The sequence below is a fragment of the Onychostruthus taczanowskii genome, unplaced genomic scaffold, assembly GCF_017590055.1.
Source record: "Onychostruthus taczanowskii isolate IOZ18803 unplaced genomic scaffold, ASM1759005v1 scaffold57, whole genome shotgun sequence".
Classification (NCBI taxonomy): domain Eukaryota; kingdom Metazoa; phylum Chordata; class Aves; order Passeriformes; family Passeridae; genus Onychostruthus; species Onychostruthus taczanowskii.
Genome location: NW_024503346.1, coordinates 2,894,845 through 2,964,867, shown reverse-complemented (window position 1 = coordinate 2,964,867; position 70,023 = coordinate 2,894,845). Strand labels below are relative to the sequence as shown.

The 70,023-nt window shown below is 49.2% G+C and overlaps 1 protein-coding gene across 4 annotated transcripts; it reads left to right on the top strand.

Moving 5' to 3' along the window:
* The first annotated feature begins 28,522 nt into the window (after window positions 1-28,522).
* PMEPA1 (prostate transmembrane protein, androgen induced 1) lies at window positions 28,523-68,089 on the top strand. Of its 4 annotated transcripts, none has more exons than XM_041417864.1 (5): window positions 28,523-29,005; window positions 43,888-43,926; window positions 61,339-61,493; window positions 67,345-67,398; window positions 67,487-68,089. In XM_041417864.1, the coding sequence occupies exons 1-5, from the start codon at window positions 28,903-28,905 to the stop codon at window positions 68,051-68,053; spliced, it is 918 nt and encodes a 305-aa protein (XP_041273798.1). In that variant the 5' UTR covers window positions 28,523-28,902; the 3' UTR covers window positions 68,054-68,089. The 4 variants fall into 4 exon arrangements, with proteins under 4 accessions (XP_041273798.1, XP_041273797.1, XP_041273799.1 ...); XM_041417863.1 differs by having other exon boundaries at window positions 67,484-68,089; XM_041417866.1 differs by lacking the exon at window positions 28,523-29,005 and adding an exon at window positions 32,084-32,156 and having other exon boundaries at window positions 67,484-68,089.
* Window positions 68,090-70,023: the final 1,934 nt, after the last annotated feature.

Here is a 70,023-nt window from a genome sequence, read left to right as displayed (position 1 = left end):
CACAGGTAGAGCCAGAGAGCCAGACTGAGCCTCACTTGGATTATTAATTTTTTCTTTCTTAATTCTATCCCCTCAATTGATTTTTAAGGAACCATCATTGCCTTTTATTGTTATAAACTAAGCAGTGTGAGAGGTTTCAAACAAACCCATTTAATTTTTTAGTCCTCCACTTCCTCCATGACATAAGCATTCCCCAGACACTGGGGATTCAGTGCTACTGCTGATGGGAAATCAAGGACCTTGTTTAAATGGAATAATTTCTCCAGACAGTCCTGCTGTTGACAAATCCAGTTAATAGTACTACACAATTTTAGAGAACACAGAGAAATGTTACATCTACTCATTCACCTGCAGAATAACTTAGCATTGCATGTCAGCATTTAAAGGGGATTGTCAGTAATTAGGCTGCTATAAAATATAAGTATATTAGTGGTCACAGACAATAAAACCCAAGGAAGTATCTTTGCAGAGTGTCTGAGCACTGGCAGTTCCACATGAGCATGATGTTCTTTCACAGGAGGCTCCTATGGAAAAGGAAAAATTAATATGTGTATGTGTAAATGAATATACACACAAACACCCAACTGCAGAGGGGGTCTATCAGTTTTATTAGTCATGTATCACCTCCAGGGAAAATGGAACTTGCTCTAGGGACATTTAAAGGAATTATTTTTAACTGAAGATGATTACATCTGTGTCTGTGATCACACAAGGCACTGGGGTTTCTTTGTCTTCCTCTTGTTTTCCCTGGAGACTGCATAGGAAAATTAACAAAGCAGAAATGCAGAAATCTGTGGCTACTCTGGAGACAGAGGCAGCCTCGTGTATGGCATGGGAAAGGAGAGCCAACATTCTTCTTTCCATCAGGAGTCCAAAACTCCTTCACAGAGACAGAAAAGCTACTGCTGCCAGCACAGAGAACATCCTTGGGGGCTTTGGGGTCACCCTGGGTGCTGCTGCTGGCAGGCTGCAGCCCCACAGAGTTGTTCTGCCATAAAAACAGGGGCAGAGCATCCCCTCTGCTTCTTTCCTGGGAAACAGGGTGTGGAGGAGTGGGGAGTCCCAAATGATGGGGGTTCCAGGGCTCCTGGGATCCCTGGCCCAGCCCCTGCTGAGTGCAGGGATGCTGCCCTGGCTGAGGTTGGTGCTCCATGGTCTCACCTGGGGCAGAGAGACCCAGAGCTGCTCCTTGCTCCAGGCCTGGCTGCAGCTTCCCAGCAGCTCTCACGTCTCTCAGCTCTGGGCTTAATGGCCCTGCTCCCTGGAAAGATGAAATATATGGTTGGGCAATAAAAGAAAAGCTGGAAAGAAAGATTTATAATTTTCCCCTTAAGCCTGTCATTCATGTCATTAATATAGATGTCATTTAGGAGGGCAACAACTTTCTCTTCTTTTTTCTTCTTTCTTTTTTTTTTTTTTTTAGTGCTAAAAGCTTTGTGTATGTACCCACAGTCTGACAACCAAATGGGTTTGCCTTTCTTTTTTTCCCCTCCAATATGTGGATTGCTTCTAATTCTGTCAGTCAAATGGAGCAGCAGTTTCGGGAGGGGAGTGATTAAGGTTCCCTCGGAATAAAGGGCTGCATGCTGTGCCTCTGCTATTCATCAGCAATGGGGATGGAAGAGCAATTCCAGGCTCCTGAATAACAGGATTTTTTCAAACATACAAAACACACCTTAGAAATACTCTACCAGCAAAGCGCACAATCTCCATGTGCCATGCCTGTTTTCTGTTTATTCATGCTTTATTTTCACTTTTCACCATGTTCACCCCACTCAGCCCAAGAGCTCCCTCGGTGCTTGACTCCAGACTCCCCAGCAAAGCACTTGGCAGTTCCTTAATTGTGCTTAACTCGCTAAAACCAAACGATTTCAGCTTGTGCTTAAAGTAAAGCCTTTGTTACATACTTTGTTAAAAGAATCTTCATTATTAGATCTGAGCCTCTGCTGTTGGTCATTTATGGGGGCAAAAAAATGCAGGGTAGGCAATCCTGCAGTATTTCCCAAACCAGTGTCAATTTAACAAAATAATTGTGTAAGGGAAAAAAATATTAAAAAGGTGAAATGGTTTTGAAGGTGTTTTTAAGTAAGCTGCCAGTTTGCAATTTCTACCAGAATTATTTATAAGTGTTTAAAACCCACTTAAAATATAAAATCCCCTTTTTATTTATAGTCAAACAGTATCTTTTATTTCTGTTTGCTTTTTGACTCCTCAAATATTTTTGACAGCCATTTACAGTTTCTCTGAAATGGAAATGCAGATGGGAAACCAAGCAGCTGGGGCTTACTGAGGAGTCAGGGAGTCTGTTGCAGGTAATGGATTCACAGTCCCCCAAACATCAGTCCAGCACCACTGCCATAATACCCTCTGCTTCATGCAGTTAAGATGAAAAATACAGATGATAAATTGTACTCCTACATACCAAGGGATGGAGGGGGTCCTCAGAGACCCAGCGTTTGTTGAAATGCAAGATATTCCTTCTTGATTCCCCACTCTGTTTTATGGTGTGGCAAATTTACTATGGAGATAATATTCAGTGCCCACACTTTACTGAATTTAAATCGAGGAGAACTTATCCAGGTCAGGGTTTTGGGGTTTTTTTTCCCCTCATCACTTTTAATGTCTGCAAACATCCTGTGTGTGTGAGTGCCTGTACCAGCGTGTCCACTGTGTTTGCCAAGGTACAATGGAAGGAACACTTGGGTGCCACATGGTAAATGTTTCATGAAAAGAGTATCTAAAACCATCCGAGACTGTCTGCTCTGCACTCAAATGCAGGACATTATTTCATGATTCCCTGTGATCCCTTTGGCATTGTAATTCTAAACTGTGCAAAGAGAAGTGGATGAAGGTGGATTACAAATTCTAGGCTGTATAAAGAACCTGTAATTATTTGTTAAACTGTTGTGTTTAGTCTCCTGTTCTGCTGTCTCCGGGCTGGGCTGTGCAGTGTTTTCCAGTTTAACTCCCTGCTTGTTTTACTGGTGTGTGAGTACAATGTGTGCCTCCTTCTGCTTTCTCACAGGCCTGCAGATAAGATTTCTCCTTCAAATCCCAGGGATGGCCTGAGAGTGTCTGCAGGCAGGGGATAATTGCCTGTGGGATACAAGCTCCAGTCCCACGCTGGGCTGATGGGACACTTTTTGGCCTGCCAGCAGACATTTCTGTATGAGCACGATGTCTCCAGACATCTTCTCATGTTGTTTTTTTCCTTTTGTTCTTGTTTCCCCTTAGACACAATTGAATTTGTTTTGCTTCAAGGTAGAATTTCCCCTAAAATGCAAAAAAAATATATCTGCTTTTCTGTCCACCCTTCCTTTCTCAGACAATGAGTCCCCTGGTTCATCTGCAGATGTGTGTGCATGTATCTATACCTATGTATGGATCTACCTACATGTATATTCTTTCTTTACCCCATTCCACTGTGATTTAAAATAGCAACCCTTTGCCAGTCTCTCCTCTCCCACCAGAGACAGGTAGGGTTATTTTGGAAGGTGCGAGGGTTGTTTGTTTTAACTTTTCTTTAAGTCACCAGAATGGTGTTAAATATAATTTCCATGAAATGCTCCAAACCCACTGCGTTTGCCTGGGTGTATTGTTTTTCAGGCTCTCTCCCACCTCTAATCAGCTATGATTCGGCACAGTTGGCAGTCTCTGCTCAGCAAGCAGACTGTCTGAATCACAACTCAGCCCTAGAAAGGATGGTCTTTCTAGGTCAGGGCTAAATATACTGACTATGGGGGTGAGCATGGAAAAGTTCCCATTCCAGCTGCTATCCTGCACTGAGTCTGAAGGGATAAAACTCCCCACCTTGACAGCATATTGTGAGGCTGCACTCACTGGGAAGTGAAAGGGGAAGAGGGAAAGTCCTGTGGAGTCCCTGCCCCACAGCAGCAGCGGGGCCTTTGGGGCCGTGGCGTCGCGGAGCGGCTCAGAGCCTCGGCTCTGAGCTGGATGGAGAAGGGCATGGGAGCAGTTCCCGTCACCTTGGCAGGACCTGGGCACACGTCTGCACTTCTCCTTGCTCTTCCTGAGGCCTGACAGCTGGTGGGATCAGGAGGGCTGGCATCCCCTCCTGTCTGTGCCTGGCGCCCTGGGGATGCAGTGCCTGCGGGATGTCCCTTGTTCTCCGTCCTCAGGCAGGGAGGGACAGCCAGCAGGGCGTTCCCTGAGCTGAAGGACACGTCCAGGATGGCTGGCAGGCAAGGAAAGCAAGCTCTGTGCTGCAAAGGGGGTTATGGTGGCATGCTCTGGTGAGGCTGGCTGGAGCTGGGGAAGCAGCAGGGCACAGCACAGGGAGAGCCCAGCTGTGGAAACATCTCCCTCCAGCCTGGCCCAGCGACTCCTCCAGCCCAGGGCTGACACTTGGCAATCCGGCTGGAAAAATTACAGCACAAATCCATGTGCTGTTTGAAGTCAGTAATGAAACAAACTCCCGTTTCCAGGAGTGGGACTGCATTTCCATTGGCCCCTTCCTATTAATTCTGTAATACCATCTTTCATTTTTATATAACACAACCAGCCTCCTGCAAGAGTTTTCTTTCCTTTTAGAAGATGAAGCTTCAAGATTGTTACAGTTGCTAGAGGCAACTATTCTGCAAAATCTTTTTATAAAATGTATTTATCTAATTAAAAATCTTTTAACAGCACCATGCCTGTAGGATCAAAAATCTCATTTATACTGTGCAGGACTGGAGCAAGTATTTGCTGCTTCTGTAGAGCCACAGATAAACAGGGACTGGAGGGGCATAAAATGACTGCTCCAACCCAGCTAATCCTAATGCACTTTTTCCAATAAAAAAGTGGGCTCTAAGACCTCTCTGGTTTATTATTGGAAGAAAAGTAATGGGGAGGGGGGAGGAGTAAGCTTATAATGGAGTCAATTCAATGTAGTTGGCAACAAGAGTAGAACAGCCTTACATCAGTGACATTTTCCAGTGAAACAAACCTGTTGTACAGAGAACAATTTTTAATTAACTCTATATCTCATGTGTCGAGGAACGTGAGCAAACTTCTTTATGACTTTACTTTTGGCTGCAAAGTATATCCCAGTTTTTATCCTCCAAGAATAGATCCATGAGGTGAGTGGCAGGGAAGAGAGGGTTTCTAAATATGCATGTGAGACGGTACAAAGCAACTTTTCAGGCACTTTATTGATTTTATCACCTTCTTTTTCATGAGGCAGAGTATTTATTAAGCACTAAATGGTACTCAGAGAGTCTTTAGGAGGACAAGGCTTGTTGAAGTTAGTAGGGAGTTTGGAGAAACCAAGTATTTGTTGCTCAGCCTCGACGAGATGAGCCCAGGCTGCCCCAGTTGGTGGCCAGGGTGGCCCTGTCATCGTGGCGGTGCCACTGACCTGCCATGGTGGCTCTTGTGGCTCCAGGAGTGTCCCAGGAGCTGCTGGCCATCCCTCTGCTCTCCTTGCCCACCGCAGAGCCCACTCTGGACTCTGACTTAATGAAGGGAGAAAAAGCTTTTTCCTTGTGGCGGCATCACCGTGTCCCCTGTCCTGGCTCTTTGGTGGGGGAGAATGATCCCTGCTCCAATGGGACAAAGCTCAGCTGGGAACCAGAGGAGGTGACTGTTTTCGGGTATTGGGGTGGCATGAGGGACTTCTCAGGGAAATCAGGAAGAAACTGGGAGTGTCTGTGCCATGTCTGTGCTGTGCTGCAGCCACACTGAAGCTCAGAGTAGTGGCTGGAAATGTTTTTCCAGAAACCAAAGCTATCAAATCACAAAGTGAAACACTCGCTCTGTGTATTTTTTTTAACCTATCCTAGCTCAAAGTAACTTCTGCTCTTAATTAACTTACCCAATCAACGCCATCAACCAGGCCCTGCCAGCTGTTTGGCTGTGTTTCTCTGTGCTGGTGAAGATGTGCTCAGAGCAGGGCTGGGACTTGCACTGGCTGCAGTCTGAACTGGTGTGAGACAAAAAACCCACAAGAGAATGAGTGTAAAAAGCACATGAGCATCTCTTTGGCTTTGCCCATGTTTTGATTCCAGGAACTTTGTTCAAAATAGATTGCTCTCAGGGCCACCCAAAGGAGCTTGATGACTTCCAGTCAAGCTGAAGAAATGAGTATTTCATGGGAGTTGAAAAGGAATTTAACAGAGCTACCTATAAACCAATTGGTTTCACTTCTGGTCCTTGGGGCTCACCAGAGCTCAGGAATTTCTCTCATGGGGGTCCCTGCTTGGCCTGTACCCCACCTCTGCTCCTTCCACTGATGTGCAGAGATCAGAGCTGTGCTGCAGACAGAGGAGTGGGGTGTTGAACGGCATAGATCATACGGGAGCCGAATTTGTATGCTTTAGCACAAATTAGATTGCATTTCTAAAATCCTAATAAGCATAGAGATGGATCCAGTGGGATTGTTACAAACCAAAGCAGAATAATAAGCTCATCCAGAATTTAGCTAATGGACAAAAGGAGAGACAGTTTTCAAGTAATGGGCACATCAAATGAAGCAGAGAGCATCTCTCTAAGAAGAAATACAAACCTATTCTGGGATGCTGGGGCCTGCAGTGGGACATGGAGGGACTTTGCAAATTGCAGCTGTGCTGATGAGTGAGGAGCAGAGTCTCACCCTTAAGTATGAGAGTCAAGGAAGTACTTTAGGTATTGATGAAAAATTGCTTTTAGCAGACCATGTCCTTAATTGAAACCAATGGAGAATTTGTCACTGACTGCAGTGGGATCAGCACTAGACCTGTAACAAGAAAATAATAATGATCTTGTCTGAGAATAAAAAAAATAAATAAGTAAATAAATAAATAAATAAATGAAAAGCCAGCTTTTAGAGCAGCCAAGAGCATTCTCTGTGGCTCCAGGAACACTGTACTTGGTGAATCATTTCTCTGTTAGATAGAGCATTTGTTCAGCTCCTGATTTATCTCCAAGCAAATTTAGTCTACTCAAAATCGATTTGCTCGTTATAATTTTTGAATGCCTATGGGCAAGCTCTTGGCTTCTGTTGTTCACTATTGTTGTTCCTGCTGAGCATTGGTTGCCTGGCTCACGTGGGCCTGTGTCCCCTCCCTGCTGTGTGACGAAATGTTATAAATAGAGGCTGGGGAAAATCACAGGGCTGGGATTCATGGCTCAAAAGGGCTCTGCTACATCACTCTTACATGGCTAGCCCCAAAATTCTGATTTCCTTTTCTTTAGAGTCAGTTCAAAGCACCTGTTCTTTAAAAGAACTGGGTGCACATGTTAACAGGCAATAAAGAAAAGCAAAGCACATCCGGCAGCAGCTAAAGAGACCTCAAAAGGTTCCCTGAGAGCCACTGAGCCAGGAACCTGCAAATATCCATTAATGAAAGTTATTTTGCTGATGCAGGTTTCTCAGAATAATTTGATTGGGTTGGATTGCTGTTTGGGAGGAGGGCACCTAAGGAACATCCCTGGACATTATCCTGGGGAGCCTTTTCAGGCAACACCAGCCCAGTGTCAGCACGTTTTATGGACACTGCTGCAGCTCCTCCAGCTACTCTCTGGATGGGGTTCAAGCAGTAGCCTGGAGGGGATTTTACAGACCTCTGGCCTTTTCTGTTGAAGCTGCTGCTTACCCAGGATCCTGTCCAAATTTTATTTAGATATTCCTATTTGGCCTCCCTGTTTAGAATTTTAATTACATTTGGCTGTTCCACATGCAGTCAATCCAGTTTCGTGTTTCAGTGGGTGCTGCTCAGCACTGAGAATTCATCACCTGTGGGGGCACTGGAGGATCCTTCAGCCCTTATCACTTGCACTTCCTCTGAAATTCTGGGGTTTGCAGCCCCAGAAGAGCTTTCCCAGGAGCAGAATCTGCTGGTTTTAACCTGTGTGAAAAGCTCTGCTCAGCTGCCAGAGCAGCCCAGGCTGAGCTTAGCTCTGTTATCAGGAGATTCTGTGATCCTCTGCACAAGAAAGCTGCTGTTTCTAACTCCACAAGTGACACGCAGGTTTGTTTCACGTCAGACTCAGCAGCTCCTTGGATGTTGGGTTTAGCACTGAGCTTTCACTGGGATCCTTTGTTCTTGCAGTACCTTACACCAAACACATTTTTTAGAAATGCTAAGAATTTGCATTATATTAAAATGCATGTTCCGCTGGGCTTTCCAGTTAATTCTTTCTCTTTTTCTTCTTCTTTTTTTTTTTTTTTTAAAAAATAGGGCTCAGTTTTGCCATTGTTCAATTTTTTTCTTTTATTTAAGCAAAATCTTCAGCCATTCAGCGCTTCTGTTGAGATTTTTTTCTTTCATTACTTTATGGCAGATGAAAGTTAAGAGGTCCAATTACTAACATTTTATGATAGCACAGAATATTATTAAAGCACTTAAGAGGTTATTAACACCTTTTATGTACCTCATTATTTAAAAGCCTGCCATATTTAATCATTTTAGCACCATTAAATTGGCATTAACAACAACCCTATGACTTACACTCAGAAATGTCACCATTTGACAACACTAATGCAATAAAATATCTCACAGAAACCTGAAGGTACCAGGTGAACTATTAAAAAAAAAATTGGGATTTTTCATGGGTTTCAACCACAGAGTTCTGCAAGGAGAGGCAGGGGGTGCCCACGTCACCCTGCTGGCAGTACCTGCTCCAGAGGGAGCCATGGGTTTGGCAGGAAAAGCTGGGTTTGCTGTAGGAGCCTCTGCAGTGGCTGAGGGACACCAGGGACACTAGAGCTCCCTTGGGGCAGGAGCTGACCCTTGGCCAGTCCTCTCTGGAGCCCCAGTGCAGCCGAAGGTCAGGGGTCCTGCCTGGGCAAGGGGAGTGCTGGCAATCCTTTTGTGTCCCCGTGGGTGCTGTGGCACCTCTGCTGTGTCCATGCCAGGGCACAGGCTCTGGCTTTGAGAGCCTTAATCCAGTGAGTGTCACACTGAATGGACGAGCACCCTGCCAGGTGAGGGAACAGCAAACCCTTCACTCCTGTCCTGCCAGGGCCCCCCGTTCACAGGAGTTACACATGTGCTGTTCCCTCTTCAAGTGGTATCATTATTTCTCCTGTGACTCTCCCCTTGGATCCCTTTCCTTTCTTTTTTCCCCTCTGTCTGTGCTGGGGGCTGACACACAGACTGGTGGTTGGTGATTGCACCCTCAGCATCTGCCTCTGCCCTCTGATTATCAAGGACAAAACCCAACAGCAGACTGGAACATCACGTTAATCAAGGCAGAAATATTATTTTTACAGCCTTCTGATTCTTTCTAACAACCTGCTAAAAGCCAGTGGGACTGGGTGGGTCGGAAATGCTCTGGTGACATTGGGAGTGTTCCAGCCCCTGGAGTTTTTCCAGCCCCTGCAATTTTCAGCTCACCAGCTGAAGGTTCAATTCATGTGGGACTTTTCCACAGCAATATATGGGATGAATTGTGTTTTCTCTGTAAGGTTTACAAATAAATCCCTTTCCTATAATCATTATTTTCATAGACAAGTGTTACTAATATATTTTGGCATTTTAAAGCACATCCTTGAATTTACCTTGGCAACTGCTGTACAGCTGAACACACAATCAGGGAAATCTATTCCATGACTTTAGTAGTATTTGCATTCTTTGTGATGGTCTAACAAGGAAAAAAATGGAAAAAGTCCCCAAAGCCTCAAATCTAGAGCCATAAAAGGCCTCCTGAGTAATTTTTCAGACATTGGCTCTCAGACAAGTGACTGTGTCAAAAACCCCAACAGGTCTATGTACAAAACCATCTGCTGGAAGGGTGCCAGCAGCACTATCAGGATATTAGTTCAGCCTTTTGGGGAGGGTAAATGTCAGTGTTTGTAGCTGGGAAGGGTTGGGGTGTTTGGTGTTAACGAGGCTGCCTGTCCACAGCCCAATCCCCCCTTCCCAGTGATCTGTGGGATCTTCCCTGTTTCCATTGCCCTTGAAGGGATGGATTAATATTCCAGCCCAGCCAGGCTTGGGTTTGGTTTGCTGTTTGTAATACATCGATGTCTGCAGCAGTTAAATGCTGGTAGGTCCTCAGGTCTGTTAAACAAATTATGGGAGCCTTTAAACATCATTGCACTGGGCTTCATCCCCCACAGCCAGCATGCAGATCACTCAGGTATGAGTGGAAAGGAGGGAATGGGGCTCCTGCCAATCCCCCCTGCAGCAGAGCCAGCTCCCTCATTATCTGGGAAGCAGGAACATTAATTGCCATGTCCTGGTGTAGGGTTTAACAGCAGTGTGAGGACAGAGCTGTGTCTGCTTCTCTGCCCCAGGTCTGGGTCTATCTCCCCAGGTGTCTGTGGTATCTCTGAAGATCCCTGCCCTCCTCCCTCCATCTCCCCTCCTCTTTCCAGGGTATTTTTGTGCATTTCTCTGCTGCAGCAGCCTCCACTAGGAGCTGTGCCGCGGTGATGGAGCCAGGCTGTGTCTGTGGGACCTGGGCCATGGGTGCACCCCTGCAGGGCCCTGGGAGAAGGGAGGCTGTGGCTGGCAGTGTCTCAGGTCTCTGCCCCAGCTGCTGCTGCCAGCTGGGCTGTCTGGGACAGGAGTGGCTCTGCAGGGCCAGCAGCAGCTCCCCTTGCCACGGGCACCGTGGGTCCCACGCTCCTGCAGGGGCTGTGCCAGCAAAGTGAGTGGGCAAACTGGGCAAGGACTGGGCTCCAAGGGGAAGAGCTGCTATACATTTATATATGATGTATTCTGAAAGTGGCAAAGCCCAGATCCTGCCTATAGGAGCAGGTTTTATCTGTTACATCAATACAGCTGCAGCAACAGGTCACTATTGCCTTCAGTGCTTTAGGATAGCTCCCTTGTGGCTTTTCTTACCAAGCCTTCACTACCAAAAGAGGTGTGACTTTTATATCTTTTTTCTTTATGGGCAGATAGCTAATAAGTGGTAACTATTTTCCTGTAAAATCTGGGGGTGATGAGACCCCAGACCCAGAGGCAGCATTGCTGGGTGACAGTAGCCATGGGTCACTTGGCATTGGCCACGGGAAATGGTTCAGTCCTGTGGTTACTGCAGACTCACCATTGCTCTTTACTTGCTGAGTGAACTTAAAAACTGTCTCAGCACTTGTTCTGCTTGTGCCCAGGAACTGCCCTGGGACATTCATCCCAGCCTGTGGCAGCCAGGCCAGCAGAAGTTTCTAGTTCAGCCTGCCCTTCCTCGGTTGAGGGGACCATCTCCTCAGCAAGCAGAACTGCACAATTTGGCTGTGTTTGCAGAGCATCATCAGCCCGGGCTGGTGCAAACCCAGGGTCATTTATCATCTGGGGCTGTGATGGATGAGCTGATGTGAATTGGTGCCTTTGCTCCATTAGCGTTGGAACCAACTGATCTCCTTGCTGGCAGCCCCAGCTGGAAAAACCCTTGGTGCCCTGTGGCACCTCTCCTCTTTGGAGAAGCCTCTGTCCTTCAGAGGGGACAGTGAGCAATCAGCACAGTGACCTCTGAGATTTTGCTGCCTCTGCTTCCTGCAGCTTTCCTACTGTGCCAGGGCTCAGTGGATACTCCAATTCCCGCTGTGAGGCTGAGTCAGCTCCCTGGGGACAGTGCCCAGGACCCCCAGGCAGGTGAGACAGATCCCACAGCCACTTTGCAGCCTGGGATTTGCGTGTCTGCAGAGTGGCTGCCTCGCAGCACCGAGTTATTTGCATTTGTGTGGGGTTTTTTTCTGCCCCAGATCCCACAGAGGAGCTGCTGCCTCTCGCACGCAGCACAGCCCGGGCTGGCTCGCTCCTGCAGCTCACCTGGTGCTTGCCACAGATTCAGCACTTCAAGTTAAAGTCAGCCCTGGCTTTTAAGGTCTATTCCAACCCATTTAACTCCTCGGCTTTGTGTGAAAAACAAATGGGAAATAGAAAAGCTTGCATCAGCTCCTGCAACTCGCGAAGTGAATGGGAAAGCTGCAATAAATTTACAGTCAGAAAAAGAACTGTGTGTAAACTCCCACTTTGTTCAAAGATAGTTTATTATCAAAGGATAATTTTAGGTGACAGTTGTTGCTGGGGTATTTCGTGCTTTTTAAAAATTATTACTACTTTTTAGTTATACGGCGTAATTCTCGAGCAGATACTCAAACAAGCGAGATTGGCTCATCATTCCTCTTTAATTCCACATCATGTCACTTTGGAAGGGAAATGGCTTGGTAAAAGCCAGAGAGTTCAGATACGATGCTGGCAGATCGTTATGAAATATTCACAAGACATTTAGTTTAACTTGGTGCTAATTGAACACTGACAGCGCAAGTTACTCCTGCCTGCAGCAATAGTCTATCACGTTTAGGCAAGTGGCATTCCTTCCCCTTTGATGCTCTCCGAGACTGGAGGCTGTCAGGGAGCACAGTTAACAACCAGTAAACACTCGGGGAGCAGCACTGGAGAGGATCCTGCACGGAGAATCCTCCAAAAAGTGGAGAGAGTTTGTTTGCACAGGGGCTGTGACAAGGCTTCCACTTTGTCTGTGAAAATACTCAGTATCAGGTGAGGGGTGACTCTAAATAAAACCCCAATAAACTGGGGGTTTTTAAAAATATTCTTCTGAATGAAGACACTTAAAAGCAAGACTATTTGCAGATTGCCTAATTTCTGAAGCTATGGCCCAAAAAGCCTCCTTGCCCTGAGATGAGAAGTTTCCAGGGCAGTTACAGCTGTACTGGTGTAACTCTATTTTTCTGTGGAGACATGGCCTCGTTTACTTCTTTCCTCTTTATTTCTATAGCTCAACATGCTGTTTGCTGATATTTGTGAATTTGTTTCTTATTTGTCAGGTCAGCTTCACCATGGACATTTAATAACAGGAATTTTCCTACCATTTTAATTGTCTCTTATTCCAGAGCCAAGCAGAGTTTGAAGCACAGTATTAATGCCATCATTTTAGTCATCAGACATGATGTGTGGTCTAAACAGCTTGGATCAAAACTCGGTGCCCAGCTTTGCCTGAAACCCTCTGGCCATCTGTGGCTTAGATGCAGTCATCTGCCTTGGGTGCCTCAGTTTCCCAGCTATGGAGGAAGGCCAAGTTGTTACTCCAGGACTTCTCTCATCTTCCCATTTGGAGGAGTTTGCTGCAGGCTCCTCCTGTGTGGCCAGCACAGGGGGTACCCAGCAGGAATGTGCAGAAACATCTGCCTCAGCAGGGACCCTGCTCCCCCTGCTCTGCAGCCCATGCCAAGCACATTTTGTCACTCTCAATGTAGCTGAAGGATTGAGTGACTTCCATGTGCAGCAAAATATTAGAGAAGTGACCCAGAATATTTTTAATCTACCAGAGGAAATGTCCCTGTCTGCCCAACTCACCTGTCCCAGGGAGTTAAACTGGAGAGGAGTCACATTTGAGAAGGTGTTAATGAAAGTGTCACTGAGTACTGAGGTGACAGTGGCTTCCATTTCAGGAGTGCCTCCAGCAAATGAGGTGGTGACTGAGCACTTGGTGGCTGCAGAAAGGCAGTGATGCCTTGTGAAGGCTGGCCTAGAAGAGAAGCTAGACAGAGCTAAAGAATAAAGTAGGGATTTATTAGGAGGCCTCCATGGATCCACCTTGGGCAGCACAAGAGCCCAGCCAGGGCTGCACCCAAGATGAACCCAAATGGTCCCAAAATTAACCCAAGATAAACCCAAATGGTCCCAAAATGAACCCAAATGGTCCCAAAATGCACGATGCTCACGGGGTCTCTCCCTGGGATCAGCTCTGCTCCATGTGCACATTGCAGTTCAGTGTCCAATTCCAGCTCAGCCCCTGCACTCCCATCCTGCTTGTTTTTCTCTCTGCAGCCCACGGGGTTTGTGCTCCTGGGCTGAGATTTGGATCATTTGTCCTTGGTGCCCAGCTGGAGCAGGAATTGTTTTGTCTCCCTGCTCTGTGCAGAGAGCTCACCATCCCCTGATGTGAACCCAGACCCACACTAAGGCAGCACAGAATCTGAAAAATAGAAAAGGCACTTGAGGCATCACAGTAGTGCAGCCGCCGTGACTGACCACAGCAGCAGTGGTACAACTGGTAGTAACCATCTAAGAGCTCCAGCAGCTTGGAGTAAAGCCCTGCTGTTCAGTGCCTGTACAAAGGCAGGGGAAATGGGCATCCCCTTCCCCACAGCCATGATGGGAAGCTACAAATGGGGGTAAACAGCCAAGGAATATGAGATAAAATGTGAGGAATATTGCACAGGCAGCAGTCACAGCACACACTGGTGCTGAGGCTGTGTTTTTCCCTTTTAAACAGAAATCATTAGAAATGGGGAGTGCTAAGAAAGGATTTAAAGGAGGTGTCTGTGATTTCTTTGAAGCTTGGGGTAGGGTGGAAGGTGAAGGATGGTTTCTGAGCTGGACAGACTGGAACCAGCAGCTGAGGACTCTGCTGGGGTGATCCCCACTCCCCGTGTCTCCAGTGGCAGTCATGTGAAATAGAGATCACCCCAAAAGAGCTTCTGTCTGAGGTGGGGGACACCCAGCTGGGATTGCAAAGAGGAGGGACCAGGTAAATTTAAGCAACTAAGAAAAACATAATTTCATTAGCAGAAGGTTTTTTCATCCCAAGCAGATTCTGGATGTAAGGTTGTGGCCGAGCTGAAAGCCACAGAAAGGAGCTTTCCTGCTCTGGAGTTTTACACCAGTTGGTTGTGGCTGTAGATAATGATCTACTGGGAAAACACACCTTGCTTTCAACAAAAACATATTTTCAAAAGCCAAGGATGCAACACTGGACTAAAAGAGCTTCCAGACTTCCTTTCCATAGACCCCCCACCCTTGGATTGTTGAAAATCACTCTCCCAGTGATGCTGTCCTTGGGAGGGTTGAATAAACTAACAGTCCCCCTCTGCAGAGAAGCAGCAGCAGAGGGAGGGCCATGAAATGTCCCATCCTCCCCAGAGTCCTGCTCCAACTGGCTTCCATAAGCATTGCTCCTCAGGAGGGAAAACAAATGAGGCTTTCAAAACTGTTTTACTTAATTCATTTCATTCTGGGCCAAAGCAAGGCAAACAGACAGTGGGAGGACTTCAATGATAAAGTTTTTTGGTTTTTTTTCCAAAGCTGAGAATACCAGAAGATAACACAACAGCAAATTAATGCATATTTTAAACCCTTGTAGCTAAACATTCCCTTTTGGGGCTGCGCCAGGTATCTCGTGGTGCCAGTGAAAATGGGATACAGATGTTCACTTGTTTGGATGGAGACACTGCAATAATTCATGCCTGCTACAAATGATCAGCTGCCTCGTGCTCACAAAAAAATACTCTGATCTTTTTGTCAGGAATAAGGAAATACATCCCCTGTACCTAGCTTAAGGAAAATAAGGACTGTAAGAACTGTGAAATGTGTTTTTCAGTTTTCAAGATGTAATTTCTGTTGTAGCAGCCCAGCCTGTGTTGGTGAAAGTGCAACCAGCACGATTCCAGTCCAAGGGTGTCCTCAGCCCAAGGGGAATGAGTGTCTGGCACAGGTATATGGACCATTAAAATACCTGTGTGAAATGTGTATTCACAGAGGAGCTTTGGGATGCTGTCCCTGAGACCTTTTTCTTTGCTTCCTCTTTTACAACTTCAGCTTTGAATATTTGAGTCTTTCTGTAGCATGAATTTTGGTGGTTTTAACACGTTTCACCTCTGACTTTGAACTCGCTTGTGGTGAAAATAACCTCAGTGAAGCCCACAGCAGCAGTGCTCAGGAATGTGGTGTGTCTGTTTTAATGGCCATGATGGAAAAAAAGGGAGATTTATCCCCAAAAACACCCAGGGAGTGAGGAAAAATAGCTGAGCCCATCAGGCTGTAACTCAACAGCAGGGCTGACACTCACCTTCTGCTTTTCCATGTACAGCAGGGCAGTGCAAAGCTGGCACCTGGCAGAAGGATTTGTTCCATCCCTGAATACCTGCACCGCTGGTTCCCCCCGTGCTGCTGTCAGGAGAGGTACAAACAGCTTCACACCTGCTGCATAGCTGGGGCTTCAAGGAATGCATGTGCAAATTTGGCAGGTAGGAATTGCTCTCTTCAAATCACTTCTTGAAATGGGAGCTCTCTGCTTTTCCTGCCTGCTGTTCTATTTTTTGCTTTCTTCTTGCAATGCCCATATTAAAATGAAGGGTTTTAGAACTTTTTATTTAATCTTAATTCATTTTCATGGTTGGGCTGTAAGCAAATCCAAACTGGCACTTCTGGGAATCCAGCCCCAATGGTGTATGAGGGTTTGAAAGGTGTGCACAAGTTTTTTTTCTCCCACTCCCCCAATTTTTATTTTTTTTTTTGGTAATTTTTGTGATGTGGATTTGGACCTGACACAACTGACATCCTCTGGGATGTAATGACTTTTTCTCCTGTTTTATTTGGGAGTTGTTTAACCTTTTGCTTACCTTTCTCAAGTTGTAGGTTGAATTCTAATTGAAAAACCCCATTTAGAATTAACCTCACTGATATTCTTTGGATTAAGTGCACTTAAATGCAGTGCATTATTTCCCTGTTTTTTTCAACTGTTTTTCTTGGCTTAAATGACTCACCAGATTTTTTTTTTTCCAATTTAATGAAAAGTTTTGGCATTCTGAAAGGGCATTTTTTGCAGGACTAACTGTTAACTGATTGTTTTTTCCTGTTACTGTTTACTACATTGTAATTGTAGTTTTTCACATCAGTGCAGACCATGGACAATCCCAGCTGGGCATATATACATATACATATATATATATATATATATGCAGACTATTCAAAACTTTCCAAGGGAATTGTAGATCCCTGGATAGAAAATTTCTCTCTCTAACAGCTGAATACCTTTTCTCATTTCTCTGTGGACTCCTCGAAGTCCCCAGCCCCCAGAAGTCCACAGAGCAGAGCTAAAAACTGTTTCAGGTTCATTCCCACTTGCTCACAGAATGTAGTAGCTCAGCCAAGACGTGCTGCCCCACTGGTGTTGCTTCACTGGAGCAAGTCACAGCCAGAAATAAAGGCAGGGGCTATTTTTTTCTTCTCTAAGTATGTTCAAAACATGAATTTCCATGAGTTTCCAACATAAGACCTATATCTGCATGGTAAGTAGAGTCACTTTCACTTGCAAATGAGGTTGGATCTGCTAAAAAATCTGCTAATTTGCAATAAAAATAGCATCCATCTTTGCTCTGCAAATATAGTCTCTTTGAAAACTGTCCCATTTTCAGAACTGCAGCAGCTTGTAGGATGGGAGAAAGGGGAAGGAGGAAATACCTTGCATTTGAAGTCACTTTGTGTTTCTCCAGGACTGTTTCACACACCTTTAGTCATTCTGCTGCGTTTTGTGTTGTCACATTAATTTTCACAGTAACAGACTGATAGAAACAGTGTGACTGCACTGCAGAAGCAAGGGAAGCTGGATTGATTGGGAGGGAGAAGGATTTGTTCAGACATAAATATCTCCTGCCATATTGAGGGGAGTTTAAAAAAAATGGCCAGCCAAGAAATTGCTTTTTTGTAGGAACGTTCTGTTTCTCTTTTTTTCCTATTTTTTCCCCCTTTTAATACATGCTTTAATGTGAGAGACCAGGGAGAAGGGGAAAGCAAGTGGCTATTTAATAAGTCTGAGGTGCTGAATCCAAGTGCTCTTTCAGAGGGTGGAACTGCAAGGAATGGGAGACAAGGAAGGTGAAGGGGTGTGTGGAAGATGGTATTAAATAAGGAGGCCTGGTCATGTAAGGTCTTGTTGGGGAAACTGCTGACTTTCTTGCAGGTTAAATGCTTGAAGGAATTGCAGAGTCAGGCTCCTAGAAAATGAGGGCACACACCAAAAAATCAGCACCTCAGCAGACAAGCAGGTGAGAGGATCAGGTGCAGAGAGGAAAGCCAGTGCAATGCCAATGTTCCTGCAGCGCAGGAAGGATGCAGAGATTGCAGAGGGGAGCAGCTATTGCTGTCCCTGTACAGCAGCACCTACCTGGCCACCGATTTTTATCCCCTGGGATGGGTTGTCTGTGCTGCTCTGCCCAGACTTTCAGAAAGCTGTTCCAGCACTCACATCTGCTGGCTTGGCAATGCTGCTTTTGCCCTGCCAGGGCCAGTGGGATGACTTTCGGTGCAGGCTGGAAGCATTCCCTGGGCTCCCATGGCTTTTCCTTTAAGGGAGGAGCTGAGAGATGCCTCAGCTTTGGAGCTGAGTTCTCTGCTGGCATTTGTCACTCCTTGAGTATTCTGGGCTAGAGCTTGTGGTCTGCTGTAAGAAAATAAATCCGCCTCTGAAGAGGCTTGAAGAAAAGTCCCAGTATCTGATCAGAGGTTTTGCTATTAAGGATGGGATCAGTTGCAGCTCTAGGAATGCCTTATTCCTCACACTTCTCCTGTGCTAAGGACAGCTGGGATGGGTCACACTGTCCCTTGTGCAGCATCTGAGCCTTGACCTGAGGTTTCCACTTGATATGTCCAAGTTTCTGACACCAAAAGCCTTGGGTGGAAACTTGCTTATGTCTGGCTGGTTGGCAGCAGGCAAAACTCTTAAAGGAAGAACAGCTAATTGCATATTCATAATGGCACATCCTTGAGAAAAGCCCTTAATTTCTGCTGTGGTGGATCTGGAAATGGAAATACACCCCTGTCCATGCTCAGCAACATCCACCCCCAGTCTCTGAAGAATGTGGATCAAGCAGAGCTTTTTGGCCCTTTTCCTCTGAGAAAGAACCACTAATTTCTTCTGTTGGAGCACATTATTTTTTTAACAAAAGAGCATGATACAGCTCTATACACCAGTTGGAAGCAATGTGATTTGTGTCATGAATACTAATATGCATTTGACGGTATCCTATAAATTCAACACGTTCAGAAGAGCGTTAACAAGAGTTGTAGGAACCATACTTAAATTCTTCCCCTACTTTTTTTGTCAATTAAAAGAAAAGGAAGCTAGTGAGAGTCTGTATTTGTATCCAAAACAATATGGCTTGGGTCATGACAAGACTTCTGCACACCGTGCTAGACCTGGGTCTGCAGCACATTCATTGATTTTTGTCTCCATGAATCACCCTAAAGCTATAGGCAACAAAAGCTGAAGCTATGTAGATGTGATTTCTAGTTCATTTGTTGTTCATTAGAAAGATTTTGTCTCTCTCATTTGCAGCACCCCTGCTGCTGCGCGTTCATTAGGAGAATGGAACGTATTCCAAATATTTCCTAGCTCTGGCGGGGCAGATGGTGGAAAGCAATTTTCCAAACTCTTCTGGAAAAGGATGGGGCGGGGGGGGAGGGGGAAAACACACCCAAATAACCCCAAGTCACCCCCTGCACGCCAGAAGAATTTGGTATTTCTGAGTGCAGACGTGCCGTACACTCTCTGTCTCTCTGGTTGTACAGTGCAGCATGTCGGAGTGGTGGGAAGTGTGTATGAATGGGAATGTATCACATTACATGTGGGATGTTAGCAAGGCTGGGATTTTTTTTCACAGGAAACTGCATTTGCAAAGAGCACACAGCAACACGCAGTACCCTAAAAGATGTGTGTGAAGGAGTGAGCAGGATTCATTTCCCTAAATCTTCTGGGCAACCCAATGCCTGAGGGAATCCCAGGGAGGGAGGACAGAGCCTGGGCCCCACTCCAGTTTCCCAGTCCAGCCCAGTGCAGAGGCGTGAGGCACACTGGAAGCTTCCCAGACGCCCCATCCCCGCTGCCTGCCCTGGGCAGAAGGATGTCCCAGTGCTCAGACAATGGTGGAGGAAGCGGCTCTGGCTGCATTTCCCTTCTGCTCCCTGGGGAGCTGGGGCAGCACACAAGGCAGGGCCAGATTTAGCTCTTGGATCCACATGAAACACCCCTGAGCCGACTGCTCCCTTCCTCCGTGCCGGGGCTCTTGTCACGGGAGTGGAAGTGGCGCACACGAGGGGAACAGAGGGGAACAGCAGCCGGGCCGGGAACACAATGCGGGGCAAACAAAGAGCGGGGCTGTGTCTGCTGCCTTCCCAGAGCCATTCACTTCTCCTGCTTGGAGCCTGTTTCCTCTTTTCAGGAGCCTCTTGACCTGCAGCTCCCTCTCCTCAGACAGACCCCAAAGCCCCGCGGCTGGATCCTAATGCCTCTTCAGATGAAACCCGCCAAGCACTCGGAGCACAGAGCCCGAGCTGTGTTTGCAGCCTTTAAGCTCCTTGGCGCTGGCACTGGGGGTTCCTGTTTGTTTTCCAACTCCTGGGGACAGCAGTGCTGCTCTCAAAGTCAATACAAACAAACCAGGAGAGGCTTCAGGCAGCGCAGCAGAGCTTATCCAAGGGCTGGGCTGTGTCCCTGCCCACGGAAGGTGCCTCCAGCACTGACCTGGGCTGTCAGCTCAGGCCTGCACGCCCCAAATCTCACACAAAGAAACCTGGCAGAACACAGAACTTCCTCAAAAGAAGGGGGCCAATTGACTCATCCATGGCAAGCCAGCTTGGGAGGGAGGTGCTCTGACAGCTGCTCTAAAGCCCTGTCAGATTTTCAAAGCTGGCTGTCCGTGATGGATTTTCAAGCCCCCTCTTTCTCCAGGCACTCTCACAGTGCAGTGGGTGGGTGCAGGTGGAGGTGCTGGGGCTCCCACTGGATTAATTTAATAGAATCACAGAATGGTTTATGTTGGAAAAGCCCTCAAAGGTCATCAGCTCCAACCACTCCCCCAGTGCTGCCAAGGCCACCACTAAACCCTGTCCCTAAGCACCACGTTTACACATCTGCTACAGGAGTCCCCTCTGAGCCCCAAAAATCGGGAGCAGAGCTTCCTCCAGCTGGGACTGTCCCAGCAGCTGAGATTCAGGGGTCTGTGTACCCCACATCCAACACCTGAACCTGTGTTTCCACAGCCAGGATGAGTTTTAAACTCCTCTCCATCAGCTACAGCTGGCGGCCTTCAGAGATGAGCAGGGGCTGTAATTGATTCGTCAGGGCTCCTGTTAATTGGGCTTTGCTCAATTGTTGTGATATATTTCGTTCCCGATTATTACGCTCTGGAGCCAAGGTTCCTTTAGGTAATTTACGCTGTAGCCTACGTATGTGTAAAAAATTTATTGCACTCATGTTTTTAATTAAAATGCATGTGATAATACTAAAAGCAGAGAGGGAGAGGGAGGGAGGAGAACGCAGATTAAGTTTTTAATTGTTTTAATAGTGAGATTTGTTTCAGAGAGAACAGGGCATATTGGTTTCCTTGGAAACATTGGCGATGTATTAGCTGTATCAAATCTAGTATAAAAGATTTGAGAAAGTGAAGCCTTTAGGTTTTAACTGATGTTATAACTCTTTTCATTTGGAAAATCAGATTCACACATGCTCCCTGGAGCCCCAAAATGGTGTCTTTTTTTGTGTTTTCTTTTAAACCTTAGAATTTATAATTTTGTAGATTATCGGAATCCTTAGAAATCCAAAACTTCAATAACAACAAGAAAAAAAAAAACCTTCAACAATTCAATACCCCTGATTCATACGATTTAATTAGATGTGCCTGTAAATTCTCTTTGTGCCAAACAGTACCAGGCTCAGGCAAGACTCCACGTGATTTGAGAAAGAAGGGCAAAAAATTTGGCTTTTTTAAAATGTTCCAGTAAAACTACAGATTATTGGTAATGGGCAGGGGGTGATATTTTATATACATCCTGTGTTCAGTTGTTTTATTGTACATCAGCTGGATGTACTACATACAATGTGCAGACAGTTTCAAGCTCAGGGAATCACTGAGGCTGCTGATGATGATGATCTGCCCTCACACAAAGTCTTCAAGGCCTCTATTTTTCCTGGTTTTAGGAACCAGAGGACCCCCAGAGAGCCTAATCCCCAGAAACAGCATGTTGGGGAGTACAGGAGGTCAAATGTACATTTTAAGGGCCTCCTCATCTGAAATTAAAACACTTTCTCTTCGTTCTCTTTGAAAAGCAGGATTTCAAATTATCAGTTTTGTCTCTTTGTGAGGGAGGCTTCAGCTCTCTGCAGCCGAGTGGGACTGAAACAACCACTTTTAATATCTGTGATTCACCTCTGAGCCCAAACTGCGATGATAGAGTGCATCTGGGGACCAAATACTGCAGAAACGCTCTCTTTGGAACAAAAGGGGGGAAAATAGACTGCAGATAAAGTACCAGATGTAGGATTTTGGACCATCAGAGAATGGATGGCTTGGTTTTAGCATGTAACACTGATCACTCAGTCGAAATCATTTCAGCAGCTGAGTAAATAGACTTATGGAAAAGACATTTATGGGAGCATTTGTGCTCCAGGATCCTCCCTGTTTCCTAGCCCTGCCGTTTGTTTGCTGTTCTGTCTGGCTGGGGCGGAACCTCCCCTCCCGCAGGGTTCCGATGTGGCAGTGCCAGCCGTGCCCCGTGCGAGCCCAGGGGCTCCGGGCACGGCGGGCGATGGCCGGCCCGGCCCGGCACGGCTCGGGGAGGGAGCACGGCACGGCATGGCTCGGGGAGAGAGCACGGCACGGCCCGGCCCGGCATGGCTCGGGGAGGGAGCACGGCACGGCCCGGCACGGCCCGGCACTGCTCGGGGAGGGGGCACGGCACGGCCCGGCTCGGGAGAGAGCACGGCCCGGCACGGCCCGGCATGGCTCGGGGAGGGATCACGGCGCGGCACGGCCCGGCCCGGCCCGGCATGGCTCGGGGAGGGAGCCCGGCCCGGCCCGGCCCTGGCTCGCAGCGCTCCGGTCCCGGCCAGCCCCGCCTGTCACACCGCGGTGCCACCGGGACAGCGAAATGAGCCGAGCCTAAAGCAAAGCCGAGTTTAAGGGCACGGACCAGGCAGGCTCGGCCTGCGCAGGGAATGGGGGACTCCATGGTCCAGCCCTGTCCGTCTGTCTGTCCTGCCCCGTGGATGCAGACAGACCCTGCCTGTCCGTCTGTCCTGCCCGGTGGATTCAAACTCTGCCTGTCCGTCTGTCTGTCCTGCCCGGTGGATGCATACAAATCCTGCCTGTCCGCCTGTCTGTCCAGCCCGGTGGATGCACACAAACCCTGTCTGTCCTGAGCCCTGGCTGTCTGTCCTGCCCGGCCAGTGCAGGCAGAGCCCCGGCTGTCCGTCCGTCCGTCCGGCTGGGCACGGCGGCTGTGCCCAGCTCAGGGCAGGGCACGGTCACCGCTCGACGCCCCGCCGAGGTGGTGCCGTATGTCCCTGCCTGCTGTGCGTACGGGCGGCTGAGCCGGTTCATGACCGGGGCAGGAAGCGCTGGCAGCGCCGCGGGTACCGCGGCACACCCGAGGCGCACACGGCCGGCAGCGCCCGGGGTCGGCCCGGCCCCGCTCGGGCGGCGCGGGGCCCGCGCGGTCCCTTTAAGGGGGCGGCGCGGGAAGGCGCGCGCTGCGCCTTTGTCACGGCCCCGGGTCACGGCGCGGTCACGGCCCCGCCCCACGTGGCGCCGCCGCCCGCATGGCCGCGCGCCACGCCCCCTGCGCTGATTGGCTGCCTCGCGCCCCGCGGCCGCCGCCGTCACTTCTGATTGGCTGAGCCCGCGCGGCCTTTGCCGCCGGGGGCGGGGCAGCGCCTGCCCGTGACACCGGGGCCATCTGGGGCTGCCCCGCGGCCTCCGCGCGATTTAAAGGGACCGCGCCCCGCCGGGCGAGGCGAGTTCGGTTCCGCGGGCACGGTCCCGCTGGGTTTTCCATGCGAGGCCGAGGACGCGTTCCTGGGGATTCCCTTATGGTACCCCGCGAGCGATGGTGATGGCGGGAGGAGGGCTGGGGCGCGCCCTGTGCTGCGCTGAATGGCGACTGAAGGCAGGGGCATCTTCAGAGCCTCCTCCTCCTCCTCATCCTCCCGCAGTTCCCCCGTGGCAGGCGCGGAGGGGCTCCGGGGATGTGGGGCAGTGAGCGGGCCCTGCCCCAGCCCAGCCGTGTGTGTCCGGGCAGGAGCAGGCGGAGCAGAGCCCGGCTGGCTCTGAGCTCCCCTTTCCGAGCGCTGTGACCGACACCAGCCGTGCGTGCGTGGCGTTCCCGCAGTGCGAGCACGGGCCGGGTGGAGACGGGCCCCACACAGGGGCAGGTCAGCCCTGAGCTGCTCCGGCTGCTCCAGAGCTCCGGGCCCGGGCCGCCCTCAGCACCCTGCGCTGCCTCCTCGGGCCAGCCTGGCCCTGCGCTTGGCTCTGGCACAGCTCCGGGGCACCTCTGTTTGCTTTCCGGAGCGCCCTTCCCCTCTCCAAAATGCCTGTTGTTGCCTTAAGAAAAGCCAGGGCTGATTTTATGTTGACGCAGTTGGAACTCTTCCCCCGGTGCTGTTTTATTTTACGTGTGCCATCCTGGTTTCTCTGGCACAAGGGAGGGAAGTGTGCTCAGGCAGGGAGCTGTGAATTCAGAGCGTGATGTATTTCCTACCAGTGCCTCGATAAAATGTAAAGGTAGGGTGGAGTCTTCCCAGTGATGTCAGCCGGAGTTATATCAGGCCCCAAAAAAAGACAGAATGGGTTGGAATTATATTCTGGTGGCTTCAGTGAAAATTTTTCATTGCTAACAAATACTCACTGACTTTTTATCCTTTTTTATCCTCCCTTAGGAGGAACAAAACCTCCTAAGTGGGACCCTTAACTAAAGCTGTTGAGCACCCACGTCCCCATGGCATTGTTCTCCTCCATGGCAGCAGAGATCCTGATCTAATTGTTGGGGAGAAAACCTGAGATTCTGGTACCAAGCAGTTAGAAAAATAAACTTAAATTGAGAGGTTAGTCACCAGAAAGTGGAAACCATGTCTGGAATTGTTAGAAATAAGGCTTGCTTGAAAATAAATATAGAATTATTCACCATGGTAACTATTGCCCTATTGCGTTAGTGTGTATCGATTTAACATTAATCCAAAGACTAATGCTGTGAAATATTTGGACTCTTTATTGGACAACTGTTTAGTTAACAAAGCTTTGGGGACTTGTGGAGTTTTTTTTGTTTTGTTTTTCCTTAGGTTGTCTTGAACACCATTTGACTCTTAAGGTTACTTATTTCTCAGATGGATCTTGCTTTTCCATTACATTTTATGAATTTATCCATAGCGCTGCACTGTAATGATCTAAGTGATGCTGGAGTGTTGCAGTGAGGAATAAAAGGAAATATTTAAATATGACTGCACAGGCAAATGCCTGACTTCTGGTCTGGCACTGAGTGAAATTACGTTACAATCCCTGACAGCCATGGCAGACTGATGTGCCCGTGTCCTTCAGCTTGTCCAAGGATCCCAGATGATCTCAGAGCTCCTGTGTGTCCCTTTCCATGGCTGCAGAGCCCGAGGCCCGGGGAGCAGCCTTGGCTTTCCCTGGAATTTATGGCAAACCCAGGAAGCAAAGGGAGATCTCGCAGTTCCAGACTCATCCTGGAGCTGTCTGAGGTGTCTCCAGGGAAAACATAAAAAGAAGTGGAAGAAAGCTGATCAGTGACAGAACAGAGGAGCCAAAATCAACAACAGTGTTTTCTGGAAATGTCCCACAGATGAGCAGCACCCGCTGCTGGGACAGAAGCTCTGACAAATGCATTGGGCTGGAGGCTGGGTGGTGTCATTACAAAGAACAGGGTGAAGCATTTAAGTTAGCTGATGTACTTTTAATTTTTACAAGCCCATCTGGGATGACTTTAATTATTTGTTCTTAAATCATGGTGGAAAAATGCTGATTATTCTTAAAGCCACATGAGTCGTTCAGATGAAATGGAGATGGTGGTAAACAGCATTTTTAAACCAGCATCAACTTGCAAACATTTATTTTTTCTTTATTTTTAAAGAAGATTGGGAAGATGTGTGAACTTGCAGCAGCCTGCACCTGAAACAGGAGCCTTTATCCACCAGAGCTTTGTGAACTTGTAAAAACTCCCCCTGGAACAAGGTGATTAATGGGGTGAGGGCAGGAGCCTCCCCCCTTGGAGCTGCCTCTGCCACAGCCTCAGGGCAGCCTGGGCACGGGGTGCTGGCAGTGCCACTGCTCAGGGCACCCCATCTCCTGTCCCTGTGCCCAGGGGTGATGCCTTTTGTACAGCAAAGCCTTTTGGAAGGCAAGGCTGTGCCTGCTGCAGCAGGGATTGCAGAGAAGGACCCTCCACTCAAGGAAGTGACCTGCCTCAGAAGAACAATCCATTGCTTGGAGCTGCATTCACTCTCTTGAGACTGTTTAAGGGTCTCCCAACTGTCTTAAGATCCAAGAATTCTGAATGAAAGGTGAACTGTGGCCACATCCACATGGCTGAAGAGCTCAGAGGGCTCAGCAGTGGTGGCAGGGCTGGTGCTGCCAGCTGGGACCTCACATGACACAGGGACACGTGCAGTCCTCACCTTGATTTATTTATGGCAGTGCTATGTGTTTTAAGTGCAAAGGATGTTAGTTGCAAGCTGGTAGGCTCAGATAAGCTTCCAGCCACCTTTTCTGGCCAGTCAAGAAAGGTCCTTTGGAAAAGTGTCGCTAATGTTCAACCACCAAGTGTTTTAAACATAATATAAAGATATATTTCCAGGTAAATAATAAAAGTAGGTTAATTGATAAAGCATATCTGAACTGGAATTTGTCTCCAGCATTTTGACCGTGTGTGTGCCTGGCTCTAACTTTCTTGATGTCCTTTCTGGGGCTGGTGGGCTGAGTGTCCCTGTAACAGGGGTTTCTTCCTTCACATTTTCACGAAGCATTTCTAAAAATCTGACTGCCACAAAATAAATTGAGCCCCCAGAAATAACCTGAAGGAATCAGGATTACCCCTCCTGCATTACTGATGAGGAAACTGAGGCAGGAAGCAAAATATAAAATAGGATTGCAAATGCTTTATCTCCAGCTCTAGCACAGATTTTTTTCATGTAATTGTTCCTAATCTCCCAGTGCACAAATTCCCACCTCTGGTGCCACCCCAGCACCTTCCCCTGCCTTTGGGAATGGCACTTGTTGGATAATTCACGTGTGCTCAGTGCTGGGGAGCACAAACTTCGTTTCTATGCGAGCCACACGATCCCCTTCCGTGTTTCCTTTGGATTAGTAATTGTTGGGAGCTACCATCTGTCGAGTGGCAAAGAGTAAAAGATTAAACAACCTGGCAATTCCTTGTTCCTGCTCTCCAGGCATTTTCACAGGACTGGATGGGGCTGCAGGAGTAAAGTACGGGTGGGTATTTAACATTAGTTTGTAGTAGTAATGTAGAAATAAATTCCTTTTCTGGGCAGGGAAATAAAGGTTAAACCTTACCAATGAGTGCCACTGAATCTGACCCAAATTTTGAGACCATCCATCTTCTGTGATTGCTTCAGCTTTGCAGGAATAGGATTTCTGCTGCTCGGTCGCCTGTCCCCACCTCACTGCATCTCCCCAAGAGCATCTCTGGGCAGTGCAGGCCCAGCTGGGATGCCTCAGATACTCCCAAATCCTAAATCAGAGCTATCAACAGTTATGGGGAAATGTGCTTTCTTAGAAGATAACTGAAGCTGCCTTTATCTCCCGGTAACAGGATTCACCAAGATTTATAGCAGCTACTTCGCACCACTGTAGTTAAGCTTGTTTCAGCATTTTCATTATAAACCTGTGTTTTCACAGGTTTATTTCCCAGAAAAAAAAAAAATTAAAAAAAATCTGTCTCAACTAAATCTTGGCACAATGAGCCCTTAGGGAAGAGATGATGTTTTTTTCCTTTTACCTGTCTTGCAGAGAATGGGGTCACTGTTTCACAGCGTGTGGTTTGAAACAAAAGTGGGAATGTGTGGGGAATAGTTCCTGAGCTCTGAGCAGCACCACTGACACCACCATGGGACTAATGAGAATTGTCACTGAGCTCAGCTGTGGTCAGACTGTGTTATCCCCTGCATCTCTTTTCCAATCTTTCCCATTTTTCTGTCTGAAATGCTGCACTGGGGGCTGGCTGTGTGAAGTGAGCCTGGAGCCCTGTGGCTCAGTGCTGAAGGGGTACCCACAGCTGGGTGGGTGTTGTGGGGTGAGCCTGACTTTTGGGTGCTTTTACAGCAGGACACCCAAATCCAGGTGCTTTTGGAGCTGATCTGCGGAAGCTCTGCCAGGTCCTGCTGGAGGCTGGGAGCTGGGGGTGCCCCTGGACCCACCTGGGTGGGCTCAGTGCAGGTGCTACTTTAAAGATCCTCTGTGCGTGGGTGAGTGCAGTAATGACTGGAGTAATGACTGGAGCATCTCTGATGAGGAAGGGCTGACAGAGCAGGGCCTGCTCGGACTCAAGGCATGACTGAGAGGGAACCTCACCAGTGTGTAAATATCTAAAGCGGAAGGGTGCCAAGAACATGGACCAGGCTCTGCTCCGTGGTGCCGAGCAATAGGACAAGAGGCTACAAAACCGACGGCCAGGAATTTCCACCAGAACACGAGGAAGAACTTTGTTTCTGTGCAGGTGAACAGACTGCCCGGAGAGGGTGTGGAGTCTCCCTCGCTGGAGATATTCCAGAAGCCGTCTGGACACAATCCTGTGCCCTGTGCTCCGGGATGAGCCGGGAGGTGGGACACCGGGTGACCCACGGGGATCCCTTGCACCGCTCCACCGCGCTCTGCGGTTCCGGGGGTCCCGCGCCCCCGGCAGCTGCCCCAGCCCCGCTCCCGGCGGCAGCGCGGGGAAGGGAAGGGAAGGGAAGGGAAGGGAAGGGCAGTCCCCGTCTGGCGCTGACGTCACGGTCCCGCCCGCGGCGGCGGCGGCGCGGCCGCGTCCCCGTGGCCGTGAATGAGCGCGGGGGGCGGGAGCGGAGCGGGAGCGGGCGGGCCGCGCTCCCACCGCGCTCCCACCGCGCCGCGCCCCACAAAAGTGCGGGGCTGCCGCGGCCGGGCCCAGCGCTGCCGCTTCCCGGGCCGGAGGGGCGCGGAGCAGCCGCGGGGCCGAGCGGAGCCGCTGCCGGGGGCGCTGCGCCGCGCCGGGTTTTTTATTTCCAATTTCTGATCGCAGCTGCATTTCCCTCCCTCCGCCCCCCCGCGCCGAGGAGGAGCCCCGGCTTTATGTGGTGCTGCCCGGGGAGCGCTCGGCGGCCGGGAAGTTCTTTGTGTCGCCGTCGCCTTCCTTTTTTTTTTTTTTTTTTTTTTTTTTTTTTTTTTTTGGTGTGAGTGTTTAAATGTATAACTTCATGGGGCTGAACAGCACGGCCGTAGCTATTCAGCCCAATGTGTCCTGCACATGCAACTGCAAAAGGTCTTTGTTCCAGAGCATGGAGATCAGTAAGTACCAGTCCTGCTGCTCCCGGGGAGGGTGCGGGAGGTGCCCGGGCTGCGGGAGTGCCCGGCGGCCCCGCCGCGGGCGGGGAAGTTCCCGCGGGGGCTCCCGGGACCCTTGGCTGCGATGCGCTTTCCCGGAGTGGTTTTCCTCCCCCCCTCCGTGCCAGCCCCGCTCTCTCATCTGTTGCCGCTGGGATGTCGCTGCGGGTGTGACACGGCGCGGGCCGGGCTGCCGGAGCTGCCCGGGATCAGCCGCTCCCCGCCGGCACCGGGGCTGAGATCCCCGCTCGTCCCCATCGCGGCTCCATCCCCGCCCGCGTCTCGCCCTTTCCCCGCGGTGCCCCGGTGCCCTGCCCCGCGCCTTCCCCTCCTGCGGGGGTGATTCTGGGGCGCTGCCGAGCCTCCCCCGCTACCCCCGTGTAAATCACCCTCGCCTCGGTACCGGGGGGGCACCGCGGTCCGGACACCCGAGTAGGGTTTGGATTTGGGAACCTGTTCCCCCCGTCCCCAGCCCCTTGGGGCTTTGTGTTCCGAAGGGCGATTTGGGTTTTTTCATTAATATTTTTCAACCTTCGCAGAGTAGCAGTGAGGGCAGTGCCTGACCTAAATATTCACCATTTCTCTGTGTGCTTTTTCCCTCTTGGAGATGAAGTGCACGGAGGTGAGAGAGAAGGAATATTACTGCTGAGGGGAAAGGAATGAGTTGGGCTCTTTGGCAGTTTTAAGCAAATGGTATTTTCTGTAAAGGGAAGGTTTTCAAGGCATCCCAGAGCGGGAGGGTTGTCAGGATTGCACCCTGCTTAGCACCTTGTTCAGTGCCTTGAAATCCAAACCCTGCACAGACTAATGCAAAATGGCCCAAAAGGAAAACTTGGGAAAGAGTCTGGATTTTGCATATGTGCCTGGCACTGCGACGGGGCAGGCTGGCGCTCGGTGCGTGCAGGGAGAGCCAGCTGAGCTGTGCCTGTTTCTGCTAGCACAGGATCTGCCCCGTTACCTCCAGCGGGGCTGCAGAGCATCTGTCCCTTGGTATTTGGAATGGCTTTTGTCCACTGTCGTCTGCCTTCTCCTACTCCAGCTTCATCCTGGTTTGATTCAGGTGTCTGAGTCCTGGAGAAGGTCTGCAGGCATTTGTATACCGGGTACTAAAATGTGTTCATTCTGAATTTTAGCATAAACCATACCCTTTGTACTGTATGCACTTTTAATCTTGATTTAATCTCATTCGTGTTCAGACAAAACTAAGCTGGATTTGCCTGATTTTATTAACACTACCGGTACTGAATAGACCATTATTCTTCCCTGACTTTAACAGGCCGGGCTAGATGTGCATACCAATAGCAGTGTATAAATAATGAAGATACAGTTCTTTTTTGTGTCAGCCAGTTGCTGAACATAAATTCTGTGTCCCACAGAATCCCAAGGATGAGACTTTGCGTCTGAGCAAGGCTCATGGTTGTGATAAAAGTTGTGAATTAAAATGTGTAATGTCTTTTGAAGAAAAAGCTTCTATTCCAGTCTAACTCTTGGCATGAGGTTTTGTTGGAACAACTCAGGCTTTTAATTTCACTCCTTAACTTTTTAGAAATAGCACAGTTTATCATTTCCCCCCCATTTTTGTCAGCATATGAAAAGCTTGGTAAGAGGCAGGTGCTGCTTATGGATGGGGGGGTGAGAGACAGGGAGCAGTGACTGACACCGGAGGAGACCTTGCCTGGATTGGGATGGGAGTTGTGGTGATGCTCCCGAGGTCCTTCCCTGACTTGTCCCCTGCCCTGTGTCAGCTCTGGGGTCCTGACACTCCGGTGCTGAATTCCCGAGAGCTCCTGGGAGCCTTGGAGCGAGCTCCCCTTGTTGCTGCCCTTCCCTGTTTCATGTTGGGGTAGGTTTCTTATCACCAGTGTTATTATTTATTTCCTGCTGATGGCGGGCAGCACTGGCTCACCTCTGTGCTGCAGGAGAGCTCTGGTGGCACCACAGGGGCTGATACCTGATCGCCTCCTGCACCTGGCTCCGGTGGAAAGGGCAGAGCTGAGCCTCCCTGAGATAAATCCATCCTACAGCGTTTTTCCTCCTCCACTCGCTTGATTTTGTGTATCTTCCTGACACGACTTTCAGGGAACCTCAGAGCAGCTACCACCAGATGCTCCTTAATTTTTCAGCCAAAATTTTCAGTTGCCAGGCAGGAACGCTTCAGGAAAGTGGCACGGGGAGGAACACGCGAACTCCTCTGATTTACAACCCCCTAAATAGGTTAACTGTCCAGCCGATGCCCAAACCCCTTTTCCTCGCAGGCTGTATTCCGTATGGCGGCTGCGGCGCTGCGGTGGAGGAAGCAGCTGGTTTCTGTGTGTGGCGCTCCCAGATTAGGATTAGAAAAGGGCTTTTTGGGGGCGGGGGCGCGAGTCTCGCCCGCCGCCGGGCTGGAGTGCCAATATGCCGGGCGGTGCTAAGCAGCCAGACGTCTGCAGCAGTGGGCTCTAATCGCCTCGGCTGGCTGAAGGAGGTCAGGGGTGACCGGCGTGGCGGAAGAGGCTGTAAATAACTAATTATTTGGCGCGGGGAGCGGAGCCTGCCTCCCCACCCGGCACCGGCGCTGCCCGCCCCGGCCATCCCGCGGGCACCGCGGCATCCCTGCGGGAGCTGCCAGGGCAGCTCTCTCCGGGCTGGGCAGCTCTCGGCAGAGCCTTTGCAGTCGCTTTGATCGGGTAGGAGTGCTACCCGAGGCGTTTGGGATTTTTGGGAGGCGTTGTTGCATCGCCCAGGATCGAGGCTGATCCCCCCCAGCTGCAGCGCCGTGTCCTGGACTGCACGAACCGTGAGAGCAGGTTCCTGGCCAAGCCAAGGCTTCTAGGTTTTCACATTCTTTGGTTTAATAACCAACCGAATGCATATGGCTCAACCAGGGATCACATCTTCTTTCCACTTTCACACTGCTTTTCTGACAAATGCATTTCTTTCCTGACACTCTGTCATTGGCAGTCATGGCTTATTGCAGAGCAGAGTGGATATGAACCATGTGCTTCTTTATTCCCCCACAAAGTTTTCCTCATGGAGTGAAGCCAGAGCTGCTCCCAGTGTTTCAGCAAGCCCGAAAGTGCTTGCACAGAGGATGTTCAGTTTGTGGCATCTCAGTTTGACCTCAGCCAAACCGGTGAGTTCCCTGTGTCTGGCTCTGGTTGTGTGTCTGTGACGAGCTCTGCTTTTTGCTGAGATCAGCATCCCAAGGTGTGATCCTGGAGGAGCAGAGCGTGGGTGGCTTTACTTATGGTAGCCCAAGAGCTGTCTGTGTGTGCCCTTGGCCATCCCAGGGGACCCAGACACTCTGCAGTCCCAGCTCTTTCATACCCAAGGAAAGGCCTGATTCCCTGAGCCTGGAGAGCACAGGGGTCTTTATTAAAATTACACTTTATTTGTGCCCTCAGGTAGTGATTTTGGTCTTAGTGCTTTATAATTGCTGTCGAATGGGAGAATGAAAAGACACAGAGGGGGAAATGCAGGGGAAATAGTCAAACTTTGTTTTTTTCCTGTGGGTGAACACCTGGATTGTGCTGTGCTGCACAGTGGGACCTGCACACAACACCAGAGATGATCCTGTGTAACTGGAGGTGATCATTTATGCTGCCAAGACGTGGTTCATTCTTCCTTTTCAGTCAGTGTCAGGCTGTTTGCTGCAGTAAGTCCTGTTAGCTTCTGGTGTGGAGGGATCCTCCATCCCCTGAATGTTTGCCTCCGTAGTGTGTTTTCACATCCTGGCTGTGAGAACACCAGAACTCAAGGGTGTGTGGGGAACAGGAACCATATCATTTTCCTTAAAGCCCAGAATTCCCAAATTTCTGGGATTACCTCTAAATTTTTGGGATATTGAATTAGCTGCTACCCCTGCTTCCTTTGTGAATGGAGAGAAGAGCACCCACAAACACATGGTCTTACTTTTATTTTCTGTTGCTCATCAAAAATAATTTTTTATTTCCCAATTGAAAGTTGGTGGTTTGATATATCCAGTTTTAGAATGAATTTGTAAACATAAATTATAAGTAGAGAGACATGAGTAGACCTTTCCAAGGGCAGTACCAAACTACATGGTGTCACTAATAAAGGGTAATTACAATCCAGCTCCTTTCCTGAGTAACTCAGTGTACAGTCATGTCTGTCGATGTTGTTTCATTCAGGTAGCAGCAGCTGTCAGAATTTGCTAAGCCTAATTAGTGAAAAAAAAGGTAATTTATTTGCAGTGGTGTCTCATGTGAAGACTTCCAACCAGTTTGCTTCCTGGAGGGAGATCCTGTGCTGGTGTGTGGTTTGTCTTATCAGATCCCTCCTGTTTTGTGACACACGGTGTGTCTGCTCCTGGCAGGCTTCATCAAAGTGACAGGGCCAGGCTGGAGAGCGGGTGAGGAGAGAGGTACAAGGGCCACTTCGCTGCAATTGAGTGGAAACTTGGTTCATGCCATGAGCACACTCCCAGACGTCCGTGAAGCACAGGAATCACTGGTGTCAACAGGGATGTTTTAATGCAGTGTTCTTCCTGTCTGTGTGGCTGAATTGCTGGGTGATTATTTTATAGCTGTTTTGGGTGGCAGGAGGTAGGTCACTCGGGCAGGTCCCAGGTGAGGAAATGCACCCCAGACCCGCTCTGTCTGCAGTCTGGCACAGGGAGGAACAGGGAGCAGTTCTGTGGCAGCAGCGCCTGACCCCTCACTTCCATCTTCCAGAGCTGATCAGTGGCTGCTGCCTTGCTGCTTCCTTGCTGCAGGGAATGCAGTGCTGGAATGGGAGCTCCTCCAGGAGCGATGGGTGAGTGAGGAGTGAAGGGGAGCGGGACAAGGGTGATCCTGGTGCAGAGCATGGGAGCACCTGGAACCTGGACACAGTGCTGGGAGCTGGAGAGACCCTGCACACACACAGCCTGCACACACACCCCTTTGGGAGCTGGAGAGACCCTGCACACACAGCCTGCACACACACCCCTCTGGGAGCTGGAGAGACCCTGCACACACACACCACCAAGGGCTGACAAGTTTTCAGTACTTGGGGAGGTCTGGGGGTACTCTGTGTGTGTGTGCACACAGGCATAAACACGTCCGTGAAACTTAATTTAGTAATACAGGAAAGTGGCTCCAATGAACTGGTTAAGGAAGAATTTGGTAACCAGAGAAAGGAATTGTAGGGTTTGGGCTTTTTTGATTTTTTTTGTTGTTGTTGTTGTTTTTTTAAAAGCAGATAAATTTCAGCTGTAAGAATTTATCGTTCAAATCAGAGAGGATTTGGGGAGCTATTGAGAGTAAAGAGAGCTTTGATGATTTGGCAAGGAATACAGCTTCTAAGGCAGCACTTTGATCTGCATTTTAAATGCTTCTTTGTAATGACAGTTTCACAATTTCTTTTCTCATTTTGAGTCAGTTTTGCAGAGGTATGTTTTGAGAGAAAATAGTAACAGCACACATTATTCTTGTTGGCTTTGGAGCCAGCTAGAACTTGTAGTTCATCCCAGATCTTTTGGCTACCGTGGTAAATTTATGATTGCACCAAAAAGGAAATTAGTAAAGATGTTAAATATTATCAAAGCTTTGCAAATCTTTTGGAATCTCTCTGGTGTGAAAACTAAACTTGCATTAGCATTTCTGCTGCGGTGTGTTGAACAGTGTTTATCCAAGCATCCACCTAATACTGCAGGTTCCTGATTTAGCTTTTTTTTTCCTTCTGAAGGACATGCTGCTGTTTAGAACATGCATCCTTTTAGTCTTGCATTGCACCTGAAACCTTGGCTCTGATGACTCGAGCTTTCTAAAGCAACTCTACTGGGAACCTTTTTTCTTCCCTTCTATCTACAGCACCTTCTCAGATAAACTCTTGTCTGAGGGAGAAGGTTGTTGATGCCTACATGTTCTTATACAAGACAGCTTGTTGCAGTAATTTATGTAGTTTGGAGAGGTGTAGGAATTGGGAATGTTTATTAAGGTTTTAATTTAAATTTTCCATAGCATCTTGAATCCAATTTTGCGAGAGGTTTATACCTCTCATTGGAAATCAGCAGCCTCAAGCATGAGAACAAATAAGCAGGTTTCCCCAAATTGGTTTAGAGCTGTGTGGCAACTCTTCTGGTGCTGGTTTTGGCCTCTCCTGGCTCTGATGAGCTGTACCAGGCTGGCAGCTCTCTGCTTGTGGAGCAGGTGTGTAAAACAGGGCACAGATTTCATTTGCAAGGTAAATTCGCCCAGGAAGTTGGGTCTTCAGTACATGCAAAGGGTACTGGTAGGCCTTAGATAAATAGAGCTGTGTGTACATTTGGCTGGCATCCCTCCCAAACTGTCAGTGGCTGTGCTCAGTGGGGCGTTATCCCTGTTTTTGGATCTCTCTGGTACAGGGTGCTGATTTGGAGCATGTAGCCCTGAGACATGTCAGTCACCATCCCACTCAGAGATGTACAACCAGGGCACTGTCTGTGTTCAGGCTCAGGTTGGCATCCACTCCATCTTCACTTTTAGATTTTTTTTTAGCTAAATGCTGCTTTTTCGCTGTGTGCAGCGAGGTAGCAATGCTAGAGGCCATAATCCATCAGTGTCCCCTTTTTCTCCAGCTAGTCAGACCTGTCATTTTTCCCTGGTGCAGGACTAGGCTAATGCTCCATTTAGAGGAGGGTGTGTTTTTCACTGTGTGTGGTGTGTGTTAGCGTGTCCCAGACTGTGGGTTACGTAAAGGCACCTTGCACATCTCTGGAAACTTGCCTCACAAGTTGTCAGTGTTGGTGGATGTCCACAGTGCTTTCAAGTGGTTCACACATTTCTGCTTGGTGTATTCAGTCTCGCACATCTCTTTAATAAAATGCCTCAGACTGGGTAATTTTTCACTGCAGTAGACATTCAAAAGTGTGCAGTTAGCAAGGAAAGTGCTTTTGCACATGGCAGTTCTCTGGACCATTCCTGAGGCTGTGCTGAAGCCTGCAGAGCTGAGGGATTGTGCCTGTGATGGTTTGTGCTCTTCAGCAGGTGCAACAGGATTTCCCACATTTGCAAACTTGGCCCAAACAACCCAGCAAAGCAGAATTTAGCCTTGGCGAATGAAAACTGATTAACCCCCAGGCTTGGAGCATACCAAGGATGAAAAAAGTTACTGGCACAAAAATCAAGGCTACTTTTCAAAGAATATGTGCAAGACATGGCTTGGGGATTTTTTTCCATCTCTTCATTCTGTCCAATATGTAAAGTAGCTGGTTTGTTACTCTAACCCCCTACAAATGATTGTCAGTAATAATTCTGTAAAACTGTGAATCAACTCTGCATGACTTTGTGCAAATAGACTGAGTAATTTCTTTGTTCTTTTCTTCTTACTTTGTAATTGGAGTCTGTAAAAGCCCAAAGGTTTGGTCTTGTGGAAAGCATGATTCATTTATTGGTGTCTGTGCCGACTAGTTATCTTTCAGTAATTCCAGAGTGCTGCTACAAGCCAAGAGTGATTCATACATGGCTAAGTGCACAAACAAATGGGGTCATGGCCATCTGCAGAAACTTTTCTAATCTATTTATGGTATCGGGGAAAGAAGTGGGTGTATTAAGGATGATGGAATAGGTGTCAATTACATTAGTGACTATAACTGGTTAAGTAAGGCTCACCATTACTCAAAACCACATCTGCTCCTTGCTGAAGATCACAACAGCAGGTCCTGTTTAAATGTTAACGCAGGTCTGATACGAGAGATGGATTGAGTGTCTAGCCTGCCTCCTGAGGAGCTCGCCATCCTCACAGCTCTTCTGCCTTCATTGAGATTCAGACAGGGATCAGGAACTTGCACTGGGAATATTTGTAGTGGCAAAGTCTGTGCCTGCTGTTGCAGACTGTGGTCGTTCTAAGCTTCACACGCAAAATTTGGCCTTAACTTTTGTTGATGGTCAGGGTAGGGTTTGTCATTGGCAGAACATCTCACAGTGCTGCTCAGGTGGTCAGTTTTCATTCCAAATGCATCTTCAGTGGTTTAAAATCTTGAGGGAAGATGACCAGCATCTTACAAGGTGGCCTGTCTCTACTTCCGTCCCTTTTCACTAGTTGTGAGAATTAATTCTCCCTTTGTAACTCTGATACCAAAACATCGCTGGCTGCACTGTCAGAAGTGCTCTGGTCAGGTTTTAGGCTTTTGCTTTTAGGCTCCTGCCCTGCTCAGGGGTGGAGGAGCTGGGCCCAGGGCTGGAGTAGGTTGTGAGGAAGAGAGAGTTTGAGATCAGCAATAGGAAACAGGAGGGCAGGAAGCACTCCAGATGCCCATGGTTGAGGTCTCTGGTGGGCTCCCTCTGGACCCTTGATTGCAGAGCCTGCCTCCTCATCAGCCTTGCATGCTGCAGCTGCTTTTGCACCTGAGATAGGTGCATCCAACAAGATCTTGTCCTTGCAGAGCATGGAGTGGTCTCACAGCATGTTAGGACCGTCCCACGTCTGCAGGATGGACGAGTGTTACTCATGATGAGGTTTGGAAGTGGCCATGGCCTCGTCTCCCTGAGCCCTGGGAGACCTGGACAGTCACTGCTCAGTTTGATTTCAGAGGACTTGACTAGAACACAGAGCTCATGGGCTCCAGTTTCTATAAACTGGATTTAAGCATCAGCACTGGCCAAAAATATGGGAGAATTTGGCAGTGCATTGTTGTTGTCCTTTCGCTGATGTTTTGAGCACTGTGTTCTGCTGCATCCTCCCTGCACGTGCTCCCATGAAGGGAGAGGAGGCCTGGCTGAGTTCTCTGTGGAGGGGGAAGTGACCCAGACTTTTGCCCAAAGGACTGATGAACCTCTCCTGATGTCTGAGCAGCTTTCTTCTCCTGCCCTTGCTTTACTTAAGTCAACAGATTGTGTAAGCCACATGCAAGATTTACCTGCAGGGCAAGTGGGAGAGAAGCAGTGCCATTTGGATGAATTCCCAAGAGACATCTAACCACTGAGTGTTCAGACTCACATTTCTGAGCTGAGCCCTACAACAGTCCTGAGTCTGCTCGTCGCCTCTTCCACTCTTCCATCCGTGGCTTTGGCTGCCGAGGACGAGTCCCAGGGAATTTGTCGGCTGTGGCCGCTGGCTGGCAGCTCCCCTGCGGGCTGGGCTCTGTGCTGAGCAAGCTTGGAAATTCTCCCCCTTAGTGGTTTCTGTGTAATGTTATGATTAATGTCGTTATTTCTTACAAAAACAAAAGATCCCCCCAAAGCAGAGCGCCTGCCGCGCCGTTTCCCACGGTGCTGAGGGTACACGGGGCTCACCCTTGGAGCTCTGCACTCTCTTCACGGGGTGAAACCCACAGCTCAGCAGCTGAAATCACCCATGGCTGGGCTTGTCCTTGGTGCCTGTTCCAGGCCTGAAACCAGGCTGCATTGCCTTGTGCTCTTCAGAGGTATTTGTGCAATGAGACCTTGAGAGTCAGTGGTTGTCCCCTGTGCTGGCTTGGCTGAAGGGCTCACTGAGGGCAGATGTCTTTCCTGGAGGGGCAAGTCCTGCTCCTTCTGTGTTGACTTAATGATTTCCACCATTATTCCATTTTACAAAGGGTGATCTCTTGGCTTCAGTACCTCAGAGTGGCATATACAGGTTAGGCTGTTCATCACTGAGCTCTGGAAGTACCTTGTCCTGCTACCTGCTCTCTTTAGGACACCGAGGAAACAACATCATTGATGGACACTTGCTTCACACAATTCAGGGAAAATTTATCTTAAATTGCAATTATTTCCCACATCATAAGCAGGAATCTCATTTTTGTTGTTACACTTAGATTACTGTAATGGGACTTTGCTTGGATGGGAAGATGTGTTTTTGAATTCAGTGTTTCCAACTGCTGAGACACACTCAAGGTGTGTAACACTTAATGATACTGATCACTGGTGTGTAATGCAATCAGGGTTTATGTTTCTCTAGTGTGACTTATTCATGGCATTATATACACACTGCACCTTCCTCAGCTTTTTCTGGGAATGCAGGTGCTGGCTGTCCTGTCAGCTGATGAGCCAGAGGTGGGCTCAAAAACAAGGAGAGGGGGCAGAGGTCTCTGGTGGGGGTCCTGTGTGAGGTGCAGAACAAACTGCAGGGTTACAAACACATTCTGTCCTGCTGATAGCTTTTAATCCTCATAGTTCTCATGGGTTTTCTTGATAAATACACTTTTCAGCCTCCACTGAGTTGCCATCCAGGCCTGAATTGTGAGGAACAATAAACATAATGGACAGACTCCATTTAATAGATTTCGCTACAAGCTTTTTGTTAGTGCAGCTTTTAAAAAAAAAAGAAGGAAAAAGAGATGACTGCATTTATTTACTTGAAGTGCAGAAAGCAGCCCTTTGAAATCCAAGAGAAGCGTGCCTGAGTGGGCTCAGTTCAGCTGGTGGCTGTGGAATGAGGGGAGGATCCAGAAGGATTCCATCCTGCTGCGCAGCCTGCAGAGAGCTGGCTGGTCTGGAATGGGTTAACAGCATGTGCAGATGTTCAGGAATTCCTCTTTTGACTTGACCGTGGGGTTTTGCTGCTCTTCAGAGCACAAGTGCACTCCAGTCACAGCAGGTTCGTGGGTTTGGAGATGCCTTTCATCTCTCCTGTTCTTGCTGCATGCCCGGGAAGGGATCACGCCGTATCTTGCTGCCATGTGTCTTCCTTGGTTGTGTTTCTAGAGATTTGCAGACCCACATAAAACATCCATTAAATTAAGCAAAATGGCCTTTAGAAAGCTACGTTTCAAGTGGAAGAAATGCTTTATGTAACGTAGGGGTATGTGAGGGGACCTAAATACAAGCTTAAATTGGCTGTTACGAAAATAGGTATAATTGGGTTTTTGCACAGTGATTTTACAGCTTCTGAGTTTAATGTCCTGATGAAATCCTGCATCCAGTCCACGTGCAGCCGAGGAGATGGGGGTTGAGCAAAGCCTGAGTAATGGGGCTTGTTCTAGGAACAGCCTTGCCCTCGATTGCAAAACTGGACATACCTGTCGTTGGCTGAGGCTCTGCTGTGTCTGAGAGGTGTCTGGAGTGCGGTGGCTCCTCTCACCTGTGTTTGCCCTTCGCTCTCTCCCCTCAGCTGCCCCGTGCCAGGGCAAGGGGCATCTCCAACTGTGGTTGTAACTGCTTGCAGGTGAAAAATGCAGCTGTGCCCTCCTAACTGGGCACGTGCCAAGAGCTGCAGCTTTGTTTTCCAGCCAGATCGATGCAGTTCGTTGAAGTCGTTGGGTTAATTTAGTAGCTGGAGGCGCTTCTGTGGGCTTGGCGTGGGAGCGACTGCTTGGCTTCCCCCCTCGGGAAGGGTTTCCCTCTGAACCCAGGCTGCCCCAGCTGCATCCGGGCACAGGTGATGCTGTGGGGTCGTGGTCCAGCCATTCTGGGATCAGGAGCCTGAGGAAGTGGGGAATATCACATTTTGACCTTGCATCCTCACATTAATCCTGATGGTTTTTCCTGTTTTAATATTTAAAGCCTTTCCGTTCTCCTGTCTGGGGAGACAGAGTATTGGCTCTCCTGGGTAAAGACTGACACATCCTCTTTTGGAAAGCTTGTTCCAAAGCAGGTTTTCTTCATAGAAATCAAGGTGCCTTCAAATCCTGTTGGCAGGAATTGGAAGAATATTTTTTTTTATTTGGTCTGTCTTCAACCAGTTAGGCCTTGAGAGCTGGTTTCCTTTCTGGCTTACTAAGGTCTTGCAAGGATGAAAAAAATCTGTTGCTTTTCTTGGAGTCTCTTAGCCAAGGCATGGAGGAAAGCCTGGTACTGTGAGACAGGACGGAAAAAGCTGAGATAGTATTTGCTGCTTCTTTGAAACTATCCCTTTTTAATTGTCTAAACAGCATTTCAAAGAAAATCTCTGCTCTTCTCTGTTCTTCCAGCATTATAATTCTATATAATCACTTTTCTTTCTCTAAAAGAATAGAGCATGATTTTTTGTTTTTTTTCAGAAGGGAGAAGGGATAAATTCCAGATGTTGCTGGGATACACTTTTTGCCTCTGTTTAATATCTACTGGCTTTCAGTAAATATGCTGCAAGAGGTGGGGCTGGTGTTTTTATTCCAGGACAAATCATCTACAACAAATCCCATCTGCTGATGGGGGGAGAGGGTCTCCTGGGTGTGACCTGGTGGGGTTAGAGCTGATTCTGCCAGAGACTGGGGCTGGCCCAGGTGCTCCTTTGGGGTCTTTGCCGTTGGTTACTCATGGTCTTCACGCTGCCCTTCCCACACCACTGCCCAGCTCCTGCTCCGTGGCATGGGAATGGGCACTTCTGCTCTGAACTGGCACAGGGCATTTTTGGGAGCAGCCCTGCTCTGCAGGCAGCCCTGGCTGGGTGAGGGCTGTCACATCCTCCCTGTGTCCCATGTGGGATGCTCAGTTCAGCAGGACTCTCCTGGCAAGCCAGGCTTTGTGGTGCTGGTGTTTCAGCAAAGAACATCCCCGCACCAGTGTGGGGCTGGATCCAGAAGCTGGGCTCTGCAGATGGGCAGCCCTTTTCCCTCCTTTCCTGCCTTTTCAGTGCATGCCATGCTCACCCCTGCTCTGCAGCCTTGCAGGCTGAAGCAGCAGTGATTTTCCAGCCTGTGTTGCACAGAGGCGTTGTGGGACCAACACGGCAGCTCCGTTCCCTGTTTCATGTTTTCACCTGTTTAGGCAAAGCACATCCCTGCTTTGTTGGCAGCCTGTTGGGTTGCACAAACAGTGTAAGACAAAACCACGAGCAGGTGTTGGTCCAGCCAGGGTAATTACTGGTTCCATGCTGCTGCTGGTAGGCAGGGAGCCTGAGCCACCCTTCCCATGGAGCTGTCTGGCAGCGCTGCGGCTGCAGAAGGGCTCCGGGCATGGCTCAGCCACTCCCTGGATCTCTTCCCTGCTGCCGATTGCATAAAAAAAGTTTATGCATATAAGGAGGGAGGGAGGAGAGCTGAGGGTGGCTCTGGTCAGGTTTAAAGCACCGACTTTATGTGCCAGTTCTCATTTGCATTTAAAAAGTTGGCAAATGCATGGCTGAACTTAAAGGGCAGATGTGAGGATGGGAGAGGCAGTGCTAAAAGAGGGGAGAGAAGCAACATCCCAAAACCTTGCCTGACTTCAGAGGCTTCTCCCACACATCCCAGACCATGGCCAAACATCTTGGATGAGACGTGATGGGGAACACATGCCCACACGTGCACAGGGTGTCACGCTGCATCACCTGGGCTGTAGAACAGGGAGGGGAGAGACATTGCTTGCTACCCTTTTGGAAATGTAGCCAGAGAAAAGCTGATCCTGATCCAGCCAGCTGCATGCACAGCGTCTCTTTTTCTCAATTTCCTTTGGACTCCCACCCTTTTGGGTCTCCCAAGCCATTTTGGCATCCACTTTTTCTCAGACTCTACGTTTTACTTTTGGGACTCCCACCCTTTTTGGCCTCCAGTCTTCTTTTGGCCTTTCACTCCTTTCCAGCCTCCCACCCCTTTCCAGGCTTTGTGCAGCGAGCTGGCTGAGCAGGAGGAGGAGGAGGTCCAAGCTTGTTGCCACACGTTGGTGTTTGGCTGGGCAGAATTCCTTTCTTTCCTTTCCTGTCACGCTCGGTGTCAGTGCCCGTTCCGGAGGGGTGGTGGTGGTGCTGCACATGGGCCTGGAGGCACAAGGCTGCCCGTGTGCGTTCAGGTGCCACCTCATGTTTGCAAGCCCACTTTGGAACACCTGCATGTGAAGCATCTGAATCAGCCTGACTTCCCGTCAGTGAGCCCAGCCTGCCACCCGTCGTTATTTAGCCGCTGCAGTAATTTACAGCAACTCTCTGATCCTTAATCTTTTCCTGGGATTAAAAAGCTGGTTTTCTCTGTCCTCCCAGGTGCATGGGAAGTAACTTTTTAAGGCTTTATTTGAGAGCAGTGATGTGCTGATCTATCCCTGCCAGCCTGCTGTGTTGCTGCAGAGGCAGGCGCAGTGTGGGGAGCAGGCCGTGTGTCCGTGGCCCTGTGTCTGGCAGCGACTGCCTCCCTTGCTCTCGGGTTAAAGGCCACTTTTATAGGCCAGTAGAACTCCTTACGGTCAGACTGTACTAATTAGTACCAATTAAGCATTATCAGTGACAGACAGTTCTTACAGGCTTCATAAAAGAATCCTGTATGTGTTTCTCTGGCGAGCCTCCTGCAGGATGCAGAGCTCCCAGCCAGGCAGAGTCTCAGCTTGCCAGGCGCTGGGGAGGATCCATGTCCTGTAATCCCTTCATGTTGCAGGCAGTCACACACTGATGGGTGAGAGAGAAGTCATGAGTTGTCTTTTATTGCAAACTTTTTGCTGCTTCGTTCTCCTCACTTGAAAATACATCTGCTGGGCATTGCTCCTGGGGTGTTGTGCAAGATTTTGCTGTGGCTCTTCCTCTTTAGCACTCCACAGCCACTGCCCCCGCTGTGGGCATGGGGTGTCAGGAGACCCTGAGCTTTCACCAGGCTCAGCAGCATGTGGGGCTCAGCTCTGTGTGTTTGCAGAGGAGACAGAATGTGATAAACCGTCCACCAGTGCCTTGAAGTGCAGAGTGCTGCCCTGGCCCATGGACAGGCAGTCTGGCACTGTTGAATGTGGCAGGGATGTCTCTGGGGTGGGCTGAGTGATCCCAGAAACTTCACAAACCTCTGTGAAGCTTTGGCAGTGCCATCAGGTGAGATCAGGAGAGCGTCCTGGGGGAAGCAGGGGAGAGAGGAGCGGGACCTTGTGTGGCAATGTCTGGTGTGGGAAAAGCACGTGGGGTCATTATCCAGGAGTGGTGGCACCTCTGGTACTGCTGCCCCGTGGAGATGGTGGGAGCAGGTGTCTTCTGGCCAGGGGAGCTCTGCCAGGACGAGTCCCCAGGAGGGGAGCTGGGGTGTGTGTGCAGCCGCTCGGAGGTGGCTCCCATCACTGACGGATCCTTTCTGTTTTTCTTTCAAATGTCTCCAGGCACTGAATGTTTAGGTCGCACCTTTCCAGGTAAACTGGGTAAGTGAAGTATTTCAAGAGTTGCCAAGATCTAATTACGAAGGCTGATTGCATGATTGCAGCTGCTGTACCGTAAACTCCCCGGTTACTGCTCCACGCCACGGGTGGGACCTTGCCTGGCCCGAGAGCAGCAGGTACCTGCTCCTCTGGTGCAGAGGGGGATGCAGTGGTGTCTTCAGAGGCTGGCTGTGCAAACCTGCTGTTCTTTGTCTATCCATATCTGGCTGCACTTATGGTAATCCTGGATGGGATTTTTTTTCCTGCTGTTCAATGTAGAAAAAAGTTCAAAAGCTGAGTGTCATTTTAAGTACTGGTACTCTTTCATTTGCTGCCACAATGGCAAACTGATGAGCAGTGTTACATTGAGGAAAGAGACTGTCACTCTATTTTATGAAAGTAGTTGACATCCTGCACCTTTTTAAGTCATGGGATGTGGGACTTCTGCTGAGTGTGGCCAGAGATGCTCATGTTCAGCACAGACAAAACCGGGCGTTGGAAGCCCTGGAAGCCCTGTTAAACCAGGCTCCTGGATTTGAGCTGAACCTGTTTGTAAATGAGCCTTTAAAAAGACACTGCTATAGTGTTTATGGGTCTGTCTCTCAGTTTAGAATTGAGTTCATGACGGTACCTTAAAACTAAGGTGTCTTTGCTTGTCAATGTGGTGTCCCAAGCCTGCTGGGGAAGAACCAGCTAAATAAATTGTTAACAAGTGGTGAATGAATGACTTTAATAAATAGCAAATCAATTGCTATAGAGCCTGGAAAGTCGATAGAGCTTATGACCTTGGCTTATAACCACACTCGGATCCTTAACATGCCTATAATGCTTACAAATCATTCATTAGGCTTTTATCAAGCATCAATTAGCAAAAGTCATAATCTAAAATAAGAGGGGAAAAAAAATAATCATTTCAGTTCCTTTATTTCGAGCCTGGTGGCACAATTTGGTTGCACAGCAGGACAGCCCTTGCTTATGCAAAAAAGCTGTGAGACACCACCGGTCCCCCGGCAGGCAGCGTTATCGTGGTGCAGACAGCAGGCAGGGGAACCAGGGGAGCCTGAGGCTGGGATCAGCCCCGGAGCTGGGACACTCACAGCAGCCCGCAGGGAAGCTGTCCTGCAGCAGGCAGTGGTTGATTTACATTTATTTTATATTAATGCCTTAAGATCTCAGCAGATCAGGCGGGCAGGGGTAGCCGTGGTGTCCCAGCGCTCGGAGCGGCTGCTCGGGGCGTTTTTGCTCCAGCAAAAGGTGTTTGGCCTTTGCTCCACGGTTGTAAAACTCACACCCGTTTTCTTGTGCTGTGATTTGGGAAAGTGTGTGAGCGGGGATGTGTTCGAGCTGTGCTGCTCTTCCTGCTTTCCCTGGTCTCCCCATTTTGTGTGTGTGTGTTTGTGCCTCGGGGAGGGAGGCAGAGATGCAAGTGAAAACATGCGGTTTTCTTAGAATATAAATAACAGAAAATTAAGTATAATTTTTGTTTGTTGTAGAGTCATTCCCTGCAGTCTCCAGTTGTTTGCTCCTTTGCTGCACTCCTGTACTCTTTGGGTTTTTTTCATCTTACCAGATGGATACTGTTCGGAGTGTGCTGCAGGACACTTCAGTGATCTTGCTGCGGGGTTAATTGTGCGCCCAGCGAAGAGCTGTGCTTGCAGACATCAGTGCATGCCCAGGCTTCTGAAAGCCCGGCCTGCCAGACGGGGCTGCCTCTATCAGACGGCTTTTTGCCTCGCCTTTGTTGTCTGGGTCCTTGTCTGCAGCTCCAGCCTGGGCCGGCATTCCCAGACATCGCCACCTCCACCACCCGCGTCCTCCCGGAGCGTCCTGGTGCTGCCTGCAGAGCCAGAACCCCAGGGGGAGATGCCCCTGCCCATCCCAGAGAGCTGCCCGTGCCCATCCCTGTGCCACCTGGGATAAAGCCCTGCACCTGGTGGGTCAGAACACCAAACCTGGCCAGGGAGCAGCGCTGCCTCCTGCAAGGGAGGTTTGGTTTTCACTGGGCTTTTTTCCCTGGGTTTTTAAGGTATTCCACCATCTCCTTGGTTAACTCCTGGGTGTCTGTGGTGTGGATGTCAGGCTCTTGGATTCCTCTGAATGACTTGTGGGTGCCTCTTGTGCCTGCTGAGAGGGAGCAGTTTGGCTGAGCTGCAGCCTCTGCCCAGATCTGTGTGCTGGGGCATGGTCAGGCACCACTGTGTCCCCTCCATGGGGACTAAAAGAAGAGGTGCTGCAGCTTCTGGTGGATTTTGTGTTAGCTCTCCTGCTTCTCACAGAGGGTGGCTTGGAAATGGGTACAGAGGGGGAAGGAGAGAATGCCCTCAACAAATGGCTATTCATCTTATTTAGGAGGAGATGCATTCCTTGAACTCTGTAAAATCAAAGGGCAGGGTGGGGGGTTTACACCAAGCAAAATTCACATAGCTAAACATGTAAGTACATGAAAATGTGTGATTTCTTAAAAGTTTGGTGATTTCTGGGAGAAACTGGGCCATGCTCTGCATTCACTGCAATGTGAAAATGCCGATGTGCACCATTCTTTATTTTATTGTTGTGGGTTTGAGCATTTTGTTATATTAGTCTTAAATGCATTTGTTTCCATAGCTGCGCACTGCTGATAAAAATCCCAGTGTGGGATCTCTCAGTCTCCCTGTGCATGTGCACCAAAAATAAATGCCAGGCAGTTGTCAGGAGATGAGCTGCTGCCATGGCAGGTGCCAGGCTGTGAGGAAGGTCTGGCTGCGCCCTGCTGAGGCTGCAGGTGTGTGGCATCTTGCCACAGTGTCACCATCAGTGTCCTGCCACAGCTCCTGGCTCTGTTGGTGCCTCAGTAGTCCCAGGGACCTGGAGCACCTGGGGAAGGAGTTGCCACAGGACTGGTGATGTTTTGGAGATGGGGTAGGAAGCAACAGAGGCAGGGGGAGAAGAAAATCCTCGTCCCTCACCTTTTTGTTGTGTAGGGTATGGAAGTGGTGAGGTGTGCTGGTGAAGGATTGGTATCTGGTGGCTGCCAGGATACTGGAACTCCTCTCGTGCTCTGAATTCACTGTGTTCACCATCAGCTGTTTGTAAATCACCTCTCACCAGAAGGAGGTGGGGATTTAATAGCTGTTTAAACTATCTCAGTTGCTGGGTCTGGTTTTGCTTGGTCTCAGGCTGTAACTCCAGAGCTCCAGCCTGGAGCTGGCAGAAGGAGGGGGAATCCCTGCAGCTGCCTGAGGTGGCTGCTGGCTGTGCCCAGGGTTGCAGGTTCCATGTGGAGAGGTGCCACTGGGCCAGTGAGTGCCACTGATGCCCAGGGTGCCACCATGGGTCACACTGGTTTTAATCTGTACAGCTGGGCTGGAGCACATCTTCCAGGTATTCACCTTTCCTCCAGGAGCAGTGAAATGAAAGGGGTTTGTTTTGCCCAGAGTTCTGATGTGTGGGTTCCCAGGTTTGCCTTCGGCCCCGCTCTGTGCTGGGTGTGCTCGGGGCAGCTGCTGCTCCTGCTGCCTGTGCTGCCATGGTCAGGGCCGTGGGATCACCCCAAATCCTTATCCTGAGGGCACATGGCGGTGGTTGGCCGGGAGTGCTTCCCTCACTGCTCTGCCAGGGGTGTCCTTAACCCCCCCGGATACTCTCTCTCCTTTAATGCATCTTTTTAAGTACTGGGTAATAGTGTTTTCTTTCTGGCAGAGATGAACAAGGGCTTTTAATAGGTCTTTTATTTTCTCTTCGTGTAGTTCCCTGGCAGTAACCTGCCATTAGGTCCACCATTTATTTAGGGTGTTTATATTTTTATATCTGGGGACCTCAACACTGGGAAGCCGAGGGGTTTGATCAGGGTCACACAAGAAATACATGTTAAAGCTGGGACTTCAGCTTTTTCTAAATGTTGAGCTGATCTCTAGGCTTGGCAGAGAGGGAACATCTTGGTTTGTCCCCTTTTAACTGAGCCAGACAGGGAAAGCAGAAAATAAAGGCTCTGTGGAAGGAAGCATATATTCCATTTTTGCTCTTTCCTGTTGGCAATCCGCGCAGGGCTGGAATCGCAGGATCTCTGCGTTCAGGAACCTGAGGATGCTGTGCGCGAAATACACGGCGGCAAAGGGAAACCCGGGGCTGGAAATCCCATGGGCTCCTTCACCTCCACGGCTTCCAGCAGCACTGGGAGGTGGAAGCTGCCCCGCAGACCCTGCAGACCCCGCAGAGCTGGGGAGGGAGGCGGTGCGTGCCCCCTCCCCGGCAGCGGTGCTGCAGCTGCGGCTGCCTGGCCGCTCCTGCCCCGCAGCGCCTCTGTGCCCGCCTTGTGTGAGCAGCCCCAGTGTGCCGGAGCACAATGCTCCCTTCACTCCCCGTCAGACTGGAGGTCTAGACGCTCTCCCTGCCTTTTGTTGTCAGGGTCACAGGTTAGGGAGCGTTCCCAGCTCCTTTTCCCTCCGCCGATCATGGAGCGCTGCGCCGGGGCACCCCTCCGGAGGGAGTCACCCCGCTACCCAAACACACTCAGACTTAAAATTATTGTGGCAGCTCCCGGAGAGAAATGTGCTTTTGAAAGGCAGTCGGGATCACCCCCACTCCAGTTCTTGCCGGCACAGATGCTCAGCTGACACCAGCTAAATAGAAACCTTTTAGCTCTTGCCAGTAAGTCTGGAGCAAACTGCCAAAAAGCATCGAGGACCAAGACACAAAACGAAGTCAGGCCTGAGCAAAGTACTTGCAAAGGAAGGATGGAACTGGTGTGTTCTGTCTCTTGATCTTTAGCACATGAGGTGCTTCAGTCTCGGGGTTGGTTTTGTTTTTTTTTTCCTAAATACAATGGTGGCATTTTAAAGGTTTTCAGCAGATACAAAGCAAGTCCCTTAGCAACGAAGGGAAGGTTTTTCTCTTAGTGCGGGCTTTTTTAACGCGGAGCATTTGTGAAATTTTCCTTCTCCCTTAAAGACAAGTTTGGCTGAAGGAGACATTTTTAGTGGCTTTTAGACATATTTAGAGATGGGACTTGAAGCTGTGATGTTGCCCCTGCCCCAGCCCACCCTTGTCAGCCTTGTCCTGGCCAGGAGGTGCCTCTGGGCTGCAGCCCCTTGTCTGGAGGAGGGAGGTGCAGAGGAGGAAATGGTTTGATAAAGAAGTTAGGAACAACTTTTTTCTTCTTCCTGGCAAGAAGACATAACAAAAAATTGGCAGGTTCATGCTTTGTAATATCGAATTAAAATCTATTAAGTAGTCACAGAGAGCCAAAACCTGAAATTGCTGTTCGGCACTGCTCTTGGTGAAGTGAAATGCTTCTGGATCTGGCTCACTTCTGCATTGTGTGTGTGTTTGTATCATGTGTGAAGAATGAGTCTATGAAGCTCAGATAGAGGTTTTAAATAGAAATAATGCTGGCAGCTCTTTCTTCCTGGATCCAGGGCTATTATGTGTCTGGCTCTTGCCAACATGAATTGCAGAGGAAGTTCATGTGAACTCCCTGGCTGATTTGACAGCTGCACAGCCATGGTGGGTTCAAAGCCCAGGCACTGTTGAGCAGAAGTGATGACATTTTTTGGTGTTTCTTCTTTTCAGAGGGTGAAGATGGGCCAAGAGAGCCTGTTTCCCACCCCAGTCCTGGCACAGGCAGGGTCAGGCATGTTGAGCAGTGGTGGCCCAACTTCCCCAAAGCTTTATCCATGATCCCAAATGCTTCCACTCTCAGGGGAATGTCACTGATTTTGCTGCCTGGGAGACATGAGGGGGACACAGACCATCCCACTGGCACTGGTGGAGACCACAGAGCCCCCAGACCTGCCCCTGTTGCCCCTGTGGGAATCCTCATGCACCTGTGTGCAGTGGGAGCAGTTTGGGGTTAATTCCTCTGCAAACCCGCAGTGCAGAGAATGATGCCGCTTGTACGGGGCGTGGGGAGAAATAATGTTAAATTAAACTCTCCATAAGGGAAGAAAAGCATCCAGCCCCATTCTTTACTGCTCATTTTAGTAATTTCTTCCAGATAACCTACACATCTGTGTCAGTGCAATTAAAGCAGAAATTCTGTCTAATGAACAGTTGTAGCCCTTGGGCTATTGCGGAATGAACAATGAAGTTGGAAACAGTCTTATTAAAATAATAATTAAGAAACAAGGGTTGGGAGACAGAGGGAGGTGCAGATGAGGTGGTGGTGGGATGTTACAGGGTGAGGAGCAGAGAAGAACTGAATTCAGGCTGGCTCTGGGCTTCCAGGGGTGACTCCCACCGTGACCCTCCCTTGCAGAAGGGACTGGGCAGTGAGGCTGGAGCCGGGGCTGGGCACAGGGTCGTGCCAGGGGCACAGGGTCATGCCATGTCCCAAAAAAGCAGTCTCAGGCCAGTCTTGCCCTGGGTGGGAGTGTTGGCCTGGGGTGGCTGTGGCCTGGCCCCGTCATGGGCAGTGTTTGCCCTCCTGTTCAGCAGATCAGTGATTTTGCCTGTGTATTGTAGTTTGAGGTTTTTTTGGTGCTTCAACAATTGATAAAGCTCAGAGAGGAAGGACAGTGTTCCTTGTGTTAGACAGGATTATATTTTCTTTTGTTTTTTTTTTCCAGAAAACCATCCTTTCTCTGTAAAAACCCCAACACTCTGAACACTCACATAGTTTGCTTTAACTTTGTTTTCTTTCTTTGCATTCCTGAGGACTGGGACTGAGCAGTCTTAACTGTGTCAGTGATGGGGTCTGGTCAGTTTTTCTCATGTGATACAGTTTATTCTTTTGTTTCTAAGTAAATAAAAACAAAAAATTCCTTTTCAGTGTTGTTAACCCTTGGGGTTATAATACTGTTTCTCCAGGAGTCATTATTTTATGCCAATAAATCAGTTAAAACTTTGAGCTGGCTTTTTTTGAACTTAATACACTCCTGTTTAGAAATGCATGTGCTGCAGAAAGCTACTGACATCTCAGATTAATAAAATAAATTTAAAAAAAAAGCAGCAAATGCCATAAAAAAGAGGCCAGACAAATCCCACTGGAATGATACATTGGAATGATTTTAGTGGGATTTATATCTATGAGCTGTGGGGGTTTTGTGTTTTTTTTTTTTCCTTTTGAAATGGTTGCGAACCAGAGTGATTACTTATCATTTTCATTTTAACTCCATCTGACAAATCGTTTTAGATGGAGAAAGCAATACTGCGTCTTTAAATGGCTACTCTGTCAGCGCATCTTGCAGGGCTTTAAATGCCCTTTGTTATCGCAGTCTAGACAGGACGCAGGCGGAATATTTGATATGTTATAAGGCAGAGATGTGACAAGGTTGAATTAATTTACTGGCTTATTTAAAGCTGAATTTCAAAACATTTTTCCTTACAAACTTGGGTTTTTTTCTCTCTCTCTATCCTATATTTTTTTTTTCCAAGTTCGTGCAGTATGTTTCAACTGTTTAGACTGGGAGAGGAGACATTGGCTTACTGCAGCCTGCAGTACTTTAATTGCCCTTTTTATGACTGTCTAGACATCATGCAGATGCATGTTTGTGGTGAGAAGACATTTCCCCCTCTGGTTATACGATAGTCTGAAACCTTTACATTCCCTATCTCCTTACCCCCTCTGTCTCCGAATGCGCTTTGCTCCCTCCATCCCTGAAAATCACTTTTCCCCTCACTTTTATTTTTTGAAGGACACTTCGGCCCCCGTTTTCCTGCTCTTTTCCACATGCTGGTGTGCAAACCCTTGGCGGGGATGGGGGTGTGAGGAGGGGATGGCTCTCGGGTGTCGCTGCCCCGGGGGTGTCCCCGCAGCCCTGTCCCCGCCGTGGGTGCGGGTGCCCGCACATCGGCGGCCTTTCAATGGGTGCGGAGTTTTAGTTATGCAAATCGGCGCATTAATTAACCCCGTCGCTATAGCTACTGCTTTATTGTTAAATGCAGTGAAAAGGGGACAGGCTGTGTCCGTGGATAATCCTCCCGTCGGTGCTGTGCCCTCTCCCGCCCCGCCGAGCGCCCTGCGCCCGGTGCGGGGCAGCTGCCGCCCGCATCCCGCATCCCGGCGGGCAGGTGGCGGGGCAGGGCCGGCCCCACGGCGTTCGGGATGGGCCGGCCGGGGCTCCACCGCCTCCCCCCGAGCCCATTGTGGGGGCTGACCCGGGGGTCGGCTCCCCGCAGCCCCCCTGCCCCGTGTATCTGAGGATGGGACGGGGGGAGCGGGACAATGGGGCGGCAGGAGGGACGCAGATGGGCCGGGATGGGGATGGGGATGTTCGGGGGAAGGGGCAGAGCACCCGGGGATGGGGATGCTCAGGGCAGGGGCAGAGCACCCCGGGAGGGGGATGCTCGGGAAGGACAGGGATCCCGGGGATGGGGATGCTCAGGGCAGGGGCAGAGCACCCCGGGAGGGGGATGCTCGGGAAGGACAGGGATCCCGGGGATGGGGATGCTCAGGGCAGGGGCAGAGCACCCCGGGAGGGGGATGCTCGGGAAGGACAGGGATCCCGGGGATGGGGATGCTCAGGGCAGGGGCAGAGCACCCCGGGAGGGGGATGCTCGGGAAGGACAGGGATCCCTGGGATGGGGATGCTCAGGGAAGGGGCAGAGCACCCCGGGATGGGGATGGGGATGGGGATGCTTGGGGGAAGGGGTAGAGCACCCCGAGATGGGGATGCTTGGGAAGGAGCAGGAAGCCCCGGGATGGGGATGCTTGGGGGAAGGGGTAGAGCACCCCGAGATGGGGATGCTTGGGAAGGAGCAGGAAGCCCCGGGATGGGGATGCTCGGGGGAAGGGGTAGAGCACCCCAGAATGGGGATGCTTGGAAAGGGCAGGGATCCTTGGGATGGGGATGCTCAAGGATGCAGAGCACCCCAGGATGGGGATGGGGGTTGGGTTTCTTGGGGATTGCAGGGAACTCCAGGATGACAACGTTCAGGAAGGGCAGGTGACCCCAGCGCTGTTCTTGGCCCCAGACCTCATCTGTGCCTGGCCTTCTCTTTGTGTGCACCCTAAAACCTGCACATGCAGAACCCCCCAGTGAAACAGACTTCCCAGCAGATCTGCTGTGGGAGTTAAAACCTTTCTCAGGCTGTTGCTGCAGCTGAGGTGGAAGTAAATTTATTACCTTTAATTTTGTCAGATTTGGGGCGGTTGTACTCACCTCCCCCATTCACTCTGGTGTGTGTGTGTATATATATATATATGTATATATAAATACAATTTTTTTTCACATCTCTGTGAGAGTGTGCACATGCATTCGCTCCCATCTGGTGGTAGCGACCAGTTCAGACCAGTTCAAGAACTGAACTTGAATTCTGCAGTGACCAGACACAGTGTGCCTTGTCTGGGCATTTGCATGCATTTTGCATATTTTTTCCCTGCAATGCATAATTTTGCCTGTAACTTAAGATTGTCCTTGTTCCCTGGGAATAACTTGCCTTGTGAAAGGTCACTCCTCTGGCGAGCGGGAGCTGCAGAGTGGCACAGACGATAACGGCGCTTGGGAAGAGGCAGAGCAGGGAGTGTTTCCCATTTTTTGGCTCTGGACCGTGCTGAGGAAATCCGGTCGCAGTTCCAGCCCTGTCGTGACCTGTGTGGCTTTGGCCAGCTTGCTCAATCTGGGTTTCAACACCCGTCTGCAAGCCAGGGCAGCCCCTGTGGCACTGCTGCCTCAGGCTGCGTGTCCTGGAGCCCCTGGGGGAGCTGCAGCCTCAGGACAGGGGCATGGCAGGGTCCCAGCACCGTTCCCAAATGTCAAGGGGCTCCCTGGGGATGTGCTGGTTGATAAGTGAGGTGGTGTGAGGGAGCCATGCTGGTACAGAGTCGAAATGCTGGAGGAGCACAGGTTACCCAGCCACAATTTGGGGTGTTTTGTGGCTTTTCTGCACTTCAGTCATGTCCCTGAGCTGGGTGCTGGGTGTGAGTTGATGGGTGTCATGCCTGTGGCAGCGAGACACAGGCACTGCTGCTGTCTTATGTGTCACTGAAGTGTCCCTGCATGAGCACTGGTCCCACAGGACTTGCTGGGCACTGTGACAGGGGTTGGATGCTGGCACTGGGGCACCTGGAGCTACTTTGGGCTATGACATGGTCATGGCTCAGCGCACTGGGAATTGGCCAGTGGATGATTTCCCCAAGAATAAGTGGAAATGCAAACTTTCTAGGGGACAGCCAGGATGGAGAGACACCTGGTGAAACCCAGTGTATCCAGCATTTTTTCAGCTGGGAGAGGCTGTGCTTGATGCTGATGACATCCCCAAACCCCACCTGCACACCCCTGTGCTGTCCCCGCTGCGCACTCCACAGGGAATGGGACAGCCTGTGCCATCTCCCTGCCCTGCTGCTGCCTTTCTGTGTGCACAGCAAGTGCAGCCTGCTGGGTCCTCGTGACCTGCAGCATTCAAGGCGCCTTGTTGTGCTGGGCTGGGTGACAAATGCATCCCATGTTCCCTGATGTCCCCACGGCAGCAGGAGGAGGGAGCAGGCTCCGGCACCGCTGGGTGATGCGGCGCAGGTGGATGCAGCTGAGGGAGGCTGCAGGTGCCCTGTCAGTGCCAGGCAGCTCCTTTGCAGTGGGAGACAGGGCTGGGAGGAGGCTGGAATCAGAAACCCAATCCCTGTAATTGCCATTTGCTTTCTGGAGAGGGGGCAAAGCCTTCCCTGCATGGAGCACTTGCTCTCCTTGGAGCGTCCGCGTCTGGCAATTTGTCTGTCGAAACAGATGTGGGCAGCGACAAACATCTATTTCTATAACTAGAAACAAATTTGGTAATTGCCTCTTTCAACAGGACTTGCTCAAGCAGGAAATGAAATTCCTAAATGGCAGTTAGCAAAAGTATTTATAGCTAAGTTCATAAATGAGATGTGCTTTCCTTTGTCATGAGTTTCTGCTGGGTGGAAGGAAAAAAAAACCTCTACAGTAGCAAGCCACATATTGATCAGGAGTGTTTCCAGGGTATACGAAAATACTTATTTATTAATGTGTTTATTTTTACTGGCTGTTAGAAATACCCCTGACAAACAAAACCTGTTTGGTCTTTCAGGGTCAGCTGGTGGGGTTTGATCCGGATATTGTGTGCTGTGTTTTTTCACTCATTTTTTAGTAGATTTTTTTTTTTCTGGTTCAGGCTATTTATGATTGCAGATGGTAAACTCTCGTTCTTGTGTTTCTCTCTCATGGTACTCCTTTTCAAAGGGGTGGGTGAAGTTCTGCCCTCACCCCTGCCCAAACATCATCCAGGCCTGATGCTGTTGTGCTTCATCTTGGGAAGCAGGAGGTGTTTTGGATGTTCTCAGCTCGGTGGGGACCATGAGCCCTGCTCAACATTTTTTAGTGAGCAGGCAAATTTACCTGTCTTTTAAGTGCAAAATCAAAATGACTTTATTCTTTTAATCCAGTTCAGCTGTTCTCACCCTTGGGAATAACTTCAAAAGCCATGTACTCCTTCCAGTCATCTCAGTAGGCTGGGATCAGCCTGACTGTGTGTGAAATACCTCATCTGAAAATCCTGGAGAAGGGGAGGGTGAGAGAAGTAGGCACAGAAAAGAGAGAAGGGGTTGGCATATGCAAGATTTCAGAGAGCTAGTGTATCCCAAAGAACCGTGTTTGTTCTCATTGCTCTGAGGGAGCTGTTTTCATGTCTTCAGGAGTTTCTCTAAACAATGTCCGGCCAACACTTGCTCAGAGCCTGCTCAGGTCTCTGCTCAGAGCCCAAAGCGTCCTGGCTGACAGAGCTGCTGACCCCAGCTCTCAGGTTTGCCATTTCCCTGTAAAAGCTGATTTCTGCCATGCTGGTCCTGCTTCTCTGGCCCTTGGATGTGTGTCCCACTCCCTGCAGCTGCCACCGGGCTGGTGACCTCGGGAAGGTCACCTTCTGAAAACAGGCCCCTGCTGCTGCCAGGACAGTTGCTGTGGTTTTTAAGCACTAAAAAAAATGTTCTGAGGCCCAAGCAGTCTGATATTTCTGTGACTATTAAGCATGAAACCGAGCTGTTTCCTTTAAAACAAACAAAAATGGGAGTGGGGGGATGAGGCCATCATTTGCCAGTGACTCAGAGGATGTGATGCTCGATTACCTGTGGTGACATCTGAAAAAAAGAACTATATTAAACACAGTTATGTCCCAAGGCTTGGCACTGTGAACAGGACTTCTTGAGGCCCTATCCCCTGTTTTCCTGGCTCCTTTTCTGAGTCTCACTTGCTCCCTGCCTTCCTGCCCCATCTCAGCCTGTCATCACTGGCTTGCACGGCGTCATTTCTACTCGCTGCATCAGAGTTGACTGTGCTGAATCCAGAAATGAAGTTTAGCTGTTAACTGTACTGATGATGCATGAAGCAGGCCCAAAATGATCTTTTCCCAGCTGTCCTGCCTGTTGTCTCAGGCCTGGTCCTGGTTCCTGTGGTGTTTCTGCAGCTTCAAGGTGCTGCCAGTCAGTGCCAGCAGCAGCACTATCAATATTGAGATCATATTCTGCATCTTCCCCTGCTCTCTTGTAAACAAACACAATTGTTGACAATCTGATGGGCCCTTCGTATCTGGTTTTATGGGGGTATTAGAAGACAAATGTAGCAGATGCTAATACAAAAATAGTGCAGTAATGACTTTGCCTGCTCTGATTGTTTCTGAGATGACCTAGCAGATGAGCGAGGGTGAGTAATCTGCCATCTGAAGTTCTTTGTTCTTTCATCTCTTCTTTGCTGTCCACAGCCTCTGAAAGGGAGAGCACTGTTTAACGAGAGTATGTGTGTGTGTGTAAGAGTGTGTGTGAGTTTGTAGGAATGTGTGTGTAAGAAGGTGTGTGAGTGTGCTAAGTGAGGGTTTTTTAAACTTTTTTCCTTAGGAGTTATGGCTAGTGCAGCTACATTTCTTCATCTTAGCTGTTACCTCCTGAGTAGTTTCACTTCTTCTGGGCACTTCTCACACGATACACAATTCCAGTACCTACAGAAATTGTAATTGAAGCTCGGGGATGACTGGTTTGACCTGCAGATGTGTGTTATACCTGGCTGAAAGCACAGGTCATCTTGGCTGAGACCTTGCCTCTAAGCTGTTCTGTCCACCTGTAAATGATAGCTGGAGTGTCTGGAATGATTGCAGCAAAATACAGGTTTTGGTTTGGGTTTTTTTTTTTTTTTATCCTTTATACTTGTGGTGCTTTGGAGAGTTTGTCTTCTGCAGAGATACTCTGTGTGGAAGCAAGAGCATTAATAAAGTTTATAGGAAGCATTTTATGAACTGAAATGTAGCTGTAAAAGGCAAGGCAATGCATTTAAAGTGTAACCCAGCCTCACCTCCCCTACGGCTGTGGGGGTGCTCCCAGCATCACCATTGACTCAAATCACTCTCCCTCCTTGTAAATATATTAATTAATTTGAACCTGTGGGTGCCAGTATTCTGTTCATGAGGACTAGAGGAAGCTCCCAGATGCACTTTCCTGCAGCATCCCCTGTGGAGCTGTGAGCAGGCCGGCACCTCAGTGTGGGACCCACACATAAATCCATAAATTTGAGACACTTCAGAGCTTTATAGTCTTGGTGACTGGGCAGCAGGGTGGGCAGCAAGCTTCTTATAAATACAGGAGAGTGGAGTCCAAGGCTGTGGAAGCAGCAGAGCCCCATCACTCATTCACACATCTCCGTACCCCCCTGCCAAGCCCTTGTTCAAGGCCAGGCGTGGTTTGGAGTGGCAAGCAGGCAGTGAACGTGAAGAATGGGACGTGACAAGTGCTTCTCCTTGGTCACGAAATACCCCGTTCTGGGGTGCTGAGAATCTGGGGGGGAAAATGCTGAGTTGCAGAACAGTGGCACGCACGGCGCCCGGCTCCCGGAGCTGCCGCGTCTAGACAGAAAATACGGAAAAGCAGGTTGTGTCACTTAAATGTGATGTCTGAACCTGTTAGTTTGAAACGTATTCTGGAATAAAAATTATGCAAAATTAAATTAGTGTGACCTTGCTTTGCATTTGGAGGCGGAATATGCCCATCTTGTAAAGCCTAGTGCATTTATAACACTTCCCTTGGGGAAAATTACAGAGAGAAATGGAATGAGGTCTCTTCTAATTGAAAAGTGACAATGATTAGGAAGCCAAATACAAAATGTGTTGAGTATTTTTTTTTCTTGTTTTGTTGTGTGTGTGTTTTTAAGAATACCAGTAGAATTATAAATTATGTGCTTTGCAGTTTGGCTTGTTTTTCATTCCCCAAAGGCTTTTTATTAGCATAGCAGCTGAATTGCACTTGTATAATAGCATATTAACTCAAACTTTGGGTTTTTAATGATCTTTCTTCATTAGTTTGACTGAGCTGCTTGGATAAAAATCTTACTGAGCATATCCAGCTTTCCAGTGTGTTGGGTTTGTTTTCCCTTCTGCAGAAAAGAAGCCCGTGAAGACAAGTTAAAACAGAGGGAGAGCTGGCAGAAACTTTGCTGCCTCGAGTGGATATGAGTCTCTTAAAACATGAAAAGCACAAATTGAGTGTGTGGGGGTTTTTTTGTTTTGTTGGGTTGGTTTTTTGGGGTTTTTTTGTTTGTTTGTTTGGTTTGTTTTTGTTTGACTTCTATTTTATTTTTTCCAAAGGCCACATTGGGCAACCTGAGTGTGTTCTTGAGATTAAGGCAGGATGGGTTTGCTCCTGGGCATGGTAAGGCTGGGCTGCTCCTCAGAGCCTGGGCTTGGGGTTGAGATGGGGCAGGAGGAGCATCCCAGCTGGACAGCAGCATCCCCTTTGTTCTGGTAATCATCCTGTGCCTTCTTGTGGTGTAATCCCCAGTTACAGCAGCCCCAGAGACTGAGGATGGGTGAGACACTGCTGTGTTGTCCCAGATGCTGATGGAATTCCCACTCCTCCTTCAGGCTCTGCTGGTTCTGTGTCTGTGTGTGCAGGAAGGCTGGTTTAGGTCATTTGTAAGTGACACATCTTGTGTGTTCCTTCCTGGGAAGGAGTTTCCTGGGCCAAAATTTCACCTGTGTCACTGAAACACCAGGACCAATTTAGCAAGGTTTGGTTCATTTAAGGTATATCTTGTCCTAGGACAGGAACTTTCCTTTATTACTACTTTGGCCTTGTTTTTCTTTAGAAATATAACCCCTTTTAACAGAAAAGGAAGTTTTCCATCACCAGCTTCATTTATACTTTTTCTTAGGTTTTCTTACCATGGCCAAAGCACATGCTACATTTTGAGGCTGAAGTGACTCATCTTCTTAAAAACATTTAGAGGTTTTTTTGCTTAGTTTTTTCTTTTCCATAATGATTTGTGCAAGAGTTGGGCTCTGCAGGCTGGGTGGCTGCTCTGCTGCCACGGGGAGGGCAGGCACAGGGCTCTGGGCTCTGGCTCTTCATGGATGAGCCAGATCATCTTCATGGATGACCAGGGGAGCACCAGGGGAGCTGTGGGGTGCCCTGTGCCTGGCTGGGGTGCTGTCAGTGCTCAGTGACAGCTGGCACCAGGACAGGTCTTTGGGATGTGTAGGGACACCCCTGCATAGTGGGGGTGACATGGGAAGAGTCATTGTGCCTTTTTTTCCAATGGTTTTGCATTGTCCCTTTTCCCAGCCCTTTAGGTTTTGGTGTTTTGTGCCTGTGGTCAGTCTGGGTTCTGCTCAGAAGCAGCAAGCTCCTGTTCCAGCCAGTTCCTCCAGCACAGGGCACCAGGGGCAGCTTTTGGGTCCTACAGCTGAGCTGTGCTGCTTTGGGCTGGATCAAATTTATGGGAGTGTGGTTTTCTTCCATGCTGTTCCTCTCACAGTGGCACTGGGCAACTTCTTGGGGTTGCTGTGAAAGACCCAGAGCTTATCTTTTATTCTAGCTAAAAAACATTTTTAAGGCAAAACTCTTGTACAATGTTTGGCTTTTAATCCCTCTCTTCCCACCCTGTGTGCAACCTTCCAGAGGAGAGGCTGCTGCATCTTCGGGGTGCTGGAAGGATCTGGGCTCAAAGTCCCTCATCCATCCAGATCAAAGTGCCAGATAAGGTTCCTGCTTTCAAGGCATAATTCTGCTTTCTGCAGGTAGTGGGCAGAGCTGGTGGAGCATTTTGGGCAGTGGCAGAAATAGCTGCTGTTTAGCAGAAAGAGCTCCAAGGTAACTGGCAGTGCTCACCACCTGGACTGTTTTCTTGACATTTATTTGCTTTTACTGGCACTCAAATGCCACCTGTCAGGAGAAAACTTTCCATAAAAAAAAAAATCCAATGAAAAACCTAATAAATTTTCCTGACTCAGCAGAAGCCATCCCAGCTGGTATGAGTGGTGCCCGTTGAGGTCTGATGGGCCTTGCTGTGTGTCTGCAGATTTATATGTGTGTGTGTCTATATAGATTAAATATAGATGGCAGCATCCATGATAGCTTAGGGCATTTCCCAAGCTGGATTTTATAGCTGTCGCTGCTGAGAAGCAAACAAGCTGTAAATCCCTGGAATGATTGAATTTTGCTGTCTGGCCCCTCCTTTATGCTGGGCACTGGAGTTGCTGCTGCCCAGTCCTGGGCACTGCTGGCGTGAAGGGGGCTGGGGGGAGTGACTGAGCAGTTTGGGAATGGCATGTACTCCCTGGGCACCAAATTCATGGAAATAATGACCCAGCACAATGTTTGCCTCCAGTACTCAATTTTCCTAAGCCTCAGAGAGGTGTGAGGAATTATTTCCTTAGGAAATTTTAGGAGCGACTTCTCGCTGCCTCCTGCCAAGTGTCTGCAGAGTTAACCGGATAGTCTGTTGTTTGCTTGTTCTTGTTTGTTTGGAGGGCTTTTGGCAGTTTTCCTTCCTGCCAGTTCAAGCCACTCAAGCTGCCGCTGTCAGCTGGCCGAGCCCTGAGCCGGGGCTGTCTGGAGCTGCGGGACGTGGCCCCGTGGCAGACGCATGGCACCCATCTGGCGTCTCACCCAAAAGCTGGAGCTCTCCCCGCCTGCTTCCTGTGCTGGGTGGGCAGCCTTGGAAACGGGGGCTGCCACTGCCTGCTGTGCTGTGCTGTCCCCTGGGCCACCACTGTCTGACCCCTGGGACAGAGGGGATGTGTGCTCGTGCGGGGATGTGCCGAGGAGGGCTCAGTCCTGTCCTCCCCGCAGGAAGGAGTGGTGGTGTTGGGAAGAGAACTGCAGAAATTTAGCTTGCATTTAGCTGAACTGTTTCGGTAGGGTGAATTCTGTTGGTTCATGGCTCTGCAGCCTCAAGAGAGGCAGGTGAGGCACTGGGATGCTCCTGGTTTTGTGCCCAGTGCTCGGGACACCCAGGAGGTCTTTGGGAAGTCCAGTGTGTGCTGTAGCTGGGAGACACTCTGCAGTGTAGATTGTCTGCAAAGATCCCTCCTGCAGACTCTTCTGTGACACTGAAAGAGTGAATGAATGAGGTTTTTGTGGGCTCAGGGCACGGAGAGCCCACGTGTCAGAGCTGTAACGGGAAGGGTGCAGCGGTGTCAGTGTTGTCTCAGCCACTTCAGTTGTTCTTGTGCTCAGTTACCTGCTGCTGTTCCTGATGGCTCAAAATCTGTCTGTCTCTCTTGCAGCGGAGTTGGAGTTTGTACAGATAATCATAATCGTGGTGGTGATGATGGTGATGGTGGTGGTGATCACGTGTCTGCTGAACCACTACAAACTCTCTGCACGATCCTTCATCAGCCGGCACAGCCAGGGCAGGCGGCGAGACGAGAACCTCTCCTCAGTAAGTCACACCCTGCTCTTCCAGCCACACTTGCCAGGTTATGTTTGGCCTTGGCATCATCTGTCTCCCTTTGGGGGTGAGGGGGCATTTTAGAGGTGCCTCTGGTGCTTTAGGATGCTGTATGTATGGACAGCCATAGCCTCTGCCTTTGTCCTGAGCTTTGCAATTTGGATTTTACTTAGTAAAGTGACTGCATGAGGCTGTTCTTGGCATGTCCTGTTCCTGAAACCACCACCCCCAGCTGGTTGGGGTTCATGTGCCTTGGTTTAGCAGTCCCAAACTATCCAGTCCTTTGGCTCCAGTTAGTCTCAAGTGACTGTATAAAAACTTCCTGCCTGCCCTGCAGAGAGCAGGAAATCCTGAGTAACTTGCTCCAGTTTTCACCAGTGCTGCTGCCATTACTGTGGCAGAAATCACTTGTCAGCCAGACAAGCAGAGATCTCTCCAAGGGGATGTGTGAGAGGCTCTCTGTAACCCAGGCTCCCAGCTCCATAAAAGCCTGAGGAGAAACGTGTGAATTGTACCTCTGACAGGGATTTGAGGGGAAGCCTCACTAGCCTCAAGGCAGATGTTGGTTCATGCAGTTTTCTCAAACGTAGTGGCTCAGAGAGACTTAGAAGGATGTACAGAGAAAAGGTATCACATTTTCTTGGAGGGGAGCATGTACTGTTCACTGCTGCCTCCCTGGCTTTGTCTCCAGTGCAGGGATGTCTTGTACAGATACTTCTCTTTTTTAGCATTCACCCTGAAGGGTCTTAGAGCCCTTTAAGCAGGGCTCCCCCAAGGCCACTGCTGCGTGCCCCCTCCTCTGCAGGCTGCCAGGGCAGGCTGGACACACGGCTGCTGCTGACACTGCTGCTGCTCCGTGTGGGGCTGTGCTCCCCTGAATCAAATCCGTACTTGCTGCAGGAAAAAGATCAAATACAGAGATTGCTTGGGGGTTTTTTCTTCTATTTTTCCATTTTCTTTCCTCTATTTTTTTTGTGAGAGGGATGTCTAAGATCTTTCACTAAGCCAGCCAGCCTTCAGTGCAGTTGCAGGCTGCCCAGGGCTGTCCCTGGTAGCTGCTGATTTTGTCACATGCCACACTCACGTGGGTTTTTTTGTCTTGGTCCCTTCTTGGTCCCTTCTTGGCCGCTGTGCGAGGGGGATGCCCCGTGGGAAGGAGAGCTGTGCCAACCCCAGCCCGATTAACCCCTTCTTGTGTGGGCTGTGAGCACTGGGCTGTGATCCCAGCTCGGGGTCTGTCCTTGCTGCAGCGGGATCGGAGTGCTGGGAATGCCAGATCCCACGGGATGCCAGATCCCACGGGATACCAGATCCCACGGGATGCCTGATCCCACGTTAAACCAGCTGGTGTGAGGGTGGAGATGGCTCAGGCACCTCCCTGCTTTGGGGCTCAGAGCCCAGCTCCCCACACATATCCCAGCTCCACCCGGAAATCTTACGTTCCTCTCACGGTCCCGTGCTCCCACTTCCAGCAGCAGCAGGGTGTGGGCATCCCAGCACATGAGTTATTAAAAATAGCAGAAACACTTCTCCCATTTTCAGATCCTTTCACTGCTTTATCGTGTCCAGAATGTTTTACCTGCCCAGTGCCACATGTGTCGTTTTACATTTTCAAAGCAAAGTTCAGCTCAAGCCCTCTTTATTTTAATACAGTAATTTCTGTGTTCTTAAGTGGCCTGCTTTTTATTTTCTTTAAAAAGAGTTCAAAAGGCTAACATGGAGAGAAAAGAGAAAATTACATGGAGATTGACCAGAAATTTCAGGTTGAATGAAAAATTGACTCTTTAAAAAAACACTTCCTTTTTCCCCTTTATTGCTTTTTTCTGTTTTAAATTTTACCAAGCCAAAATTTCCAACCATTTTTTGGCTCAGCTCTGTTACTTATTCAGCCTTCAGGCACATCAGTGATTAAATGGCTTTGCAGCAGTGTTTGACCTCTGTGTCTCTGCTTGACCCCACTGAGGATGTGGACTCTTCAAAACCTTTTTTGGAGCTAAGGAGAGAAATAAGAATATATATTTTTGTTTTTTTGGTGTTTGTTTTTTTTTTTCTCCATCTTTTTGGTTGTTCCCCATCTTGTGCCCTGTCCATCCTGTGTGTGCAGCACTGGTGGAGTGGCAGCAGAGAATCCCTGTGGTCCCAGCACCCTCTTGATGGGACAGAGAAGCCCCTCGTGCACTAACGAGCGGGAAGCTCGTTACAGGGGGATCCAGCATAATAAACACCTTAAAGGCAGCACCTTTCCTGTCTGACAGTGGAAAACAGTCTGAAGGAGGGCTGGAGCCTGAAAGGCAGAGGCCGAGCTGGGCTGGGTGCTGGTTTATGCAATCCATTAAACTTGCACTGAACTTTTTAAATCCCAAACTTCGTTTTGGTGTCGTGACCGCAGACGGGCGCTGGAGCTGCATTCGCGCTTTTCGTCTGCTGAAATATTAAAGCAGTTCATCCCATGGTCAGGATTGCTGCTGGGTCTGCTGGAGTTGTCCTTTTTTGTTGCTGCAGCTCAAAAATTACAGCTGAAGGAGAAATTAATTTCCCTAAAGGGTTTTTTAATGCGGCTCTCACTGGCAAGCAGTTTTTGTATTATTTCATGCATTTCTCCATCACCGTTCTTGCTGTACTTAAACTCTTGTCTCCTCATGACAAGTACCTTTTATTTTCCAGAACTAAGAATATTTAAGAAATGCTACTGATAACTTTTTTTCCTTTTAGAATGCCACTTTCTCTGCACCTTTGTAACAGTGGTATCCCACTCCCCCAAGAAAAATTACCTTTGTGTCCCCCAAAATAGAAAATGAGTCTTCCTGAAGGCTCAGAGACTTAATCTGCACCATGCAGTCTTACAGAGAAAATTCTCTGACATCACTAAAACAAGTAGTTCTAAAAAAAGTTGAAGATTGATGTCTAAAAAGAAATTTAAAAGTAATTTTGGGTTCTGCAGCAAGTCCTGCAATATTTGCGGAGGCTTTTACAGCTGTGTTGTTCACCAGACAGCAGAATCTCACCTTTCACTTCAGAAACCTGTGGCTTTCTAAGCTGTTCATTGTTGAGATGGGTTCAAGTCCTAAATATTCTGAAAATCAGAGTTGGGTGAGGAGAGGCTGAGGATCTGCAGTGATGCTGCTCCTGCAGTTTTGCTCGGCTCAGTGGGGCTGTGGAGCCATCCCAGGACCAAAGAAAAGGCTAAAAGCAGGGATATATTCTGTCCCTGAGGCTTTGCCGTCCTCTGACTACTGATTTTCAGCACTTTTAATCTTGCTATGGAGTTTTTGTGGGAGCTGAGCTGCTCCCCAGTTGGTTTTCATGGCAGTGTGTGAGGCAGGGGTTGGTTTTGGGGAGCACTGGGTGCCTGTGGTCGATCCCCCAGGGCACAGGAGTCCTGGGGGAGGTGGTTAATAATGGCTGCAGAGATCAGCTCCTACAGAAAATGGGTCTCCTGTCTGCTCCTCCTCTCTCTGCACATCCCATTTTAATGCTGTTTCTGCTGGTTTGCTACTCTTGCATCCACGTGTTGCCCAGGGCATCGTTCCTGGACCTCATCTGTACCAACAGATGAATGGTGTGTGAGCCAGAGCTTTGGTTCCCGACGCATGGGCAGGATCTTGGTGAGGCTCTGGGTGCGTGGGCACTGAGGGGTAGGGCACGTTTGGGGTGGAGCAGCCCTGCCCATCACCTGCCACAGCGGGATGTCCCAGCTGAGCCTGGCAGGGCTGGGAAGCACCAGGAATCTCACCAGCCACCCTCGTGGGAGCTGGCTGACATCACTCCCGGGAAAGGGGGGAGCAGATGGGATATTGCCATGGCACTGCCCACTGCCAAGTTAAATATAAAGCATCTAGCAGAAGGCAGCGGGGTACTCGCTGCTCAGGAAGTCTGCCACGGGGGCATGGCAAAGTAAACACAATTTTGGGAGCGCTTCCCGCTCCTGCCCACCGCTTCAGCGTCCTTTGGGATGAGGTGACAGGCTGGCAGCACCTGTGGTGGCACTGGAAATCCTCCCTGGGCCCTTTGGTGTCAGTGCCTGAGCGCAGAGTTGGAGGTGAGGATTTGTCCTGTGGCACATGCAGCTCCTCTCGGATATTTTGGCTACTGGGGGAGTTTGACTGCAGACTCTCCCTGCAGGCAAGAAATCCATGTGAAGTGGACCAGACTAAACAGTCGATGCCTGTGTAAACAATTGCATGTTGGAGTCTCCAGGTCTGGAATGAAACAGGGAAGGGCCGTGGGGCTGCAGCTCAGCCAGCACATTGCTCAGCTGTGGCCAGGGAACGTGCTGGCATTGTGGCACTTCACCTCTGCTCCGAGGAGGTGCTCCTGAAAAAGCCACGGAGAAAGGGGAAGGCTCTGGGTGGTCTCATTTCCATTTAAATGGCTGTTTTCCTCGCACTGGCACCAGCCCTGCCTTGAATTTTGTGTGCAGAGCTCAGCTTCAAAACCCAGAACCTGATGGATTCTCTCTGTACCTGATTACCACATCCCATGCCAAAGGAGAAAATACATTCCAGCATTGGGGAAGAATAAGAAAGCAGGAGGGTGGGGGATATAATGGGTGATTTCTCTGGAGATTTTAATGTGGTGCTGGTGCTGTGTTTGGGGCAGGTAGAGCAATAGGAGTTCTTGTAGGAGGAAAGTGTGTGGTTTCCTCAGACCAGCCTCTCAGTGCAACACTTAAAGGGAAAAAAGGGGTTTCTTTTTCCCTTGGCATTTTTTTTCCCACTGGTGTTAAATACTTCTGCCTGTGCCTGGCTTACTTGTGCCAGAACTGGAGATTCACCTGCAAGGAACTGGGAAGTTCCAAGTTATAATTACAAGCCTTCTGGCTGTTTTCCTCCAGCTCTGCCTGCCAGAGGGATGTTGCTATATGTGAATATTAGCAATATTTAAATATTGCAGTTCCTAAGGCAAAAAAGTCTGGGGTGAACTGTGCACGCTCAGAGTATCACCAGCAGATGGGAAGAACCTTTGTTTGTTTGTTTTGATCATGAATTGTAAACTAGTCTCAGAGTTTGGGGGAAATTGTGGCTTCACCCTGCCTGGGGTTGTTGGCACTGAGGTTTGGATCTCAGGATCAGGGTGATGCTTGCAGTGTAAGAAACCTGTGCACTTCATTCCCTCAATCTATCCAAGCCAAGGACCACTTACTCTTTGGGGAGAAAATACTCTGAAACCATCCTGTTGCTACAGAGTTTTTTTTCTTTTTCTTTTCTTTTTTTAAGCCAAATCAAAATTAGGCTTAACATTTGGTTATTCACTTATTATTGTTATTTTCCCATGCTGTCCGTGGTTGTGAGCATCAGAATGTGGGTGTGAGGGCGTTTTTTTTTGTTGTTTGGTTTCTGTTGGTTTTTTTTCTTGTTGTGTTTTTTGGGTTTTTTTGTTTTTTTTTTTAATCTTGTCATTATTTCATGGAGCATTTTTTGATGTCTTGTGAATCACCCACGGCTCATGGATCACAAATTGAAAAATACTCATTTGGCATGTTTGAACCAGGGGAAGAACCCTGCTGGAGGTGGGAGGGGGGAAGTCTGCAGACGGGAGAGGGTTGTTTGGTAGCGCTGTTCTCATCATTCATTCTGCAAACGATCCATCAAACGGAGATGGAGGTGCAAGGGGAGGGAAGCTTTGCTCGGAAGGGGTGTTGTCAGTGGCCATGTGGCACACTGGAGCAGGTACCACACGACGCCCAGCACACACGGTCGTAGTTGGAGGTGCTGGTTGGAGTTGGTGCGGGCAGGGCAGGCACACCTTGGTGGCAGTGTCTTCTCTAGGTGACACCTGTTGCAGAAGGAGCTTCCACCCCTGCCATCACTCACCCTGGCCTCTCTTCTCCTTTCCCATGCAGGAGGGAAGCCTGTGGCCTTCGGAAAGCACCGTGTCGGGGACCGGCATCACCGAGGTGAGGGCGCCGCGGGTGCCGCCGCCTGTCCCGCCGTGCCCGGCCCCTCACACCTCTCACCCTTTTCCTCTGCTCTCCCTTCCAGCAGCAGATCTACACCCCGCGGCCCAGCGAGCGCCTGGCAGTGCCCTCCTTCCTGCAGAGGGACCGCTTCAACCGCTTCCAGCCCACGTACCCGTACCTGCAGCACGAGATCGACCTGCCGCCCACCATCTCGCTGTCGGACGGCGAGGAGCCCCCGCCCTACCAGGGACCCTGCACGCTGCAGCTGCGCGACCCCGAGCAGCAGATGGAGCTCAACAGGGAGTCTGTGCGGGCCCCCCCAAACAGAACCATCTTCGACAGTGACTTGATAGATAACTCCGTGTTCGGGGGGCCGTGCCCGCCCAGCAGTAACTCTGGCATCAGTGCCACCTGCTACGGCAGCAGCGGCAGGATGGAGGGGCCGCCGCCGACCTACAGCGAGGTGATCGGCCACTACCCCGGCTCCACCTTCTACCAGCACCAGCAGAACAACAACGGGATGCCCCCCATCTTGGAGGGCAGCAGACTCCATCCCTCACAGATCAATGGCCTTGAGAGCACAACGACGACGACGACAACGACGACGGCGTGGAACAAAGAGAAAGAGAAACAAAAAGGGCACCCCTTTTAAAAAGAAAAAAAAAAAAAAAAAAAAAAGAGGAAAAATGACAAAAAAAAAAGGAAAAAAAAAAAAAAAAAGAAAAAAAAGAGGAAAAATGACAAAAAAAAAAAGGCAAGAAAGTAAATGAAACACTCTGCACTTCTCATGAAAAGAAAAAGGAGAGAGAGAGAGTTGAGGAAGATGAGCAAAGAAAAAAAAAAAGAAGCCCTTCCCCATCTCTCCGTGTATAAATATTTACTTGTTATGTCTGGTCTGAATGCACAAGCCTACCAAGCTTGCAAAAACATTTCTTTATTGAGCTGTGTCTAGACGTTTAAAAAGGAAAAAAAAATTCAACTGTAGTCTTTTTTTTTTTTCGTTTGTTTCTAGTTGGGCTGTGTGTGAATGCTTTTTTTTTTTTTTGTTTGATTATTTCACTTATCTTTAAAAACAAAATATTTGCACAAAAACCATTTTGTTTAAAGATCTGCAATATAAATATATAAATATATATTAAAAATAAGAGAAAGTGTATGTGTAAGGAGCAGGAGTATTTTTGTATTAGAAGAGGCCTATTCAAAAAAAAAAAAGTTGTTTTCTGAACTAGAAGAAAAATGGCAATTTTTTGAGTGCCAACTCAAAAAGCATGTATTACATTGTAAAAAAACAAAAAACAAAAAAAAAATCAAAAGCAGGGGTTTAGAGTTATTTATATAAATGTTGAAATTTTGCACTATTTTTTAATATAAATATGTCAGTGCTTGTGTTGGTCAAAGCCTCTATCATGTCTACCATGAACCTGTTAAGGGATCTATGTGGAAGTGAAGAACAAAGTAGCTGGAAGGGGAGGAGGATCGCTGGAGTGGAGATGCCAGCCCTGGGAGGAGCGGTGAGCGAGACTGCAGCTTATGCAAATCCTTAATTTCCAGAGTCCCTGCGCGTGGCCGCCGACAGCCACGGCTTTTATACATTCCCTACAAAGCAAGAGGAGTTGGTGTGTGTCTGTCTGTCATCCGGTAGGATTATTGGAGTAACAAGGTAAAACGAAAACTCCCTGCTTCCCACAGTCAGGAATGACTGAAGCAGGCAAAAATTACTTGATTTTTTTTCTTTTTTTTTTTCCTTTTTTTTTTTTTTTTTTTTTTTGGACAACCTCTAACTTTTTGGAGGGGAGGGTGGTGGGGGTTGAGAATAAACTTCTGTGTCTGAAGGAACAAAAGTGTTTTTTGGTTTGTTTATTTCCATGTTCAACTGAAGGGCCCCGTTGGAGCCAAAGCGGTGGTTGTGGAAGTCGATGTGAGGAACTGGTAACGCACCCACTGGCTGCCCTTCAGCTGGGTTTAAATGTCTCGTTGAAAGGACGAGGTGGAAAGTGTGGTGGTGGTGAACATCATTTTCATTTTGTTTCACCCTCCCAAACCTCAATTTGGGATCAACGGGCGCAGCCGTGTCCCGCGGCGCCGCCGTCCCTGGTTGTCGCTATTTTTGACGTTTGTTATCCAGCTAAAGAGGCACCAGGTACAGTAGATGGAAACGAATCTGCTCCTTGTGTTGTATTAATTAAAGGCTACAAAAATAATGCTTAAGGCTTTAGAAGCAACCCCCCCTTACCTCTTCTGGGACGTCCTCCCCCCCAGGTCCCGCTGCCCTCCCGCCGCCGGGCGCTGCGCGTGGTTCATTTCTCTTGGTTTCGGAAGCGCTTTGTCTTGCTCTGCTCTTGTTTACATTTTTGTCACCTCCGTGTCTGGTAGGGGCCTCACCCTCGTGGTGAATTCCTAGGTGACCTAGTGAGTGAGTGGGAAACCTGAGAGAGCCGAGGGGGAGAAGGCAAAAGGGGAGAAATCCCGTCGTGGGTCCCGTCTGTCCGAGCGCGAGGGTCGGCAGGGAGCCGCAGAGAGCGAGGATTTTACAAGGGGGTGTGATCTGATTTCCTGCAGGATGCTATCTAGTAGAGTGACATAAATGAAAGATATAAAGGCAATAACTATTGTTTTTAAGCA

Excerpts from the sequence above, each read along its gene's own strand:
- PMEPA1 (XM_041417863.1), top strand. The coding sequence starts at position 28,903 with ATGTATAACTTCATGGGGCTGAACAGCACGGCCGTAGCTATTCAGCCC. Across the intron at positions 29,006-43,887 it reads GTTCCAGAGCATGGAGATCA|GCACTGAATGTTTAGGTCGC; the intron begins GTAAGTACCAGT and ends AAATGTCTCCAG. Across the intron at positions 43,927-61,338 it reads CACCTTTCCAGGTAAACTGG|CGGAGTTGGAGTTTGTACAG; the intron begins GTAAGTGAAGTA and ends TCTCTCTTGCAG.